The sequence below is a fragment of the Varroa destructor genome, unplaced genomic scaffold (genome assembly GCF_002443255.2).
Source record: "Varroa destructor unplaced genomic scaffold, Vdes_3.0 BEIS01000001.1, whole genome shotgun sequence".
Taxonomy (NCBI): Eukaryota; Metazoa; Arthropoda; class Arachnida; order Mesostigmata; family Varroidae; genus Varroa; species Varroa destructor.
The window spans coordinates 53,176,671-53,248,759 of record NW_019211454.1 but is presented as its reverse complement, the minus strand read 5'-3'; the positions used below and the strand labels follow the sequence as shown (position 1 = coordinate 53,248,759).

General features: G+C 40.8%; 1 protein-coding gene and 1 long non-coding RNA gene across 3 annotated transcripts in view; both read right to left on the bottom strand.

Moving 5' to 3' along the window:
* Window positions 1-11,898, bottom strand: part of LOC111249103 (uncharacterized) — a 269,871-nt gene extending 257,973 nt beyond the window's left edge. The window contains exon 1 of the mRNA XM_022802606.2: window positions 11,815-11,898. The gene's annotated coding sequence lies outside the window, so the exon portion shown is untranslated. The remainder of the gene's footprint in view (window positions 1-11,814) is intronic.
* A 5,320-nt stretch (window positions 11,899-17,218) lies between these two features.
* LOC147758812 (uncharacterized) lies at window positions 17,219-22,447 on the bottom strand. 2 transcript variants are annotated; one of them, XR_015319251.1, is made up of 3 exons: window positions 22,307-22,447; window positions 20,566-20,659; window positions 17,219-19,447 (listed from the first exon to the last, which is right to left on the bottom strand). It is a non-coding gene; the product is annotated as an uncharacterized LOC147758812 (long non-coding RNA). The 2 variants fall into 2 exon arrangements; XR_015319250.1 differs by having other exon boundaries at window positions 17,219-17,376.
* Window positions 22,448-72,089: the final 49,642 nt, after the last annotated feature.

The following is a 72,089-nucleotide window of genomic DNA, read 5'->3' as shown; positions in this document are numbered from 1 at the left end:
GTTGTTTGCCACTGGTAAAATTTTAGTTATCGTTCTCTTGACGTAACTGCCGCTGTCGAAAGATACAATTGACAGGGTATGTGCTTTTCGTGGATAAAACATACGGGCATAGCGTATGAGCCATTTGAAAAGTTATTCACCTCAACATAATGCCTTCATTTGGACGTATTTATCAAAAAAAAAATGAAATAAATGCAATCGCTTTAATATAATTTTTGCAGGAATAGGCGAACGTAGGTTGTGCAGTATGCAACGTCACCACAAACGTCTGTACACAACGGCTCCTTCTACGATCAGACCATAGACAAAGAGAAAGCTCTCTAACCGGCTTCTTATCAAACCATTTTCTGCAAAACACGCTGAGATTTATGGCTTTAATAACGTCACTTAAATTTCTCTAACAGAGTTCAACCTTTGAGGCTGACTGTATTATTATACAATAGAAGTTTTTTCCCTTGTATAATAAACAATTTTTCTCCAAAACTGTTTTTCCTTGTATTAAAGAATTAACGTTTTTTACAGCAGGAAAAGTCTGATCTCTAGAATCACATGGTAATCATGTACCCAGAGCAGCTAAATGCTATTTATCTAAGATATTTAGAACCAATTTATATTTTTATTTATCTTGGATGAATGAAATTTAAAGCTACTAATCAATCCATGGAAGACCTCAGAGTCGATACCTTAATTTCATTCCTATAGGGCATATGTTAGCGTATGTTTGGTTCGCATTGGGGTTGGCCCGTTATCACATATATATATATGTGATAACGAATCCATAATCGACGCGCTCTCTGCTTGAGGGTTACATATACACAACACGCGTACTTTACGTATTATCTTTAAAAATAATATTCATAAAACGTATAATTTTAACGCCAAATCTCAAAGGATGTTCATATCAATTAAAGAACGGTATCCTAACAATAGCGGCGAAATAGATTGTTATTGTCAAGTTCCTGCGCTGATCGTTTAAACACTTACAAATATTCAGAAAAGCTGGAAATCTCCAATGTTGTTCGGGGTGCGATGCGGCAACGGGTTCCGCTTGATGCACAAACGCCCAGTTCCTGCTGCCGGGTTATGTCAAAATCAATAAGTAGACTGACTAATAGACTGTTTAGAGCAGAAGTGAGTATAATAATAATACTTGTAAGAGCAATTTCTTATTGACGCTAGATATCAGCGCTTCGACGAATCGCAATGTTAGCGTCGGCATTGAGCCCGACCGTCTTAGTACACCATATGGATAAGCAATGATTACAACTCCCTAAATTTTTATGCCTTTACAAATCTCCTACCAGAACAATGTACGGGTAGTACAATAGCAACAGTCACAGTAAAGCTGGAATGGTAGAACTGCTCTATTATTTAATACCTCGGGGGCAAAACTGCGACCTTTTAGTTGCCCGTAATTGGTACGATGATGATATTGCGCGCTGCTGAACTAGCCTGAGAATGCGAGTTGAGTCCACACCTAAACTTGTTTAATGTTTGAAGTCGGTAGTATGGATCAGGTAGTATGGATTATGCAAAAACTAGCCCTAAGGCTTCTTCTCCTTCACTATCGCCATGACCACCAAAAAGACAAGAGTAGTTGAAGTGTATTGAATCAGTTTCAACTTCGGCCTAGCTGTTTACGGTCCTTCGCGGCTAACCATCCCTTGAAATAATAGGAAAAGCCTTTTTTTTTCTCGGTGGTCTTTTACCGCTGAAATATCGCAACATGCATAGATACACAAATCTTACAGACACAGCGTGACATCACACCATATCTTCTTTAAATCTCTTTCCCCCCATCCTCTGCAAGCGTTCTCAAGAAAGACGCTCTGACAGTTTATACTCTTTTTCTACACCTTTTTCTGCCCTATTTCGGACCTGGTGGCAGGAAATTGCAAGACGAAGTTGTCGTGCTACTCACTTCGGGTAACGGCCGGCCGCTCTGAAAACCACTCAAGCCTAATCACCGCCGTACATCTTCGTCGACGGTTCTGCTAACGAGAAACGATAGTGCCGTTTGGTTTTACCTGTGCTGGACTATTTAGTGACCTCGCCATCCAAGCCCCAGGACTAAGCGGACCGACTCGGTGAGTCCTGTAGCAGGTTTTCAGCGGTTTCCCGCTTCAAAAGCGGGCGCTAGCTAGTTACTTTCCATACTTTGGGGTTGCCGCCCACAACCAGTACGGCCAAGCAAGACAAATGTAGATGAAACAAAAGTAACCACTGAATCTTAGCACTCCCGACTGCTGGTCAACGGTTGCCGAAATCCATGGAGAGCGCGAAGCCTTTGTGCTTTTAGAACAATAGTAAAACTCACATATATATAGTCACAGATATTGTCATTCTCGTAGAAACGCTAAAGGTCTTATTTCCTTTTAGCTTTGCCTTCTTTTGTTTTCCTTTTAGCTGCGTTCCACAACTGTCATAGTCTCGCGCTGTATTCGACGATCAAGATGGCATACAATTGCTCTTGCTACAGTTGCTGGTAGTTTGGTTGCTGCTGCTGTCGCTGTTGTGACGTTGAGCGTAATGGGTGTCTTTCTCGACTAGAGACTTAGTATGTCCAACTGTGTGTCTGTGTGCGTGCATATGCATCTATGTGGCTATTTTACTGCTTTCAACACATGGCCTGCAGTGAGACCCAACCAGCCCAACGACCGCAGACCAGTATTGTCCCGCGTTAGTCTCACGATCAAGCCCTCTGACAAGCTGAATGAACGCAAACATTATAGCCCCGGAGCAGCTACTCCCCAGCCATCGACAAGTTTCAAAAGAAAAGAATGGGAACAAGGACGCATTGGATGCCCAAATAGTGAGAGCTCTAGCTGCTACATCCTCAAGCCGAACGTTATCCGCGACCGCGGATGACCGGCTGGATCGTGGTAGTGCTGTTGCTAAGTGTGGGCGGGTAGCTACTAAGAAAACTATTGCGATCCATCGATATGGATACAAGTATGTAGTAGCTCGGTCCACGAGACGGATTGGAAGCTTAACCAACAGCTCCCTTCTGTAGAGCTCGATCAGTGACACTAGCCGTTCCCCCACACGGAACAGCTACCGCTACAGGTGCGCTATAGAGACAAAAACACCTTTTAGATAGATATTTGCCAGATAACGACCTCCCACTTGGTATCTTGATGTGATTGCTGTTGTTATTTTTCCTTTTCTTTGCTTGCAGATGTGATCAATGGGGGAAGCGACGTATAGCAATAGCAAAGCCGGTAGATAGTATATATAACGATATATACTATTCGCCTTTTTTCTCTCTCTCTCTTGTATATAGATATATATGTGTATATGAATATATACGTATATATGGATAGAGAAGGGGCACAGCTAGGATACAGTTTCCACTCGAAACTATTCCGTATCTAGTAGAGAAAAACTAGCTATATAGGTAAACACAGAGCCATGTAGTAGCTTTAGCGACAACAGTAGTGGAACAAAAGCGTAGCTTAGTTCATATAGTACCGTGTTTATCGGCCGCAGAAAGGGAGGGAGGTGGGGTAGAGAGAGCTGAGAATTGCCAATCCCCCATATAGGCACCCGAGTGCTATTGGCTGCTCGTCTTATCCCAAGCGGTTGAATTGGCCATCGCTACTTCGATTTCTTACCCATGTCCGCCATGTCCGAAGCCCTTCCTCGGTGTTGCGGATCTAGTGAGTAGCAGTTTTCTGTCGCACACTGGCCTCCTCTCGCTACAAGGCACTCACATGTCCATTTCGAAGAAAGAAAGGCGAGAAAATGACCAAAAACTTTATACCTTCGTCCTCCCAGCTATCCATCTATTTCGTTTCGGTTCGAATCTCTAGCCTTCTCTGATCCTTTCTCAGTTCGCCCGTGGCGAACCGATCGGGCAAACGCAGCTCAGCACCAAGCCTGCTTATGCCGTCTTTTCGATGTTACTTCATCCCGTATCCCATTTTACCTAGATTTTGGGTTCTTTCTTGGCCAATTCGATATCCTTATTTCCCTATTCCAGCGTTACCGCATGTTGCTGCTATTTTACCTCTGTAGCCCTTTTTCCGAGCCTGTCGGCTTAAATCCACCTCTTTTCCCTCCTTTCTGTAGTAGAGCTTCTGAGCCCACAGGTGCCACCTTATCTACCGACGTACGTCTGATATTTTTTTGAGCTCCATCCTGCCATCGTCTCCGATTTACAAGGCCTGCTGTCTGATTCAACCGTCTTCCTTTGATTATCTATCGGTCCTGGCTCGGCTTATTCCTTTCTGCCCGTCTATTTCTCCTGAGTCGTCGTCCGCTCGATGGCTGCTAAAGGACCATAACCTAAGGCCTGGTACCACCCCACCCTGCGAAACCAAGGGTGGTAGACCGGTTTATAGCAAAATGACCACTCGTAGTATTGCCCTTCAGCGAGGCATCACCCTTTTGCCTTCCTTATTATCATCTTGCATCACAGCGAAATTATTGAGATATATGACTAAGACATGGATACAAGAGTTGGAGTTCAAGGATGTGTTTCACCACATCAAAGGAAGATAATCACGTCGGTCTACATCTCCCATTTATTGGTCACTGGCTTCGAAAAGGGCCATGGCACGCACGGTTGTTGATTGGATGGGTGGTTAATATTGTGGACGCTTTGCTACTTCAATAGCTTGTTCATTGGGCAGGTCCAAGTATTGAGATGAATACATCGTGTGACCCAGACGCGTGCGAGTACGATACTCTTTATGTCAAGGCGTGCACACGTAGCGAAGCGTGAACACAGTGATATAACAAAGTCCATAATATATGTGCAAGACGCTTGACACTAATATCTCGACGACCACCGGGTGCAAGCTCTGCTAGTTCTTCGCTGAACTATCATCATCATCGCTATTGTTGAAAATTGAAGTGTACGCACTTACGAGAGTACCATATTTATTAAATCTATAATACTCAGACAAAGAAGATACATAAAGTCGTATACTAACATATTATTTTTCAGCGTTTAAGAGCTAAATGGAACACTGAGTTGTCTTCTTATGAGTCTATAAAATCGAAATCTTTTCACAAAGACCAGACACATGACCGTCAGATATACAGAGTTTTACAAGTCAGCTGTAACATACGTGTTTATCATATATATTTACTTGTGCTTCCTGTCTGCACTGTGATGCTGTAGTTAAGCAATATTCCGATTGCAAACACCTCCTTTTTCAGATTTGTGACCTTTGTAACTCAGTTGTTGATCTCGCGCTGAGGTAAGCCGCGTTCATTCTCCACTCACCAACACCAGAATTTCCTACACGTAAGCAGCCTCAGGAGATCCCGATGCGTTGAGTTAGCATAACCGATACTTGTGATCGTGCTACCACGTGCAAGAAGTCTCTCTTTTTCCTTGTTCTCTAATTAGCTAAGACCCAGAAAAAAAAAGGTGCAAGACAAGGTAGTTATCGGGGAAAAATTAATGCAATCATTTTCACGTCGATATAGCTGATTCAATTCTAGTCCAAACCGCAATTCGTTTAATCCAAACACTTTTCACAAACGCAAATAACCACTAATGGAGGCATTGTAAGATGGTCTTTCTGTCACTATTTATAGTAGTTTATCTGTATAAAAATAACCTAACCGACTCCGATGTATAACAGCGGTGACCGCCTTCTGTGACAGCTCGTATGAGAGTATGTCCCACAATGTCAGCCCAGAAACAGCTATATAATACATGCTGTTTTTCATTCGAAAGTGAATAGCAACTTTCCCTATTGAGAAAACAATAGGCTATCATTATTATTATACAAATACCGTTATAATAATGGTAGTCGTAACTTGCGCCCATCATCGTGTTACCACAGCTCATAATAGATACCCTTATATATATATATATATATATATATATATATATATATATATATATATATGTATATTTATATATATAGTCACCTAAGACACATATGAGTGATAAAGATTTTATAGAAGTTGATGTTCGTGTATATATATAACACGCGGCCTATACACGTACAGCGCAATAATCAGCATGAAGTTAAGTGACGCCGTGCAACGAATCACAGACAGATGATGCTATATCTTCACTTAGGAAACGTGGCCACATATTTGCCATCGTGACTTTGCCCCGTTCCTTGCATCTGCTCTAACGCGATTAGTCCGCTTTGCTGTGCCATTCGTTTTTCATCTTGTTGCCCTTCTGCCAAACGGTAATCGAGTACCCTAAATATAGAGGTACGCTGCTTGTCCTCTCCGGAGTAGAGCCCATGGTGAGATAGCGCAATCGACTTCTTTCTATACTATTTTGCTCTATTATAGAAAAGCGCTACACATTCAAAGTTTGCTTGCGACGGACTCTCATGTGGCGTCGGAGACGGAAACGGCACAGCTGGTATTCCCGCTTCCCTTCGCTCTATGTTTTATTTTCGAAAGGAGTTAGTTGTCTGCCAACATTGTTTGTTCAGAAAGCGGAAGCCGACCGGGAAGGTGCGTGACGCACTGGGGCTGCGCTTTGTCTTTAAAAACATTGTTAACCCCCCGTCGATTTCCGCTTTCCCAAATTTTCTCCAGAATGTCCCTTCGTCCCCGTTCCGAATCAACGAGGACATGGATATGCTTTAAGATCGCTACCTGGCCTAAGGCAAAAGAATTTTTTATCCAGTTAGGCACAAGGCTGAGCTTCGCCGAATTTAACACGGCTACTGCTACACCGTAGCCGGCATGCGGTTCGATTAGGCAGCCAGCTAATCGACGCTTTGGCGTTCTCACCGTTCAAAAGCAATGTTGACGCCGCTTAAAGCCGCCTTCTACAGCTGCTGTGTTCATCTGCTGTTCGGTTCAATGGCGAAGGTAGCGGTAGAGGTAGGGGACGTTTTCAGCAGCATTTGCTCTCCGAAAGCCACAAGTCCAAAAGAAAAAGTTTGAACGAGCAGATATTTCGCTCACTGCAGTTGGCACTCGACAAATTTTTCTCTTTGTTTGTTTGTTTGTTCTTTTGCTCTCGTAAGTCAACAGGCTGCGGTGCTTCTATGGTTCGAAAAATCTGTATCCAGCTGAATTGGGTCAAAAGTTTGCTACTGGAGGTTAATACCGATCGTGTAACGGGCTGTAGAAATTCCACCTTACACGTTTGCTATAAGGGGAAGGGAGGCTTCACGCCACGTAAACGATGCTATTCCCTTTATCAGCGGTATTGGACATATTAGGTGGTGTACAGAATGTGTACATCGATAATATCAACGGCTGGATGAGCAGATGCCACTAATTGAACTATGGATGATCATACGCGCTACCAAACGATAAAAAAATTTTACTACCGGACAAATGTTCCTGCCTACTGGATTTATAGAAACGTAATCATTTTCTAGGTGGGCATATGTGGGCACTTGTCTTGTTTGTCTGAATAACAGACCGCACGCGTGTAACGATGTGTGTCGTCAAATGCAGATTTTATATTACGTGCCTAGAAGACGCTGCATAAACAAACCAACAACAGTGAATGACTGTATAGCAAACACACTGAACATGTACGAATACATCTAGTTGGATATTGTTTATCATGGCCTATTTTTGGGTCCAAATTTTTAAAGTGCCTAGTTACACCAAAAAACCTTCATTAGAGCATGGTCGGCCGGTATAGTTCAACTTATCGGATCACCTAAAAAAGGGAATGAAAATTTTCGGAATGCCACACGTGCGCAATTTTAGTCGGTACGAAGTTGCTTTTTGAAATCTTTATTGGTATTAAAGGTGCGAACGGGCAGAGTTTGAAATGTATAATTTACAAAGCTTGAAGATTTTTTGCAACTGTTTAAAATATCGGCCATTTTTGTGCTTTAGGCACGTTTTTGGTTATACGTCGCACAAGACAGTGTATATATGGATATGACTTCCCTTACTCATATTAGCTATGTACGATTTATGCGTAGCGAGCGAAACCCGCAGTAACGACTGCAGTCTCTTTCAATCAGAAACTTTGTCGTCCGAGCCCTCGTGTCGTCATGCATGTATGCTTTATGTATACACATTGTGCAGATATAAATCTGAAGACTGTTAAGTAACTTGACGCAGGATGTATATGCCGCAGTTTTAAACACTGACCTTGTTAAACGCATTTTAAGGATGAAATAGGTAATAGTAGTTTACAATGCATTTTTCCTTCAATACCACAACTATCGACTGATCGAATCATATCTATCCAGATCTATATCGTTACATAAATACACGCGTTTTATGAACCTGGTATTTAACAGCATTTGCATTAATTGCATCAACCAGTTAACATTACGACAACAGAATTGTGACGCAATGGCCCATTTTCTCAAAAGGCGGCCTGAATGATTAGTTGTGCTGTACGCTTTGATGTATATAAATTTATGCGGTTATACTACATAGTCAACTCAAAGCCTAGAAGCTTAACTGTGTTAAAAGTTGTCGCCAACCCTGTTTATGTAGCACGTATTTCTAACGCTTTTACGCCGATACGTGACTTCTCCATCTAAAAAAAGATTTAAATGATTGACTTCAACTAAAAGCAAAAGCAGTCGCTTACTGAGACCCACCTTCCCCCTTTCCTTAATGTATTTTGAAGATCTTCTTTCCTTTGCTTCTTCTAGAAACGCTCTAGACGACAGACTTAATATGTTAAAGACAACTGACGACTAAATGTGATATACTTCTCAAAATTAATTAAAGTCTACTAAACGTTATTTAAACTTTACTCGAAAATAAAGTACCGTATTATTATTATATCGGGTTGTAGCGCGTGTTGTGTTAGCACACGTTATGGCTGCATTACCTTTTGATCAGTGTGCTTTAGGAAACGACAAAATTCCCTCCACCGTGAACCCTTGTCAATAATGTACATTATCGAACCGATATTTCTGCAATGACGCACAAATCTGAACAGTCGGATTTGTTTTTTTATCACGTTCGTATTTTTCCTCTCTTTTACCGTCGTCGTCGTCGTCGTCGAACTTATTCGAGCCCAAATTTCCCGCTCGCATGGTGTAAGTCAAACGAAAGCGGCGAGTTCTACGAAGCCTTCTTTTAATTTTTTTGTCATCTACCATGTGTCGCCTAGCTTCGTGGCCTTCCATGATCGTCATGTTAGTGCTGCTCGCGTATTCTCAACCTTACACGTAACCCACCCATAGAATAGAGCCGGATCAGACCACACCGATAATGCAGCGGAGATCTATTTAGCATCAACCACTGGGTCTTTCCCACTGTTTTCTCTTACGGCTAGTACACTATCACTCAATGCAGCCCCTGCCAACCATCAACAACAAACGTATACACGAACGGTAACCGAATCGGCGCGCTGCATAGAAATATCGCTGGAGCCAATTGGAGCGTACACAGTCTGTACGTGCCCTAGAAAAACTCCAAGCCAACGTTAAGGCTGTGCTCTGGTACACGACGCGATGTTGCGCAGTGTTATGTCAATTTGAGTCGGAATGTACTTGAGAGTCTTGACTATCTGCAGATGAATGTGTGTGTATATGTATTTGCACATATGAGCTATCCCTCTATTTTCTCTAGTTCTCCCTCTGCCCATTTCCTTCTCGTTTTTTGTATTTACCGATTTATTCCCGACTGCTTAGATTGTAGCTAGTGCTCTCAGCGCGCTTTCGGATCCGTCTCGGATAATAAAAAAAAAAAAAGGAAAAATGACAACGACAAGATCTTAACGTTCTTCGTGCTCCACTGGATTCTAGCATTGCCTGTGATATCGTAGTCCTCATAGCCTGACTCGAACAGTCGTTCGAGTTGCCGTTCTCCTTAGACCACATAACTCCAATACACCTTTTGGAGTTAACGTCAACGTTAACAACAGCAGAAGTGTAAACACGCTTTAGTTAATCCTGTGGCATTCAGCCTGCGCTCGACTAGGACTAGCTGCCTGATGGGCTGGGTTAGTGACTAGCGTCCGATGTTACTTGTTCTATCTGTCCAGCTGACTTGTTTTAGCCTTTGGCTAGATGCCAGATCCACCGTCCACGGTCTTACAGCAGTGCTGACTGTCCGTCGTCTGCTGCTCCGATAGCGTTTCCCATTCCTTTTCATCGTCAGCGATAGCAGGGACGGCCGCTACGGTGGTCACAAAGCCCTTTCTCACGTCTTTTTCTTTTCGCATTTTTGTTTTCTTTTTTTCCAGTTTTTCTCATCTACTTCGCTCCGTTGTCTTTCGAGATACCTCCTATGTAGTCCTGTCGGTTTGCCGGTTACGGCAGTCCAACTTGGCAGCAACGAAACCATGGTGATGGCAGGAGTGTTTGCATTCATCTCATGCCTGGACAGAATATGCACATATCATAGGTCTTATATTCTTGGAGGCCGCTTAGCCAGATTTTGTACAGGTACGCTGAATATTGACTATTTATATATATATAGAATTGAACAAATAGAGGTGGGCAGCTTGCTTGAGAGAATATCACCTTGCTATGGACTATTCTTATCTAGTCGGTATTAATCGATATATAACATAGAATAAAGGCGAGCTGCCGAGTGATTTGACAGAATGATTCATTCCTGCGTCTTCGTGTTGTTGCTTTACCTACTGGCCTCGCTCTACCATCGTAAACAAAATCTCTACCTATTGGTGGCCCCGGTAGAAGAGGGCTTTACGTTTAAGGTACTGCTGCTGTCGCCGTCGAACTTTTTTTTGGAACAATAGAAATCCTATGGCCATTGTCAGTGAGAGGCTATCCAATGGAAATAGCGATGCTATCGTTAGCTTCAGAGGAGACTTGCTCTCGTGAAATGAAACGACACGGTCATTGGCACTGACCATTGTCGTTTGTGGTCATCAACTGCTCTTAAAGGAGCAGCGAGGCCAACGACTCTGCTTAAGCCGTTGCAGTTAAACTGTAGTGGAGTACGTCTGCTTGTAGCTATGCTGCTAAAATAAACTCATTACCGTTCATAGTATCAATACAGCGGCACGTTTGTTGACCGTTCCGTAGAGTTAGAAGATCTATGGATGTGCCAACAACGTTTTGTGTTGGCTACTCGCGGTTTTGCGGGTACGGTTCAATGTGCTCGCGTCTGCATTCAACTTCGTGCGAATATATGGCAGCGTGAGCCATCGAAAAATCCACTGAATATATGATTACTCATCAAATTCGGGCAAAGGAAGTTCCACAAAGTGAACAGTAACGCCGCATTTCCAGAGGAACAGTAACAGTGGTATCAAAACGAGAAACATCGCCGTCGATCGATTAATTTGCCTAATTCGTAGATCGGCAAAAATTGACGGCGGATCAATCGTACTGATAAACGGCATTCTCGATATTTGTCAATGTTGATATGGCGCTGCCAAAATATTTCTACTATAGAGTAAGCTTTGTGTGTGGACGACTGTGGTCTCAAACAAAGAAACTTCTACGGTGTGTCCAAACAGATTGTAGAGAAAATATAATGTACGCACCACGATCAATTGATCTTGTTTCGCTTCCAGAAAGGTGTACCCTCCGATACTGGATCAGTATCTGTATAAGAAATCACTACTCGAAACAGCCAACGAGGTTGCTCCGCGTAAAAAGAAGAAAGTAACCGAGGGTGTCCGGACGGTAAATTTAAATGAAACAAACGACTTTATTGAGTTAAAAGTTATTGTCAAGACATATCGTTGTATTTGCTGTTGGGTTATTGTAGACTCCCAGCTTAGATACCAACAGTGTTGGAATGGCATAGGCCTATTTTAGAGTTATACTAAATAATAATTAGTTAATATGCCTCGATACGAAGTCGAGCACGATGAATAGGTCTGAAATATATATCAAATGATCGCTGCACCTCTAGCGATATTAATTGTTTTCTATTCTCGTCCAGTGTCTCGTCTGGGACCTGATATCGTACCGTTTGCTGTCGTTGCAGGCACTCAACGTGCAGGTGGAACCGTGAAGTTAATCCAAAGACGGGAGACGCACGGAGCCGAACTTCATGTCACGTCATATCACACATGACAGGACCTGCTTAAATCAAGTTTTTTTTGTGATCCGTTTTATACACGTGCGAACTAGCACAGACACAATCCAATCAAAGCACCTGCACCCGTGTATAAATTGCACTATATAGCTGCACTGAAAGCTTTCCTGGGTTTCTGGTTTCTCTTTTTCAGTCACGCACGACTTACGTGCGTGCGTGCGTGCGTTTCATTGCTGTATTGATATTCGTTTTCTTCATCTGAATGCACTCACTGAATAAAGGCCTATGAAATCTTTACCAGGACCCTCATCAACGAATCACCAAAAACGCTGTCGGCCATAGATGAAAGGATGTCGACGGTGCTTGTTGTTGTTGCTGTCACACAATCCATATGGGCACGGAAAAATTCACTCTCGGGAAGTCCTTTTGCCTGCACTTGTCACACTTTTGCAACGGCTTTGAGACGACACAACAAAAAATGAAACCACTGTGACTGCCTAAAGCGCAAATACACTATTACAAAATCCTTCGATTCTGCTGCCAATTCTGACGTTTTTCATTGGGTCGTTAATGGCTGTTTGTGCGTCCACCAAGTAGAGCCACTCATAACCTGAGAAGAAGGCAATTGCCAGTAGATACAACGGTTAACAATAGTCAATATGTAAGGCAAGCAAAAAAAGGGACAGGTGGTTCAGTGATGCATCTAAGCAAATTTTGTGATTAAGATCAAAGTGACAGGAATTGATATTGACAGTAGCACAGCTGTTACTCAATCATTCACTTACGAATTAATTTTGGTCAAACAACAATAGTAGGGCTCCGTGTATTAAGGCGGAAGCAAGCATGTCACTAACGCGTAAGCATCATCATTGCCACCGGTCTCCACAAACACGTTGGCTCTATGGGAACGCACATACATGTGAAACCGAAGCTATTTCTTCGTCGTGTGTATTGCTTAGTATCATCCACTGGCTTGTGCAGATTTCGCTGAAATGTGGTTTTTCCTATTATTATTTTTTGACTGATTCACACTTTTTCTTCCTTATACCCGCTCGCTCATCCTTCTCCGACTGTGCTTTTGCTGGGTTTCGGGTGCGATTATTGAGAGAAGCCTAGCTGCGGAGTTACCTTGTGGCTGTGGAATTTCAAAGGCCAGCAGCCGTCGTAGCGGCATCGAATGAAAAACTGTCACTGCTGTTCCTGATAAAGAGGCATATCCAGTACAACGAGGATGAGAAATGTTACGCAAGGTGTTGATGACACCGATACAGAAAACACAAGCAGGGGTTAAGGTGTGGGCACGACACGTCAACAACGTGAGCCGCTTGTTGTAGTAGCATGCAGCATGTGGCAGCCCCGCATGTGGCAAACAACACACGCCCGTAGCCCGCCGAGTCCAGGGATAAACTGGAGAGCGCGCATCGAAGGAAAGGGAACGTTCCGGGGGAGGAAGCACCAAAATCGGCCGAGTGTGTCGTGGCGGGCGTCGATGGGTGAGGGTAAAGGGAGTATGCTGTCCAGAGGGGCAGTTAGTCGAGAGAGGCAGAGCAGAACACCGTTGGCGAGCGGAACACAGCTACGGAGTACGGACGACCGATAAGAAGAAGGCAAGGATGGCGCTCCTTTTCTAGTCCTGAAGTGCAGATAGCACCACGGATACGGGCTATGGGTCGGTCCAATACAGCAGCAGCGATACGATGGCGACGCGCGAAAAACAGCATTGACGATCACCACCGCGAACAGCGGCACCAACCACAGTCAGCAGCAGAAGCCGCGCGACTTTGCCGTTGTGCTTTGTGAGTCTTCCCTTTCCTTCTTTTGAGACCTAGCGCACGAGCGCGCGTGCAAGAGAGAGTGTCAAGTACGACGTGAAATGGAAAGAAATAGAGAGAGAATTTGGTCTCTTTACCACCCTTAATCTATCTCTTCCTCTCCCTTTTCCTCGTCTTCCCCTTACTCTCGGCCTGATCTTATATATCTCCCTCCGGTCTTCTCAACTGTGTGTTGTACTGCGCCCAGCGAGTCGCCCTCAGGCTGACTCCTCTCCTCAAACCCCATGCTTGTTACCTCTATCCCAAACCTATCTCGATGCCAGCTAGCTTGAACCAGCCCCAACTAAGATCCTTGCCACCTTTTTCTCGTCTCGTTCTCCCTTTGCCGGGCGAGTGGAGAGCTCTTCTGCGGCCTTGTTGTCGTCTTAGCGGGTCCATCTTGTTTGTTGGCAACGCGATTGGCACCCACCAAACGGACGGCCTTCTCCGTTCCTTCACATTTCCACACACATGCATATGTACCGACAGATATATTGCTCTCACTAAGTCCTAATCGGGGCTGGCTACGCTGACCAATCAATGTAGCTCTCCCTTTACGCTGTGCCATGATCCTTTTTTTCGCATTGTTCTCCTACCCCGTCAAGCATCATCCTCGTCAGGTTTCATGGTCGTTACAGTCACGACCGTGGAACCTGGTCACTAACTGGTGGTCGTTTGCTGTTGCGGCTGCTACTGCCGCTGTTCTTATCTACGCCGTCTATGGAGCCCCGTTCCGCTTGCTTACTTGTTACCGGTAAGGCTGGCGTACTGCTGGGTACCGTTTGGCCTTTCCTTCATTCGTTTGTGTGGTCCCTGTCTTCGTTTTGTATGACCATCCATTCTCTTCATTTGTTTTACTTTTCTATCTTTCTCTTGTTAATTCCACTGTCTACTTTCGGACTCACTTCCCTTGCTATCCCTGATAAACAGGCATATCCAATACTGTTGCTCTTAGACGACGCAAAGAACGAAAGGGGGCGGGGGGGAGGGTAGCAGCAAAGCAGCGCATCCTATTTCCTCGTCTTAATCAGTCTTTTTACATGGTTGTTTGTCTAGCTGCCTGTTCACCCGTCTCTCCCTTAGCAACACTCGCTTTGATGATTATCCACACACTGGTGCACGACCCACGCACCAGTTATCGACCGACCAGCCAGTGCAGATAAAAAACAAACCGCTATGTTCATTGCTGTCTGCGTTTTCGGAAATCCGTAAGATGACGCACGGGAAATTTGGAGAAATGCAAAGTACTTTCCTTGTAGGATCCTTGTCATACGCCCTGTTTGTCTGTATGGAGATGAAAGATGCCACTTGCTTTGTATGTATAATACAGCAGCGTCGTGCCCATACGGGACGGCGTTATCACCCGTTTCATGTAGACTGCGAATATCGCCGCGGATCGTCTTCTCGTGTTGCTTTTTCCCAGAAAAATATGTATGAAACGGAGTAAAAGCGCGAGAGGATAAGCAATCTCAACCACGAACAGCTAGAAGGAGCGCTGTGAACAAATGAGACTAAGAAAAAGTAACTATTCCAACAACAGACAGAATAGAGCTTCCGTGTGGCCTTATTCCGCGTCATGGCTGGGCCTGGTCTCTGTTCGTTCTAGCATTGCGGCAGATGGCGGACAGCGCGTGAAGCTACTCGCGAATTCGTTCCGTTTGCTTCTTCTACTCGTGTCCGCCCCGCGTAATATAAATGGTCGCCGAGATGATGGGATGAAAATGTACGCGAGGCCATATATAAGAATGGGAAGGATGGAGTACACGGAAAACGGAACAATGAAGCATTGAGATTGCAGATACGTACAGATGGTAGAGGTGATGGTGGTGGGGGCAGCGGCTGCGACAATGGCGCTGCCGGCGCCTGAGGGAAAGTGACAAAAAGATCGGAAAAGATTTCCCTGCTTTTTTCGGTTGGCCGGCTTGTCGTCTTGTCTCTTCTCCTTTTCTTCATCTACTAATTCTTCTGCAAATGAAAAGAAACGGAAGACCACGCTGCAGTCGCCGAAGGGTAAAAGCGAGACTGGGCTCCATTTCTCTTCATCGAATATTGAAGAGGTCGGTTTAAAGTAGTGTTGGACACAGGCATAGCGAAGACACCAAACACGTTGCAAGGCAGGTACAACAACCTTCTTTGCTGGCTCTCTTATGCCCGGTCTTTCTTCGCAATGCGTCGTGATTAATTGAGAAAACGAAAAAAGCAGAGGCAAGTACTGAAAATACACGCTCACCGACAACAGCAAAGTACGTCTCAACCTAGATACATCGATAACGCATCAATTCACAGACGAGATTGTTCCGTCACTTGAGAGTTTAACGCTATCGTTAACAGCATTGCCATGAAAAATGAGCAAGAGGATCGTACCGCTTATTTGCTGTCTCGAGGTGCCTGGTCTCTTTACAACTATTTATTGCAAAAAAGAAGGAAACGAAACTTAGAGAGCTTTGTAGAGAACTGTAAACAATTTTAAGTGTCAAAATAACTCACTGTGAGCTAATACTAAACATGCTACGCCAGAAAGATTCACTCACGGGCATCAGTTAAAACTCAAAAAGACGATGCCATTAAAGAAGCAATTTGTCACTGAACTCAACCTACATTTATTCCGAACGAAGTATCAAAGGCTGCATGTGATATGTTGTGTGTAAAGGGGCAAGGCTAGTAAGGCAAAGTAAGTAGAATCCATCGAGGCCTTTCCCACGAGTTTTCCGCGATTCACCGCTATGTAGGCATCAAGCATATCGAATGGATCTGTTTGTAACGGCGAATATGCACTCAAGGCGGAGAAGCCGACCAATCGTAGCCATAGAAAATCCAGTGCAAGTACGGGTAAGCCTCAACTTACCAACCACGTTGGATGAACATTAGCCCCTTAGCCCCATTTTACCTACTCCCGGATAATTCTCAACGTAGTCACAAGTCCGCCGGTTCGCTGCCTTCTGGGCTGAGCGAATAGCAGACAAACGTGTTTTGGTAATATATCTTCCTCAGAAAGGCTCATCCGTCTTGAGTGGTGGCGCCCTCTAGTGCGGCTTATATCAGACTTGTACCCTACAAATGGCCAACAACGAGGTATAAAAACAACGTACACGTGTATAGAGGTAGAAGCATCTCTGTATCTCTTGTATGTACACTCTGGTTCATGTCTTTCGAGTATTGTAACAACGCTTCTCTCACGTCACAAAACTTTGAACGCTTACATTAAATTGGAAAAAGATGAGATTTGAGGATGTCGTTTTTTGCTGGTCTGTTCGTGGTACCTGATTGGAGCTGGTCTGGAAGCAATTACGTGTTGAAAACAGATGGGTTTCTATCGCCAATTGATACGTAGTTGTATGACTAACCCTTTACATTTCACGTGCGTTCTAATGACCTCTTACGGTAGTTAAACATTGGCATCTTTCTTTTTGTTATTAATTCCAATATTTTAAATATTGTCTTTAACTAGGAAGATCGAAAATTCTAAAGGGAAACGAAATAAAACGAGAGCATAATTTGTGTACAAAGAAAGCAGTATACAACAGTTTTAGGTTATTTAAATTTGTATAAATACTTTATTATTGTTGTTGAAGTAAGAAGCATGTAAATAAAAAAATTCTGAAATTGGGTGGTTATGAGGTCGAGTGTATGCACCTTACGGCTTCTCTGCAGCAGTTCCCGAACGACTCCAGAATCGAAATGCCTAGGTCATTCAAGGCCGGGGGTGAGCCATGAACAGATTCGGTTTAATATACTCACGCAAGTCCAAATCGTATGAACATAACAGACAATAATAAATACAGATCGGCTATTTTGTGGTCCGAAAAATTTGGATTTTTGCAAACAGGATTAATTATATATAAAGTAATGATCACTCTTTGACAGTATCAAAGAATGAGCATTACTTTATGTACAGTCAATATTTGGAATTTTAAGTGCATATTGGTTGTTTATATAGATATAATTTTTCTCTTCATTTGCAAGTAATTTCCTATTATATCATGTCTATCATTAACCGAGGGGGGGGGTTGATGCAGCATTATTATAATTAGTAGAAAACAGGTTTATAAATTTCCATAAACGTCTGTCGTACATCTTGTCGAATAATGTCTGTATGTTTTTGGATTTTGTGAATGTGCCCGAGGGCATATCGAGATTCTTCTCTTCCATTCAATTCAACCTAATTAAAATTGTACTTGGGTGCATCTATTTACAAAGTATTTGTCGAAGCTGCTCCACATTGGAACGATTAAGAACACACGTAGCGATTACTGAACCCCTTGGTGTGCATTTTTACGGTCAGCCTAGTAATTGGGATATGTTTACCTTATTTCTGACTCTAAAAACTAAAAGGACAGTTTATATATCAGAACAATTTTAAGAAATAGTAATACTTATACCGTCAATTTAACACAGGCTAGCATTTATTGATGAGTGCGAATAGAAGTGGATTTATATTGCATTAAAAAAGTATGTTGTGAAGATATTGGTGCACAAATTAGGGTACTGACTACCAAATGATTTGATTAAGGTTTAATAATCTTCAATTTGAAAATCATTGCCTGCCCCACTTATAGGGTGTGCAATACATTATCAAACGAAATATATCGGGGCTAAATTTGAATGTTACCCAATAAAACTTCGTTTCGCATAGAACCTCCAGAAATGCGATTCCAGTCTTCCGTTCATTAGCACTTAAAGAAAAACTTTGCCGAGCTACATCGGGTAGAAATTTCACATAAGCAATGTTTTCAATCATAACTTCAGTGGTAATTGACTTATTTATTGGTCAATCAACCCTATTTCATTTAAACATTATATTAGAATTCGTTATCGCGCCATCCCAGACCGACGTAACAGAAGATGCCAGTAATTAACTGGCGAACTTATAGTTATTAGGGATATGCGTACCGCAATAGGATTAAACATATTTCAAACGTTTTTTAGGATATGTTTGGCGTCAAGCTGGAAACGATTAGCTAATCCTCCCACTCGATTTCTAAAACAAAAACAGTACAGGTCTATATAGGACGTTACCTGTTACAAGGTACCCTGTTTACCACCAGATTTATTTTTCTCTAAATATACATCGTAGTTTAAACGAACGTGCGGCAAGGTATCAATTGATTACTTCAATGGCGGGCATCTAGGTTATATGGTATGCTCTATTTTTTAGTACAAAAGCATTGGTTTTGAAAGTGAGTACTATTAAACTTTGAGATCTATACGAGTTAGATATCTGGCGTGATTAAAATAATTGAGCTTTTAAATTATCTGAGTGTTATTTTGTGTATTTTATTGAACGTTTGTTTGCGAAACAGGCGATTCAACTTTTTGCCGCAGTTTTCCTTGCTCCGGGGCATTTATATATAAAGTACGACTACCACGGCACTATATTAGCTGCCTTCTTTTGTCCATATACAAAACAAAATTTCCTTGATCGTTTATTTAGCTTACAAATCGCAAAAACTAGTTTGCTTTAGGATATAACTCAGTCTAGTAGACCTATATATCTGTGAATATGTGTCACACAAACCAATGCACCACGTTTCGCGTAATCACAATCGTATCTAGCCACAAATAATTCTTTATACTAGAATTATCGATAACCACAACAGTCGCACGCTCCTCAGTGCGATACTGTTACAGTTTCTGGCAAGAAAATACAAATCCTCGATATGTAAGGATTTTATCCACTCTTCATGTTATCCAGCGAAGTTATGTGAGGGCATATTGTAGTAAACAGTCATGATCTTTCTGTGTCAAGATGGCATCTATTTTTAAAAGAAAATTATTTCTCTTTAGCTTTGTTGAATGAGTGATTTCTTTGCACAGTGTCTTTAGTGGGTCATGTTGTCCCATTGCTACTTCATACAGTTCCGTTTTACAGACTGGATGGGCCACTGACGTAGCTGTTAACTGGTATTTTTGAAAGCTAGACGAATCGTTGTTAAACCATAAGATGGGCAAGTTTTTTGGCAAATACACTGGAGTATTGCTAACGATTGTTCTCAGCGCTTGTATTAGGCACCTTTCGCTCCCCATATAACTCCACCATCCCCTATATGGTGGGTTTTTATCATTTTTGAAATACCTAATGCTGTTAAGGAATACGTGCTTGATCTACACAACAGATCACCAGCACTAGATCTATTTTTTAGTGTAGAGAAAGTATGTTTTTAGGGGCCCAGCAGTATTTCCAGCTAAACAAGGGAAGGTCGGAAAAAAATAATGTCTTTCGCTAACTTCGTAAACAATTTGAAGTGGAGGAATCAAGTTTGTTTTTACTGCTAACTTAATCGTAAGTTTTTTTTTCCAGTCAGAGAGTTTCATATACAACAATATTATATATTTTGCATGTCACTCAGTGCTTGAAAGGCACTGTCGGAAGGTTTCAAGGTGATTCTTGGCTTCTCGAGGATGAAAGACTGTAAAAGCTAGCGAATTATTTAAAGACATCTAGGCATTATCGTGGAGCCCGCGGAAGCGTCTAACGTGTTCGATATAATTAAAGAAAATACTTATTTAACCGGGTAATATTAAAGCTCGCAAATCGATTTGGTTCCTTTTCACTATGTTTTTGGAATGTCTTGTAGCGGGCGTTTTCCTTTATTCACGCAATTTGCCTATAAGATCCGTAGAGTAGAACTCGATCCTGGTACTTGTTCTATCTGTCTCTAGATCTGTAGTCTGTATCTAGATTGTCCTTACATATGGAACTATTGCGATCCCACCACTGGCATCAGTAAGGTTGTGCTCATTACTAATGTACCCATAGAACGGTATATTGAAGATAGAAAATGTATTATGACCACGAATGTGCCGATACTTTGAGTGACTGCAAAGCAAAATTAGCTTCAGTTATATACAGCTTATGCTTATATAAGCTTACCTTCTATTGCGATGCTAAATTAAACAATGCTATGGTAGTAATGCTATAAGAATTTTCGTGCGCCATTTTTGCGAAGGCCGTGATGCGACTTTAACTGAAAAAAAAAAAAAAAAAGAAATTTTCGTCACAGCTAGAATGATTCGTTTTATCACCAATAACTGGTCTTAGAAAAGCAGTATTTACAACCCATTTTAACATATCTTTGTTCCGTGCCTTAGAAAATGTATGCATTATGAACCTTCTATATAGTATATTGCCTTGCCGTGAAAGGAAATTCCACGTATCATATTTACACATTGAAAAAGTCTAGGACAGGACAATACTCTCTAAAGGAAACACACTTTACGAAAGGAAACACATTTTACAGTAGCAAAAGCCTCGAAGGCCTCTGGTGGAGAGGCACAGGTATCTCTTATTCTTTCATTGTTTGCTCATCTGGGCTAATTTGAGTTATTTACCTTTGCTACTGTAGTGTTTGCTATCCCTATCCGAGGTCAAATCACCGACTGGCATCGTCGATTCGCCCCTGGCTAAAACTTAAACACTCCATAGAATATGAATTACGTAGGATTGACATACTTGAAAACTGAAATCTTTAGAAAAATATGCAAGTTCATCTTAGAAGCGGCAAATGGATGTCCGTTTGAATTTAGCCCGAAGTAATGTAACAACAACATTGGACCTAAAACCAGAAACATTTATGTTTTTTTAAGGGGTCTTATAATCACGTGATACAGTGTAACACGTATGTTTAAATGTTGTGTTTTGCTGGAGCGTACCAAATTGCATAAGTAGTTCTGATTATAAGCCGACCAATATTGGACGATAACTAACGGATATAAAACTCGATATATTCTTAAGTTCAATTCATAAATAGTAGCTGATACGTTTCCGCGGCGATTTTTAAGGAGAAGTACCTTCAAATGAATGAGTTCTCTCAAACATGTAATGGATAACCTAAAATTGGTAACTAGTTAATTGGATACTTCGATATATCACGCATAGATTCACACTCTAATTGAGCTGATTAAATAGTTTAGTGATATGTGTTCTTTAAGATTCACTGCCAGATTGAAGTTTCAAAGGGTCTACCTTCGCGCTCAAGATAAATTCACAAAAAAAGGTTAAAGTTTCCCCATTTCTATTGGAGTCCATATGAGTGAACTGATAATAGTTTGAGCGCTCACAATTAACCAAGAACATGCGCTTTTTCTATATAAACTATATATTAGACTTCAAACCAATGATATTGAGTTTGAAAAGGTTGAGAACAAAACCTTAAAAAGACTAAGGCTATAGATTTTTTACGTTTATCGTAAAAAACTACCGATTGAATATCTTGTATCTTTCTACTTGATTCTACTGATCCTTATGCCTATTCCGAAACGTTCCGTCGAAACGATAGACTGACTGAACACTTGCGTTCTTTCTCAGATAGACATATCGCTTCTAAGACCCAGTTGCTCAGCCTAGAAATGCACTGCTACATTTTATGATTGCTAATTTCAGATTAAATTTGGGCATGTCTATGGAGTGGCGACTGCCAGCTTAATCCAACATAAAGCTGGTTTCTGCTGCACTAATACGTGGTTGACGTCATAGCACGTGCATCTACTATATTACGTGATACTAATCTAGGCACACCATTCACTAGCAAAGTGCTATACAATAAACAGTCGACATAATCATTGTCGTCAAGTAGCATGAGTAGACACTAGGTTATGTCCTTTGTTTTACTTACACATATTCTCGTTGTTCCCGTTGCATACTTATAGCGGCAACAAGGGTCGGTTGGATAGACGGAACCATGACTGCTCGATGAGTAGTTTCTGCCTGCTCTTACTCGTTACTCTACTAGGTGCCCTATGCAGTAACAGCTTGCGTGCAGTTTGTGTCTGGTGCTAGAAGCTCGCTCGTCGCTGTTGCCAGCTCAACAGCGACGAGCGGCTGTCGGTTCTACGGATTTATCGTCCGCGCCGCCGTCGGGGAATAAATGGTTCTCGGCAGTGCCATCGGGGACGATGGAAGACTGCAAAAGCTGGAGAAGGAGGAAAACGAGCAAGAAAGGGCTAAGAAGGACCGGGCTACTATGGAGAACTGAATTTCCTTAAGGTGTGCGCGGTAAAGGATTGTAGTTCGCCATAAGAGACGGGGGTAACAAGCGCATACTGCGGCACTACGAAAGCTTATGAGCACTAGATAGGGCCTCATGCGGGAAATGAACGAAGCGGCGGAAAAAGGGGGCGTGCAGGGCGGGATGCACACACGCAACCGTACACGGAAAAGCTCTGCGGAGGTGGCGAAGTAGATTCCGGCGGCTGCACAACAGAATGGAGGAAAGCGGCAGTAATGGCGGCGATGCATCAAATCAATGGCAGCCAGTCCTTTGGGTTGATAATGAGCGGGGCACAACGTCTTTACGAAACCAGCTTCTACCTAACAAGGGAAGCTGCCAAAAGCGACGGTCGTGAGTGTAAAAAGGAAAATGGCTGATATGGTATAGGGGTTTCATTGGTGCGGACAATACAGATTGTAACCCCTGTGGTGTCGGGTGCCTCGATAAGAGCAGCTTACCGAGGGCATCCGGGGCTCTACGCAGTGGGCGGAAGGGCAGAAACTACTGCGGAGCAAAAACTGCCCAAACGGAGGCTGCTGCCCCTTGAACGGAAAATCCAGTCAACCCTTAGGCTGGAATGCCTGACACGTAACGTTCGCCGTCTATGATGTCCGCCGTTGCCGTTCCTGCCACCTCCTACCCTACTAAGGCCATGACCACCAGTACCAATAGGAGGAATGGTAACAGAACTAGGATAACTACCCACTTACTTTCGTAATTCGTTCTCGTCCTCCTCGTCCCTTTCTCCTGTTTATTCCTGTCTTTGACTGCCTCCTCTATAACAACCTGTCCAATCTATAGAAATACGTGCGCGCCTGGAACGAATACGGCTGATCAGTTTATTTAGCTCCATTCAGCCTCTTCCTTCCTCTCTCTATATCTTATTTGCTATAATGTCTGGTGCTCTATTCCAGTTCCAGTCTTTGTTTGTGCTCATCCTAATTTTCCAGTTTACTTTTACTATGTCTTTAACCTCGTTAACTCTTGCTGTGTGTGCTAGATATTAAACGAAACGAATCGAAGATCTGGGCGCAACGAAAAACCATGTGTCATTAATAAAAGTCGAAACGCGCCTGTTTTCATCAATATTTTGTATACTATGGAAAGTATACATTTACATAGAACAATGTGAGAAACAGCTGAACAGAGTATTAAACCTAGTTTACCACTGATTTAGAACAGACTCTACTATGACCGGCGTAATGCCGGAGCTGTACGGCCTACACAGATCTGTCTTGAATTGCTCAATTAGCTCCTGCGCCGTGTTGGTGAAGTCTTCACACAAAACTATTCCGTATACCTAGTTTTGCCTCCTAACGTACGACCGTGTTCGGAAAGATCGGGCAACATATAATGAGGCACAGAGTTTATACTAAATTAACACAATTCGCTATCTCCCTATTTTGAACTTCGTGTATTTTATTTGTCCACGTTTGTAACGTCAATAGATATAAGTGTATCATAACAAAAAACCAAAAAAACGAAAATAGTTGCTGTGCGGCCATAAGCAAGCCGAAGTAGCAATCCAATTTAAAACTTCAATCACGCCTTGTACGTAGATCACATGTACCTTGCGTGTATACGCCAACACAGTGCGTACGCATACACATCGATATATATATTATATACTTTGTGTATATTTGCGGACTATACAACTCGGACGATTTGTCCCTTCTCCCCAAAACCCAGGCCGACCCTGCGGTGCGGCAGCTATTCGCCCAATTCTATAGTGAACGTAAAAGGGAATGGATGTCTCCTTTCGTCATCATGTTGTCTTTACAAAGCTCTTCCACTATATCGATTTCTGTCTCGATCTTTTTCCCTCTAACTCTTTCCTTTGTTGGAAGACACAAGGATGGCCCTTAGAATTTTGTGTTTGCAGAAATCTTTAAGGCCCCTAACCCCTGCATTCTTACAGCCCTGCGCAGTTTCGCTTCTAAATTCAGTTTTCCTCACGTACCAGGCTGTATTCATAAATGCGCTCCGTCCGATTCAGCCCAGAATGGGCGCGCTAAAAAGAGTTTTTTTACGAAAGACTGGGATACTCCTTTAAAGTCTTTCCGCATAGAGAAGCCGTCCGACTGTTCGGCTTATTCTCGTCTCCAGCTGCTAATTTGAGCACTGTCAACTACAATGGTAACTGCCCATCACCGAGAAATAAACGGACCTGGCGTTTGGTGGTAACTCTCACTCGTCCTGGCTCGCAATGGTAAACGTGTCAGGCATGCCTGTGCACACTTTTTGCTAGTGTGTTTCGGACCGGCAATCGGTTACTTCAAAATAGGTTAAACCGGAAACCCCAGGCAAAAAGCTCTGTATGTATGCGTATTAGACACGATAGAGTGATGTGACAAATGCACATTTGTAGATACAACGCTACATTATTAATATATATATATATATATATATATATATATATATATATATATATATAGGAAAGAGCAGCGTTATATAGGCCAAAATTTGCTCAACGCTATAGTTGAAAGCAACTGGTGACGCAAAAAAGATGATGCCAGTATACCGTCAAAGTCTTTTCTATTATGTGGTCTAAATGGACTCTCTACAATTCAGAGCTTCGATCAATTGAACACATTTATTTGGTCGGCCCATATACCTCTACTAGATGGGATTATATGACTCAAGAATAGATCTATGTGGTGCGAGTACGTTCGTGCAAATATCATCAAGCGTCATGTCTATGTGGCTGTTGCTAAAGGACACTATGCCACATAAATATTTGCTGATAAAAATCAATGGGTTAAAGGTGATGGTTCGTCTACCATATGTCCACATGAAGGTTTGCGGTGCAGTGCGACCCCAGGTTTTGAATGGCACTGGATCACCCATTGAGAGTAATGAACAGGAGCAGCTACAACGTGCGCGCCAAAGCCCACTTCGTCTTCCCAAATTTGATCTCACTGAAGCCTGTATAATAAACGTGTTTATACAAGATTCCATCGTTGGTTCTAGCGATGGTAATGATCTAGTCCACGATCGTGATTATCCATAACGGGCTGCATGTATGGGTTACATTGTGTCTATAACGTGCCAATTGACCAGTCAAAATATTTTTAAGATCAACCACGCATACACGTCCTCAACAACAACAACGACAAATGTACGGTTTCAATACAACGTTTTATATAACTGTCAAAGTGATTATTTAATAAAACATAACATGAGAACTTTTATAAGTAAGCTTTACAAAAGCGTGATGAAATGTAAAAGATGCTCAGCTATCCTTATGTAGCTCTGTGTTCTAAAGTTTGCCGAACAAAGTCCAGTTTCGTGAATCGCACTAAATTTTTCACCCGTATGCAACTGAAAAAAGAAATGTTTGTGCAGTGTCAAATCAAGCTCGCCGTGTAAATAAAAGTGATCAATATAAACTCCCTTATTTAGGACCAAATAGGCCTCGTTATATCGTTGGAAAAGTTACGTTACTCAACAGTAATTGATCTAATATTATAGGTCTCGTCGCTTCTTTGGTTTGTTGCTTATTACGAGAGATAGATATTGTACAGTGAGAGGAAACAACGATTTTTGTACTTTTCGTTTGTAAACATTTATAGGTTGGTGTTCGATTCGGCCAAAGTCGAAAGGCGTCAACCAGGCCTCATGAAGCTTGATAGCAAAGAAATAAACATTTTCAGTTGTTTTTAAATGGCTAAATTTTAATACACAATTGAAGTCTAATTCGAATTCAATTCCAGTTTATCTATGTTAACACTCTGTTTACCTGTGTATGTATAATTCTAGCTGCTCTGAAGGGTGCCGAGTAGAATCTTCGAAGACGGCTGTGAGCAAAAATGGAGGTGAGCGGGACATCATCTGATCTGGAAGACACAAACTTGTGCAACAGCTAAAAATTGGCACCGTATTATTTGCGGGTGCGTCTGAAAATTTCTCTTTCACCATGCTAGAGAGCGTGCTCATAAACTTCAACAGCGTCATTTTTATGGTGGAATATCGAAATATAACTCTTATTGTCATACTACTAACGTCTGGTTGAAATCAGACTGAGAGTTAGGCATCGATGACTATCGTTATTTACGCAAGCAGCAATTTGCTTTGCTTGTGGAATGAAGATCATTACAGAAAGATAATCTCAGATATATTCTAAGTTAGCGCACTTAAAATAAAGAATATAGTGAAATAAAAAGGATTGTTTATTTTCTAACTTCTCATTTAGCACATACTTAGAGCTTATATAAAGTAGTACTCAGTCAGGTATGTACAAAATAAAAAATGGCTACCCAACTTTCGTCATCTTGCTCTCTTCATCTGCATTTTTTGCCCGTTCGAAGCTGTTTCTATCATACAGCATGCTTCTGTTATTATTAAGATCGTACATATATGTAATGCGTTGCACCAATACAGAGTACGAAGCATGGTTACGTTTTAAGCGCAATGTCACAATAGTTAATTACGGTTGAGTTAATTACGAGGCATCGTAAAACTATCAGCTATCCTATTTGAGAAATCACATTTTTAGGTGCAAAGCTACCGGCCTGGCTTACTTACTAAAGTTAGGAACACACAGTGTTCTAGCTTCGAAGCCGGGCGTGAACACGTTTCGTTCTGTGGTGAAAATCGGCCGTCTGAAGCAATGTTGAACGGTTTAAGTGCCAGGCGCGAATTTCGAAACATTTTGGAGCTACTGGCCTAAATATCCGTTGAGCTGATTACCCTTCACTACTCGACCATCCGTCACATAAGAACAAGAGTTTATTCGGTCACAGCACTCAAACAGTGCATTCCATCCACCCGGGTGCGTCCGCACGAAACAGCCTAGAATCATTTTTTATTTTATCTATTTTCTGAATCGTCTTGATATTTTCGACGATTTGACATTATGAAGAAGGCTCCGACATGAGTACCCCAGAACATAGCGAACACAGGTAAACTTTAGAATATTCCGTGTGTGAAGAAGATTGACTCAGTTCTGACCTATGCTGCTACCGCAGAAGCAGGAAAGGTAAATTTGTTAAACTCAGCCTAAAATGTAAACCAAATTTACTCGTAAATCTGGCATAAGAAAAACAACCAAGACCATATCATGTATTATTTATCAAAAATTTAGTGTAGAAACACTACGATTAACATGCAGTATTCCAATCATATGGAGCTGCTTTTGTCGACTATGGCTGTTTCGAATGTTAAAAGCGGTTCTTAGATGGATACACAGCCACTGTCCTGCGTAGCATGTAATTAATCATGTTTTTCCTACTACTTTCTTTGTTTGCGCTTTAAATATCAAGATATATCTATCTAGATTCCGATTAAGGAAGCGAAAGAACACTGCCACAACATACAGCGACGATGGAAAGAACAAATCTTAGCAAAAAGACATCCCATAGAAGTAGTTGTAAGACTCATTCGTACTTGACTTCCTCAACCTGAAATACACATGTATGCGTATACACCGTAGGATCAGCCGATGATGAAAACCTAGGGGGTTTTGCAACTATGCGAAAATTTCGGCAACGACGACATTACGATTTGACTACTCACTAACCACAGTTTGTTCAAATAGGGTTCTGTTTTTTATATTGCTCAGCGTTAGTTTGGCTCGAAGTGATCAGTGGCCAAGAGACCTATGGTTGAAATCGAGAGTATAGAGGTATCTTTTTAGCTAAGGCTTATGTCCGATTTCGGGCGCATCATTTGTTGAAGATCCATTTTAAGAGTCTGTAGACAAGCGATGAATTAACTAATTCCACAATGCAGAAGGCGCAATTCCCTCTAACAAATTGTTAATATAAGTAACCATACACTTTCCGCAACTACAATAATGTATCGCTTAAAAAAGATCAACATTTAAAATAAGCGTCTATGCCTATAAATGTATCTCGGGGTCCAATACATTTAAATATTCGTAAAAAAAATAAAAATCCTCGACCTTTTAGGCTTTTTTAGATTTAATTTGCACGAAAGTTAACAAATAGACTGGAGATTAATAACCACATAACTACTGAGCGCTCTATGTTCGGCGGAAGTTGGCGTGCTTTAGCTATACTGTAAAGACTCTCGGACAAAAAAACTTTTTTTGGAAAAATTTCCCGACCGATTTTCACACCGTGAACCTAAGGGTTATAGTTTTGACATATGTTTTGAGTTATGCGCGTGTAAAAGCCTTAAGAAGATAGTGCAAATCTTCAAAGTTCTGGAACCCTTTCATCTACCTGAACGACGTTAGCATAAAGGAAAGCGGGGTTACGGCATGATAAAGTACTGTGATTACCTTATACGCAGTTTGAGCTGTGTAAAATTAAAAAGCAACAACTCTTAAAATAATAAGAATTGTTAAAAGCTCTTAAATTTAATATCATCGTGGAAAAAAAACCATAAAGGTGCAACTGTACAAATTTAAGGGTGACCGGCAAAAAATGTGTATGGCACAATTTAAACGATTCCGTGATAAACCGAATAGTTTGTGGTACGAATAGCAAAATGCGACAGGTCATAGAACAAGAGTGCTATTAAAACACCATGTGGAACGTTGCGTTTCCGATGAAAAAATATTTAGGTGAGTTATCCATTTCAATGGCTGAAGTAGTTACGTCTGTCACGTGATCACATTCGTGTGTACCGCCAACTTTAGCTCAAAATTCTCGAATATCGTATCGGCTGGTCCCGGCCCTGCATACATGTTATTGCTGTTGTTATAATCATTACGAGTATTAAGCCATGAGATATCACAAAAAAAAAAAAAAAAACTATGAAACTGGGATTGGTTTTGACTTTATAGGTTCGTATTTAGTTATTCTTCATCCGCAATTTATATATATATCTTCGTGGTAGCGCTTTAACGGCCAACTTGAACCGATTCCTTTATTACCCTCTTAGTTTGGCCCAGGGTTTTTTTTCCCTGCTGCTCTATTATTGCTCAAAGGCTATTATCTTTCTTCACTAATTCAACTTTATTGAAATTTTTAATCCGAGCAATCTTCTATAGAACCCAAGTGCCCGTATACACACACATCATCAGCAAGGATTTAGATAGACTCTGCAGACAATCCTAATGCGACGACGTGCAAATTAAATCGATACTTAAATGATACACTTAGTCACAGAGAAGGAACATTTGTATGTCATAGTTAGATGCGAAGGTGGCCAGAACGCCGAGAAGGATTTCTACTTTAATTTACTGTCTTTCAAAAGTTGGCGCCAGCTGGTATAGCTAGGGCACATGCGCAAACATCAATTCTGTTAGCAATTCTGTTTTTTTTAGCTATTTTAACTTTTTTTATAAATTTTAACCTATCAATATTTCGCTCTTATGTCATAGAGAATTCATTACAGCTCAACTTTCCTCGAGTGGGAAGTCCTCCAGCAAATCCTTGGAAGCAAATAGAAACCGGTGATCGTTAGTGCGAACGAGGATACCGCGCCAATTAAGAGGTGCTTACGAGTATGTATTTAGTTAGCAGGTAAGGTTGACTAACCAAAAGTATTTTTTTCCAATTAATAACCCTCTTCATACACGGAAATGCCAGAATAATATCCAGAGGTCAATAGAGCGTTTCCGCCAGCCGCCGTCATCATGTACCGGACACAACAGCAATCTATGCGGTTAGCAGGGTTCTGCTAACATTGACTGAACTGACGGTGTGTTATATTGCACAGGTTGGAACTGTTTCAGCATTAAACTTAATCAAAACAAAATTGTTTTCTAGGGGATTTTGTTGCGCATTTGAAAGGAACTTGTTTTTCAACTGATTTCCACACAACTGTGAAGTAGCATTCTGTAATGAGCGTAGGGTTTATGCGGTTCGCATTTACTGATTCCCTTCTGCTATGTACGATTCACCATTTTACCGAAAGTTATTTCCTTCATCTGTAGATACGCTGATATCACCTTAACAGAAGTTCATCTGAACTTGGACTTTCAAGCGAATGCTATATTTCTCAGAACGTAAAGATTTTTGCAAACGTCAGAATACAAGCTAACGAGTATCTGCTACTAGTCATTTTTTTCCTTATTAAATTTTGTAATTTTTCTCAAATTTGTCTTCAATCGGTTTTCAGTACTGCGATGCAGGAAGGCAACTAGTGCCAGAAACGGGTAGAGCTATACCATCGTAACTACATATGTACCTAATGCACGATGCTTGACGTATCAAAACGCTCAACAGATACGACGTAATGGGTAAGGATTCAAAGATTACTCTGTAACATATGTAGCTCTTCATATAATAGCAAATACTAAATTAAGAACCTTGCGCGCCAAAGTTGGGCATAGGTTTTATATGAACAGAAGTTGATCATCCGTATGTTAGTCCTAAACGTGCAGATGAGCTATATGTTAGGCGAATAGACGCGAATTAGCTTGAAATAGCGTATCCACTTCAAATCTAAGTTCGAGATTAAGTTTCGAAGTCCGTACAAAATTCGCAGATCAAAGAACTGATTTGTATGTAACAGTCGATCATTAGCGAACGATCATGAGAAAACACAAACCGTTTGAAGTTAGATTATATATATATATATTAAGTTGGACATGAGATAACTTTCTCGTATATATGCTACGATTAAATCACTCCCAATGTATAATTCACTAGGATGATGATAATAGAAGCTGTGAAAAATTTTTTGCTTTAAACAGAAAATGTTACCCAAGGCATTTTTACAATATTAAATCCACATTTATAGAAACTACTTGCTACGTAAATAAAACCATTTACTTTTCGTCAAGTTATTTTCGCGATTATTATTATATTAGCGATTTTTCCGACAGGTTTAAACTGAGATCATATACGTTACTTTTGGTGGTCTCCTATTTTTACCGCCATTTGAAATTTCAAAAAACTGCAGACTTCACTGAAGATTTTTCCTTCTAATTTCGAATTCGCTGTACGCATATCGCGGCGCTTACTCTAAACGAGTTAATCCGAAAGAGTGAGCATTGCGTCGAAAATTCAAAAGCTTCAAAGACATCACAGGGTTGTCGGACCGCTGATGAGCACTGTCAAAAAATATCTATGTTCCTATACTTAGTCTAACAGTAATATCAAATACCTAATCCCGCGGGAAATACATGTTTGTTTTTTTCCAAAACAACGGTCAGCATTCCAACGGTATAGGTGGTTGGCCAAATAATATTTTCAGAGTGATCGTGAATATTATTCTAGCTTGTAATGCTAATATTTTAAGTGTAACTCGTTGCGAGCACTCACTTCATTAACCGGCGGATGTTGTCTGTGCAAAAAAGGCATAACCTTACATTCATCGTTAAAAGGGAAATAAACTTACTGAACTGAAATAAGTCAATCCTTACTTCAGCTGTGTAACTGCTTTTTTTAAAGTTATTCTTTAAGTCATAATTTAAATCATAAGTATCTCAATGTAGAACGCGTCAGTTGCCGGCTACTTTAAACAGTGCAACGTAAAAGTGAGCCTCAGAAGGAAACTTTTCGTTTGGGAAAACCCTCGACGCGTTTGAACGATTGGTCCTGATTTTTACGTTAATAGTCACTGCGAATGCAACCAAAGACGGCAGAGGATGAATACGACTGAATTTAAATAGCGTAGTTTATTTATCGATAATGAATAAAATGTGTGGTCCCGGAACAGGTTTTACTTAACTTAAGGACAAACGGATGCAATTACTTAATTCAGTCACCTAACAGGAGCATTCGCATTGCCCACAATCTCTAAATCCTTTAGAACCGCCATAAGTGCGTGTTTCTCAATTTCGATTTTAATCTTTCACTTGCGTTCTATGCACGCTAGTGCTACGAAGCTGCACGACGGGTTTCAGTCCAGGTCCACTGCACAGCTAATCTGTGGAACGATTCTGTTTGCCGAAGAGAAAAAGCTTCTGTTGCATTTAGTTGTCAGAGGATTCTGCACACATAGGCTGGAAAGATCAGTGATAGCCTTTTTTCGGTGGCTGCTTCAATACTCGAATGATAAATCTCAGTGACTTTATTGCCGTATCGTGTCACGATAGTTTAGTCTGCCTGAATTCCCACGGATGGTTAGCAACATCCTATGAACGTTGTCGATAAATCAAGTCCTCGGTTCGTTCTTGATGGCTCACACAATGTGCTGTACGCTCGTGCGTAATGATTAGCATACTCCAAAAAAATTTAGTTTCAACGTTCTTTGTCTTCGTGCCCTTCTTATGAGTGGAAGGTTAGCAGTTCTATCCAATATCCAATTCTAGAACGACGCGTAAACTAATTAAAGCGCTGACACAATCGACTGCTCCTTTATCTTGCGCACCCCCCTATAGTTATAAAAGCGTTCATTTATCCCTTCCTTAAACTCGTTCCCTGAATATTGCATAATCCTTAAGGAATAAAATTAAGATAGCTTGTAACGAACTTTTTACTTTAACGATAAGGTATTATTCGAAATGATCGAAGAGTACTACTGTGTTACAAAAGCTCTTCATATTGCGTAAACGCACTTCGATATTATCAGGCTTGTTGATGCGGACACGTTTGCTTTGCCTCTTCCGATCATATGCTAATGCTGTTTTTCTAGACGCAACGTGCAAAAGTGAGTATACGCTGTTCACAAAAGAGCAGCTCGGACTACGCACCCCGGAAGACCGGGATTTCGAAGAGATGGGCGACATCTTCGTCATTCAGCGGACTCAATTTTGGCCAAACGTTCCGTGCACCTAAATAACCTATTTAATGAAGACTAGGCGTCACTACTCCTGTTCTAAATAGGTTAATCCGCCATAGCAGCTAGCACATGGCTATGGAAAGCGACAGGCACTTTACGTGAGAAAGGAAATTATCTTGTGGGCAAACCTTTTTCTTGGCGCATCTGGCATTGTTTGCTACCAAGTTCGGGCAAGTGGCACAAACGTTGCGTTACGCGAGGCGGTTATATCGCATAAGCACAACATAAAGCAGTTTAAACGTGAAACGAAATGTAAAAAGTTTCATAGAGAAAACGAATTGCCTAGAGGGGCAATTCCAGTGTTCATTTGCTGTCTATCGCAATGGCCTAAAAACAAGATTAGTGTAGGCCAAGCCAACTAAGACCGTCAAATGCATAATTTATACATATAATATATATATAATAAATGCATAATGTAAATAATAACGTCATCAGCACCGTAATAAGCATAATGTCGAATCGCATCTATACTTTTGCATTCTTCACTAATCAAGAGGGCCTAGTGAACTTCGTCTACGTCATCATTTTTTTTCTTAGACTTATTGCTTGTAATACCCATAGTTGAATATTGATACGGTCGGCTGGTTTGGAAAAGCTACGGAAAAAATGGTGAATCTAAGCGATTTGCTGCCAGTAGGAATCCGGAAGAGTTATTAGCGCAACATGGTTCATAAGATACGGAAAATGTCTGTCAATAAACAATAGCACAGGAAACAGCTCGATAGAAAGCTCAATATATATTGAATTGCTGAGAACATTCGGGAAAAGGCTGCTTGTGACCCTATGGTAACTAAACAGCAAACGAACGAAAAATAATCCAGAATTTATTAGCTGTTTAAAAATAGCATTTTCGAAATAGTGCATATTAAAATCGTTCGATCGAAAGCGACACATTTGTCACCGGCCGTAATGGGCTTGTGAAAGCTGGGAGCAACCCCTATTGTTTTTCAAAATCGTATTTTTAAAAAAACTTCACACAATTTAAAAAGAGAAGTAATGAAGGTGACAATTACTCAAAATTAGTTAAGCATCAGAGGTAACTAAGGATAATATTAGGGCAAGCTGAATGGGGAGTAGAAGGTATAAATTGATTTCGATAAAAAGCTCAACGTGAAACTTGGAAGAGTTCTGTTAAGTGATGGTCATTAAAAGGTTTCTCATGGACAACTAGAATTCGTGTGCCGAAAAGGGGTGTGAGCCGCTTGAGAGTTGTTGTTAAGAGCATCCTGGATACGTATAAACCGTAAATCAAGATTCAGCATAGTTATTTCGTTGTCAATTGCCAGTGGCCTAAAGATAGTCTGATTGTACGTGAATGCTTGATGGTGTCGAGTCGTAAATAAAACTAAAAATCGTTATGTCACCTTGGTGAGTAAAGCCTGGTTTATGTATGGCAAGAGAACTGCATATGAGGCCAAGAGACTCCATATGCAGAAGGTGCAAGTCCTTAGCGAAGCCTCTGCCAAATGAAGGTATTGTCAGGTAGAGACAATAGCATGGAAACAAGTTTCCCAGTATTAATAAAAATGCAATTTTGCCTTTCGATCAGCTGAATTAACTACGTACATCTACTTCAACCATATTTTTTAGCAAATAATTTTTCTTCATATGTTCAATAATCGTCGATATACTCGAAAACTATCTAGAGGACTGCCACTGATGTTTTTACGTAGATAGGGAGCGGTGTAGGTTTCCCAGATAAGATTCCTATCGTTATCCTATTGTGATTACTCGTTTAATTTTACATCCATTTACGGCCCATTTAGCTTTAGGAGACAGGTGGTAATTAGCTAGAGATTTATCTGACTGGGGCTTGACCATGTTAATCGATTTCTATGCTCAATTCACAGTAAGGCCTTTTGAAGAATCTCTATTCGGAGAAGACCCAAATATTGTTCCTCTACGACATCCCCAAGTTTCGACGATACAATAGTGCCAGCTACGTGAATGCTAGCGTTCAGCTGCGACTCTTTACGTGCTTAAACTGACGAACTTCCTACACAAATATAAACCTTTTTTTTATCGTAACATTCGTAAAGCAGCCGCTGTCGAGACACTATGTCTACGCGGACTGATATTCCGTACTTGACTGTATTTTATTGAATTTGAAGCATTCAATCGATACTACAATGTAGACGAATCTATAGATCTTAGGCAGGCTTTCTTTTATCTTGCACCCATTTCATTTCGCTCTCGTTTACAAAGACTTGTTTAGATTTCATAGCAACAAGCGACCGGCTTCACCTACATGAGACAATTTCCCCAGGCTATATCAAGATGCATGAGCAATTCTCCTTACAACTCCATTCTTCTATCCAATATAGATGCAGTAACAACAACAGCAGCAGCGGCGGCACGCCAACTGGCAGTTATAGCTATCGGCCGACCTGCTTCTTTTCTCATTTGCAAGGCAGCGACGCTGTTGGCGTCGTCTCGAGAAACCCACAAATAACAGTTACTGACTATTAACATAGCAAAGATACGGGCTATGCCGCTCACTGTAGTCAACTGACAACGATTGAGAGATTGGAAAGCGTCCCCCGAACACCCGAGCCAACGTTTAGCACTAGCAATTTCACATGTTACCGCTGTACGGGCCAGTCCGATTGGCTTTAGCAGGTTCATTGTAGACTTCTATGTCCCACCTTCTGTCAGTTCTCCTCTAGGTTTAGTCTCTGAAAGAGGCTTCATTAGATTTTACAGTTCCTGGCGACGTGGGAGCCGACCCTTACGAAATGCGGACGCGGGTTCCGAATAACCCGGTTCTTGTGCGTTCCCTTCACTGAGCGAGTAAAACTTCAACATTGTAAGGCAACACATATAAAGTGAATGTTAACTTACGGAACGAAAAGTGAAGCAGAACCAGAAGTTACCTTGAAGGCAATTATTTAATGGTAACGCTGCTCGCAGACGCGTCGAGCCGACCAGTGACGCTAAGCAGGTCGAATCAGATTCGGCCGTAAAATAAAGCTGCTCGTAAGGGTCATTTCTAAGCAACAACACCATTATATAGTTAAAACACGTAGCTTACCATAGTTAGCAATAAATACGATCTTTTTATTTATGTTAGCTATGCATGAATTATTTTGCAATTATAATTTATCTTTACAAAGCGTTTTTTCATTGCTCGCTAGTTGTTTGGTAATACTCTGTATCTCTTAGAAATATTGAGTAGCAAAATGAACATCACGGACGGGGATGATATGAGGCTATATTTTGCAATGTCTTAACGCTTGCTACACCGGCGAATAGGGTAGAACTTTATAAAGGATAAGCCTCAAGCTTCTGCATGATCAAGGAAACCAGCTGTTGTGGCTTAAAAACTTCGTAAAATCCTTTTGTGAAGGACAGATAAATACTCTAATATACTAACTTCGATCGGTTTAACTAGATTCGCTTCCTTCTTTGTAACATTTAGGTTGAATTATTATTATTATATCGTAGGATTTGTAAGATATGATTGTCTATGGACGTAGTTTAAACGCCTTATACTTTTTGCACAGAACACACAGATTTCAAAACCTCGGAATCACTGTAGGTCATGACAGAGCATCAGAATGAACCCGATGTCTTCTGGTGGCCAACGGAACATACCGAGCTTCGGTTTTCTGTCACGCCTCAAGGTGGCCTGCCTTCTTTCTATCTGCAAAGAAGTGCGTTTGCATATATAGGTGAAGGCTGCTATAAGCTGAAAGAGTTCTAGAAATAAATACACAGTCCGCTCTCAATAGATGCTTGATAATAGACAACTTCTCCGATAAAAACCGACCTCATTTTAAGCACTTAAAGGTATGTGACACAGTACAGCCAATGGGTCGAACGCTGACATTTGTGTAGGCTCAGGTCAGAAAAAACTGCAAAGAAGATTTGAAACTCTGCCATAAGCGAGCTCAATCTTTGCCCTGATGTCGTTACTGACTCTATATAAAGAGTTAGTTAGGGCCTATTGTAAAGGCCTACGGCTAGATGCACTTGTTTGTCATGCAAGAACACCAGAAGATCAAGCCAATAGCGTGATCAGATCACATAACAGTATCCGTGTATAGGACAATAACGGACCAAATTACTGAGAAATACTGTCGCGATTAATTCAGCGTCCTGCCCAGATATTGCGTAGCATACAATAAAGTTCACAGTAAAATAAGTCCATATCATCAGTCAGCCGAAATGTAAATAAAAAATTATACTGTTATGGCCAGTCGAAGCTCACGAATCATTAAGCACCACAAATGAAGTAATCTGTAAAAAAAAAAAAAAAAAAATTTAATTAGTTCTACAATTGCGTCGTATTGTGCGTGAAGCGGATACGTTCAGACTTGGAAGTCAGTTTTGGAAGGTACTTTTAAATATACAGTATTCTAAACAAAGGAATACAAGTCATTGCTTGGAAGATACTATTGAACACTCAAGTACCAATAACATTGGAAAAGCAGTCAATTTGATAACCAAATGTACTGTTGAAATCAATTCCACACAAATTATTGAGAGACATATTAAGAAAATATTGTATAAGTTTCAAGAGATAGATCAGTTTCAAAACGGTTACTCCCGACTAAAATCCTTAGTCACCCTGTTAGGAACCTAAATTTTTTGCTGCTATTTCTCTTGTACAGCAATCATGTGTTTGTTTTTTATATATATGTATATATATATATATATATATATATATATATAATTATTATTATTATTGTACATATCCAACATTATATATATTCAAAAGATCTGAATAATTCGCTGTTCCATGCAATCGCTTTATCATCAGTTGAAGGTATCTGAAGACTCCGATTCATTATTACATTTAACTGGTACAATTCACATCATTCAGGCTCATATACAAAACATAGTATAGATATATAATAATCTCTCGTGCACCTTCTGTACCATGGATACATTAAAAGGATTCTAACGATTCCCCGCATACAATACGAACTCGACTTTGCGCTTCGGGGCCTCTATAGAGACTCATATGTTGGTTCGAGCAGGTCGTCTGATTCCGAAACGTATTGTGTTCAGGAGGTTGGGCTCCTGAACAGAATACGTTTTGGCTCCTTTTTTCTAGTTTCCACGTTCTTCCTGTGCCTCTCAGCACTCAACCGGCAGCCCATATGGACCTGATGCGAAACATATTTCATGGCTATATCGCTATTCCTCTATGACTGCTGTCGTGGGTTATATGTGTGCCTGTGCCGGACCGCGCGTTTATGAGAAGCCATGGTCTCGGTCACGACCCTATGGGGACCCTGTGTCTTATGTAGCCATGGAGTGCGGGCTATTTCTCAGTTAGTCCTCTCAAGTTAGCTTTGGCACTAGTGCTAACTATGGCCTATTAAGTCATACGATCCTAACTACATATTTGTTGACTACCCCAGCTAAGTGGCCCCGCACCCATCGCAAGCTCATACAATTGAGCCTTACAAGTTTTCCCTGCGGAAGAAGCTCTGAATGCATTCTTCATGGCGAGGAGCCCTTCTATGAATTAGTTGTTCTATGCCTATGTGGATGTTTATGTGTACGCATATATGTACATGTGGACTTTGCTTTTCAGTTGTATTCAGAGATCAGAAAGAGCGGTCTGATCAAACTAAGATCATTTGTTTCTTAATTTTGATTCTCTTATTTTTTCCGGGTAGCAAAAGAAGATGGCCGGAATAACACGCCCTTTATTTGCTGAGAGCACAATTGAGTAATCGACGGGCACACGACTTAACTTTACCCCTTACCTTTAAGGCTTAAGTCCTTTTGAACGTAAATAACATCTTTCTGTAGATATTTTGGATGTTGTGAATTTCCTCGATCTATTTTGTAAGATTGTCAAGGGCATATCGAATTCGAAATACCCATGTCTCCGGATTGGAAACAACCAACATAGATTGTTTCACATTGTCCTACCCCAGTTTTTCGTAGTTTTTTCTACTATTGTTTGGGTTATTTTATTAAAAGCATATTCAAATTGAACTTTTTCTGTCGACACAATAGGTCTATTATTTTTGTTAGTGAAGCATTATGACCAAATACATTGTGGGCTAAATAAGACAATAGAGGCTACATTTTATGGGACACAGATATTGCAATAGCGCCACCTTAGGTACATGCTGTCGAATTAAAATGGACTTATTTTAATTGTTTCAAAATGCTTTACTTTCATGTGTTTTATTAATGTAACCGCGTATGCGATTGAATTATGAAAACCGGACAACAATGTAAAACTATTACCGTTATCTCTCTACTATAGCCAAAATGATTAATTTCTTCGCTATTGTTGTTAGTGGTTTTTTACTGCATACGACTCATCTATGGTGTGTACTATCCGTACAAAAAAAAAAAAACACTATACGTCGTTGCGAAAGACAGTCTCAGTGCTAACTAGATACGAACATGTCGTGGCTACACTGCGCTGTGTATTATATGTTGCCATTTTTTTAGAGAATTACAGTGCATGCTACCACTACTTTGTTACTACGGTCGTATCGACAGTGGAAACAGTAACCTGCACACCGGAAGCCTGCTTGATCCTCGAGTGATTTGAGGACAGTCTTTTTCTCTCTATATCTTGCTTACTGGCGCTGACTCAGCCTGAGCTATTCGTAATGTTCGCGCGGACAAGTAAAGAAAAAGGTGCGACATTTTTCCTCTATCGTTTCTCCCGGGAAAGCCAAATTTCAGATAGATACCCGTTCAGCGCAGCCCAGTGAAGGCAGCTCTGCTTGCTGCTACTGCTGCAATGATACGAGCAAATGATTTGCGTGGTGACTCTGTTTTTGCGTAAATCCCAACTACGCACACTGATGTTTGTACTTCTACCGACGACGGCGTGAAGACACGATGAAAGAACGCCTAGCACAGAATAACAGGGGATGGGTGAAGAACACGGTCTGAGGTCGCCAGTGTTCATCATTCCTGCTCCTGCGCCTGCTACGAAAGCCGAAACTCAGTGTCTAAGAAGTCGGAACGTCACCCGATGGCCCACCGACTGGCCCATTGATGGTTGACAGGGTGTGGCAGTAACCATCTTTGATTCGTGGCAATATTTCTGGGTTAGTACGGTGGCAAAAACTAGCATCACTGTTTTCCTTTCCTGCACTGTTCTTCCCAGGGGGTTGTAAACGCTGTTCCTTAAATTGAAGACGAGTAGCAAAGAAGCGTAGCTACCCTGGAAAGCAGCTGCCTGACTGAACTGAGCGGCTCCTCGTGGTTAGGAGCCATAGCCGTTTCGCAGACACTGCCGTCGTCAATCCTTATTTCTCTTTTTTCTCTCACTCTTCGAAATATATCAGATTTGAGTCTTCCTCAATGGGATTGAAGCTTCAGCTCCCCAACACTCACTTCGCAAATAATAAGCTGTTTACGCAATGTACAGGCCGCTGCCATCAGCCCGGCCCCCGGCATCTAGCCCCGTTTCGGTGTCCCCACCATTTCTCGTGTCTTTTCGAATCCTCAAGAGACACCGCGCGCTTTTTGCATTGCTTTGTCTGTCGTGATCGGCAGTGGCAAGAGCAGCGATAGTCACAGAAGCCACAATGGCGGCGTCTTCACCACAGCAACGACAGTCATCGCTGACGTAGACTCGGGTACAGGGACCGTCCTCATAGCGCATATTCGGACGATAGGTTCTGCGACGTTACCGGGCTTTGGATGAAATCTCGCAAAAGTCAATAAGACTTCTTGGGGACGACATCGATGCTACTGTTACTCACATTAACACCTATTGAATCATCACATTAAGGTCAATTCAATTTAAGTTGAATCGGTTTTTTTTGCTTGTACGATTTTTACTGGTTCACCCCCAGAGCGCCTGCGGTATCCATACTAATCTCTTTTTGGCCTTAACTCTCCCATTTAAAGCAAGCAGCGCTTCTTTTTCAGATTTCCACATGCGCACACACAAAGTTACTCGGGCCCCGAATTTTACTCTAGTTTACACCAATGTCCAGTTGCAGATCGTCAGTGAAAAACATTTGTGGCTGCGAAATGAAGTGCAAGAGAAGGAGAAAGAAAATCGGACAGAAAGCGAAAACCTTTCTCATGAACCCATTGCATGGTCACCCAATTTCTTTTTCGTGTGTCTTAAATGTTCGGCTAAGGCGGCGGAGATGGGATGAGAACTAACGAAGGGTTCTCCCAGAACATTATAAAGACGGTTGGTAGCCATGCCGCTGGTGGAGATGGTGTCGACGTGCCGAATCTCTTGCCTCAGCCCTGCTACTGTTCTTAGGCCGCAATGGCTGGTTTTCCGTGCTCGTATACGGGCCTGCAGACCGTCGACTGCTTCCGAGTTAGCTGTCACGCAGGCGAACTCGACCAGTCGGTTCTGGGTACAATGGTTTGCCTGCTGTTGCTGCTCCTGTTGGCTGCCGCCGTCCGCTTTCACGTGCTCCTGGTGAAAGCAGAAGATCCCCTTAGCGGCTCAGACCCGAGGCGTAATAATAAATTCACCTTCATTCGCACCCTCTCACATCGCTTCATCTTTTGCACAGAAGCCTTAAAGGTAATACGCAAACTGCTCCTTCGACCCTTCTTCCCTCTTCCAATTTCTTCGTACCCCTCACCCTTCTTGACACCCCCTCGACGATTCCGAGCTTACTAACCTGGCTCTGTTTTTTTCTCTCTCCATCTTGCCCACTGCCGACGTCTGTTCTTATGGACCAGTCTATGTTTCGACTGATGTTTCCGAATCCACGAGTGTGCTTTTCGCGCTGCTACGGTCGCTAACGCTAGAATCGCTAGCACTAGCACGATGCCCCACCAAGCCGTCTGCCTTCCGTGCGAACGCCAATGCACGCTGTTTTCCATCCCCCTAGCCGACGCATTTGCACTCGCCATCCGCTAGTACCACCGTTGTTCAAGGCCTTGCATGGCTGGCTAGCAAAGAGCTGTCTCCCGCCAGCTTCGCTTATCTCGAATCCTAGCCCTCTGACGAAAACCCCTTTAGGTCGCTCACGGGCCGTCGCCCTTATCTAAATGGCCCGCCTGTAGCAGATTCTCACTGCCACCGCCGTAGCCCTTCTTTAAGCTTGCCTTTACACTTGCCTATGTTAGGAGAACACTGCCTTGCAGTCCACGTTGGTTCGTTGTCATTGCTTCTGCTGTCGCTACTGCGAATGCTGCTATTGCTGATACTGCTTCTGCTGCCGACGCTCTTGCTGCCGACCGACGAAATTTCAGCTCTTCAGTTTCGTTACGCCGCTTCGCGCAGGACGGTACTGTAGACCACCGCCGCCAAAGCCTAAAACACGATCTGCAAACGGGACGGAACACGAGAGTTGCAAAACATCGGCGTTCGATGGGCAAAAGCCCTTTGAAGATACGGAGAAGTGATGTGGCCTAGACATCTTTTTTGCTTACAATTTTAATCAGCATAAAATCATACAAAGATAAACTTGAAGGCTTAGATAGACCGGAGTCAGTAGGTTAATCTCGAAAGCATGTTAAATAGAATCTGGATAGTATCTTAGAAACAAAGTTTATGGTTTGATACAATCGGAGATAAACTAACAGGCGCAATGCTGGCTGTTTACATATAAGTACATACCACAGCATTGTCTAACACTAACTACATATATTCTAGTATACTTCTTTTTCTGAATAAAATACATGTATCTAGGCACATGCATGTAATATACTGTAAGTATGTTACAGGCGGCATATGAGACAAAACCGCCGATCATTTTCGCATGATCTTTTATTTTTTTCTTCATATTGCATTTTTATATATGCTGTTTTGACACATTTAAGTGATAGTATTTTGGCTATAATTGGGCATAGATGAAAGCACGTAAAGCTGAAGCCGATGTTCTGTTAATATAAATAATGATGATAATAATAATTGATGTTGTAAGGTAATCACGCTTTAGCATCGTTTTACCTTTAGTATTGAATAAAATCATGCTAAGGAGAATGCGACGCGGTCCAGAGAATCACAAATTTACTACGTTATAAAGTGAGTGTATCGGATTCGACGGGTTTCTGCACGTTCCAAATCCGAAGCCTACCTTTCTGCCCAATGTACGAAACTCGTCATGCTGTTTAGCTGAGTTGCAGAGAACGTCTGTATAGTCGTTACTGTGGGTGCCGTTTCCTAGGCACACGCTCGCTACGAGGCCAGCAGCATGCCGTGACAGTGAACTCCGAAGCCTACGTACTTCTTTCTAGTCAACTGGTATGGTATAATATAATATGTTCCGAAATGTGGCTCATTTCAGACTACATGAGGTGCCTCTTCGAGTAAAGCACTGAGATATCAGAGTTTGGCCGTTATCAGGCTTATCTCAGAGTCTTTGGCCGCGCCGAAATGTCCGCTCCGAATCAAAACTGTCCGGGCGAACTAAAGGGGGCGGAAGATAACACCGTTTATTGCAAGCGGTACACGTTTAAATACGCTGCCGTCGACAGCGGAATTTCGTCGTGGATGCAGAGCACCCACTGCTGGCATCATCTTTGGCTGACGCTACCTTGGTGCAGCGTCTCGCGTAAATACATTTGGCTACCCGAGATCGTAAATCAGTTTGATGATACTGTCTACCCTCAGGCTACGGTGCAGAACATAATACAATATAGAATAGATTCGCTGGAACACTGGTGCTTGTTCCAGCTACCGATACGAATTTTCCAAACAACAGTGTTATCATTGCGGTCGTGAAGTGGGCTTACTTCTGACGGTTTGAAATGTTCCACTGTTGATCTCACAGCCATCGAAAGATGATACAAACACTTTTACGAAACAAGCTGCAACGAGGGAAAATATATGCTGTGATGTTATTCATTAATTTTAACGAAAACTTACATAAATACTATACTTGCTTTACTGTTAACAGTAGTATAATTCCAGTCGGTGTCTTTATTTGGTGTCCCCTTCCAGGTTTCCTAAATCATTTCCGTCCATTAGTGAGATAACCACCGCATGCTTTAAGCAGAGACGGGAGAAAGGCTGCAGCTGTCAGGTGTTACGTGGGGTGCGGAATCCTAATGGATTGCTTAATTCATTCCGATTTCATAGACATCTTGATCGGTCTTGTAGAGCATAAATATCCACACACACACAAACGGTCGAAGAAAAGCAACTAAAAAGGCCACTGCGGGTTTTGCCTGCTCAGTGCACTCCACCCGCCGTATTTCTTCACCGCCAATTGGCTATGTTGAATGCGTAAATCCAAGAAATCTTCAAGATGGAATTAGTTCTGCAAATGGTTTCCCATTCATTGTTACATCGATTAAAGACTTTCACTTGATTCTAACTTTGTGACGGAATCCTTGATTCGCGTAGAGGTAGTGAGACCCACGTTAACGTTCATTCTTATCTGTGCTGTCTACTGACATTTACGAACAAAAAAATCATTGGTCAATTAAGTCAATATGACCGGAATCGGGGACATTTAATCAAAGTATTTTTTTTTTTTTTTAATATTTTGTATTACGAAGTGTTGACCGCAATGAACATGCAGAGTGCCATAGGTAGCTCGACACGTAATCAGCTCTGAAGGTCTACATTTAGCATTTTTATCAATAACAGTGTGTACTTGCCCATAGCAAAAGTTCATACAGTTTTGTGACCTTTTGTTATTTGCTTGGAAATATTGTTCTGATAGTATCGTATAATTTAGCATGCGGCTATTTTTCAGATATTACCTGTGGTGCTATTATCGACCAAGCTACTTAACATGGATACTAGCCCAAGCATAAGTACTCGACTGAGCCAAATAAATATCGACCCGTAATCGGGCTAGCGGTGCCACACTCGCTCTTTTGCTTACTATCCGCAGCCCAAATGTCAATATAAGCGCCCTAAAAATAGAAAAAATAAAAGTGAAGTGAATCATGTACTATGTTAAAAACGAATCAAGTACTTCTAAGGGAGGCTTATGCTGAAGAACGCTTAGACTATGAGTAATATCGAATATTTAAGCAATGTCAATGGTTTTGCGACGGGCGATGGAAGCTCGAAGACAGAAGCCACTTTTGCGGACCTGCTATAGCGAGTACGAACAAAAGGGAACAACTCGTTAGCGGATCGTCGAACTACTTTTAGGATGTCGCTGAAGAATTGGGCGTATCATGCGCATGACGTAGAATAGTTCTGGAAGATTATTTAGATACGAGAAATTTCGCAGAAAGAAAGCACGCAGTATTTAAACATCTGCACAGCCTTCGATATCTTTTTAGGAAGATCTTGAGGCATTCAAAAAGCGCCTAAGTTTGCACCAAAGCTTCGTGACACGTGCGGGACGTGGATTTGCAGGTGCTTCATAGAGAACAAAGCCGAAGTGTTTGGGTGTTAGTTCGAAACCATCCCAGGCAAACTAAACCTTCTTGATCGTGATTAAATCTGCCTGGTATTGGGAAGTTGCACGTTATCTCGCCAGGCTAACAATACTACGAATCATTATCTTAGGAGTATCATTAAGATGCTTTAGGGGGGACTGACTGCTTAGTGCCGTCCACCAAAATAGACCTCAATTCAGAGAGATCAAGTCGTACGTTCGTTAAGGCAAAAACGCGATATCTGTACTGCCTCAATCTTTGTATTCAGCATATTTACCGCCTGTGACATTTCCTCTTCCCAAAACCCAAAGAACATTTGGAAGAGGAAAGCGCCGAGACGATCGGGAACCACTCTAAGGAGTGGAACGATATTTGGGAAGTTATGAAATGCGCAATTCGTATTTTTCTCCAGAGGAGAATGTTAAAAAGTAAAGGGCCTAAAGTTAGACAGAAAAAATGTATAGATATAGCAGATTCAGTGCCCATGATGATGAGACCTCATCACGAATGTTGAATTAGCTTATTCGGGCACGCATGGTATCGCAAAATCACATGGTATTGGTAAAGTACGCTAACATCATCGGGTGTGCTTTATTGAATCAAGAAAACATTACTCCTAATATGGTAATGAGTAAACGTTTTCCTAACGATATATTATTGAATGAGAAATCGGCTAACCTATGATAACAAAACAGAAAGATTACCGAAGTTGGGATGTTTGCATTGTATTATATGTTTTCTGAAGTTTACTTGCAGCTCACAGCCAAAACGATGTGGAGTAACATCTGCGTTATCTTGCAGCTGTAACGCGTGAGTCAGCATTACCATAAGACCCCATCTGCGTTACAGCTTACAAGCTCTGGTTTGAAATATCCACGCCTAGGTTGTTATGACTATAAACGCGGTGACTTTTTTGATATAGGAAAGTACAGACGGTACGCTCTTACACACGAGAAAATTGCTGCTTCCTTACTGCTTATTTAGGCTGTTAGGGGCTTACCCTTAGCGTAGATTTAGTCGCTAGTCTATCTGTACTACTTATATAATTTGCTTTTTCCTTATTTCTCAGTATGCCACTTGCCTAGTAAAATATAACATAGTATAACTGCGAAGCGGACCTTCTTCATGACTACTAAGTGACGTTTATCTCCCGTATTCAGTTTTATGTCGATTTTAATCTCTGAAATCGAAACAGATTTATATAGACATTACTTTATCCAGAGACAAGTATATGTACATGTTACTCCTAGTTGGGGGACAAAGAAAGTGCACACAGGCAGATACGCCCATGTTTCGTATCAAAACCTAAAAATATATATAGAATATTGATTATGCTTCTTGGTTCAAGCAAGCTTAAGTATTGCTCAAGGTTACGCGTCAACTTAACTCCAGGATGTCAGGCTGAGGCCGAGAATGTGTTGTCAGAAAAATGGCACACGGGCACATACTGATAAAAACGATGGTTGGATACAGTCTTGAAATCCAAGCGTTAGTTTCTGATATAGATTTTGACACAAAGCAGAATAATGTAAAATTTCGTAACCTCGATTTGAGAAAAGATAGACCGTATAGTCCGTCTTTATGGCAGGAAAAAGTTACGAACGTAAAGACAATTCTGCATGAAAGGTAATGTCTGAACCAAGAGGTAGCCTTAGTTCTTATAAGTTATATTGTATCGTTCGATGAGATTCTTTGTCGTTTTCGACCTCCAAACATGGGAAGAATAGCTGTGATCGCTTTACCTGCACTGTGCTCATCTAGGCCAAAAAGGTCCGCATCGCAATGGCAACTCACACTTAGATAAATTCAAGAATAACGTATTTGCCCTTTATCAGTGCTAATTACTGCGCTGAGAGCCAGCCAGCTGATGGAATACCTAACAGCGGTATAGACGTCAAATCGGTAACACTGGGGCATAATTCAGAAATTTACTTTAAGATTATATGTCAGTAAAAAATGTACAATACTTTGTAGCGAATTTTAGCTTACTTCAGAAAGTTCTACGTGTATATGTCAGTCGCATACGAGGGGTGTCTTGCGCCAGTGCGAAGTTTCGTCAGTTTAGGGACAACGAAGTGGGCAACTAAGACATAATTAAGCTTAGGCGCACGAATAACTCTTAGCTTTGAAATTTGCATTTTCAATTATTACGTTAATATTAATTATTATTATAAAGCTTTCTTGCTATTCTAAGACAAAACTCGAGAGACTTCTAAAGGTTCCTTCCATTGTACTGACCCTAAGAGCCGGCTCCGATGGGTGAAGGGACCCTCTCTTGATTCATATTAGGAGCTCTGTGACATAAAGCTTCCTTCCTGACAGGTGAACGACAATTCAAGAGATAACTGCTTCATCAAAAAGCAGCGCAAAATTCGTTCCATAGAGTAAGCAGAGTAGGTTGCCCACGCAGTCCGCCGTCTGCGGATCTAAAACTCGGAACACGAATTTATGCTCTTAGTAGTTAGCTTTTTGCACTGCGCCTGTATGGCCGATAGGGTCATCAAATGTTTAATAAGTGAAATGGAACAAGACGATATTTCAAGCGTAGACGGCTGTTTGGCCGGGTCAGACGAATACATTCCTTTACATAGATCTGTGTTTATCTTTTCCTATTCAATTCTAAAGAAAATTGTCTTTATCAGTGTAACTTATTCCAAACTGGAATTAACTACTAAAAGAAAAACTGCATGCAAGCCCAAAGTGCGGGTGAGAATGTCGCACCTTATAGCAAACTAGGCATTGCATAAGAGTAAATTGTGTTTGTTAGTAAATGCAACGCTCTGTCTGGCGTTAAAAAAACTTCCTTTCTCTCTTTTGCTTACTTAACTTAATAACCCTTAACGAAGCACTTAGATTCGCATCGCTATACCCAAAATTAAACCCTTTAGGTCCTATGGTGCAAACTCAGATCCTCTTAATAATTATTATAGCGCAGCCTGACTAATCGAGGCTTTTGTTCTATTAAGATTTTATCTAATAATTTGTTTCTGTTTTATTTTTATCTGTGTGAACCTGTCTGTAACCTTTAGTCTCTAGAAAAAGCTAAACTTTCAAATCGATAATTATAGATAAGCTAGATAGATCCGAGCTTGGTTCAAAACAGATACATTTTTAAGATTCGAACTGCTCGGTCATTTTACATGGCAGGCTAAACCTAGAGATCCTTTCGCGCTAAAAAAAATTCAAACTAATCGCTTTAGGCGACGTACACATATTTGACTCGTATACGATAGCAATATATATTATCCGTACCTCGTGACCATACGCAGATATTTAGTGCTGGATAACCTTTCCAGCCTTCTGAACAACACGACTGAGAGGAAAAAAGACAAAAAAAAAAATGCAAAGGGGTAACCGTTTGGCAATACGCTGATATGAGCATCGTGAATTATATGACGCGGAACTTCATGGAAGGCTGAAAACCTCGAAACATTCTTGCATATGGGAAAGAAGGCGTTTATGCATTGTATTTGATCCAAGTACTTAATGGAAATCATTGATCAAACCAATACTTCTATAATCGACTGCGTCCACGAACATTATTTCGCTTAGTCTCCATTTATTTATGTATTATTAAAAATTGTGTTATATATATATATAGTTTCAATAGATCTCCTCTCAAGAATTGCCATTTATGCGGCTCACATTTGTTTTTTGCTGCACTGTAATAGTTTGCCATATTGTCTCTATACAAAACAAATTGCATACGCTTCTCTGTCGTAGTTTGCTGGCCATGTAGGCATACATTTCAGTCGTGCGCTGCGTGCTAATCAGGAGTATGACAAGATAAGGAAAACAACTAGCCGCGCTGCGTCAATTTAAGCAGGATTAAGCGCTCTAGTAAATATTGACCTCATTAGGGATCCGGGCGAAACTAATATTTTAAATCAAAATTTATGAAGCATCCGATATTTGGGCCATATGTATATACGATATGGTTAAGGCTACAGATTTCTCTATATTAGCCAATCGCAGCGACTGTACATTGCGTTATTAAGTTTTTATTGTAGTCTTTTATTCGACATGGCCTATCATCATTCAGGGAGTAATAAATGGCCGAGTGCGAAGTATGTATAGAAGACACGTTGATTCCACTTCGTAAAAACTCCGATATTGTGCTATTACTTTGTAAGAGTTTGCTGTAAGCATATTTGCACTGTAAGCAAATCTGGTCCTGAAGAAGTTACATGATCTCCAACTTAATTTGATTTATTTCCTAATTCACAACCGCTTTTGTGGTGTCGTGGGGGCCCTAGCGTTCAATAGGTAGATCCGACCAGTAAACAATATTCGATATTAGCAGTTACACTCATGCATAGCAAATCACTTATTCAAGTTGAAAGCTAGAAATATTGCGCAATTTTTAAAATATGGAAGATCTCTCTTTATGGCCAAATCCCTTTATGGCTTCCTTTGTGTCAATTGGAAGTTTTTGTCAAGCTGAGCTGGAAATCAACGTTTGTATTTTCTTTTTGGATTCTTCCAAATAACTTTGTTTGAGTTTGAACCTTGTGCAGCTAGACATTGAATTATTTCTAAGTAATGGTCATAACTGCAAACGGCATTTAACGTCATATTCTACTTTCCTTCATCATTAGCAGATTAGGTATAGCGCCAGCTAGCATTTTTGTGGCTTAGACCCGATTGTTGAGATCCTTTTGTTAGTTCTTCATCGATCCAATTTACGGACCGATGGGACATTTCTCTACTTCGGTTGTCAAATAGTATTAAAAGTTTCAGAGAGCGTTTTCAAATTGAGCTACAATATTCTTTTGTATTCGAGTCACATCTGGTCTGTGCAAAAGATTAGTGATACGGATTTACGCGTGACGTAAACAGGATCGGGAAAGATTAATATGTGCCTTGATCGATTTTAGCACATTGCTGCCATGACGGTATACGCAAGATAGTTAAAAAATGAAGCGTTGCTAAACTTTAATGGTTACTCTTGATAGGCTCTTTTAATCAACAAGGTTTAGGCGGTCATCGTTCCTTACCTAGAAGCTCAAAATTCTCGGCCCAAATTCTAGGCTCAATTCTGGACGCAAAATTTCTGTACTCAACCTAATTTTTCGTTTGACTAGCGCTCCATTTGCAAATTACTTTAACTTAAAAGCGTATTATTTCTGTAAGACTCCACAAATGGTTTTCGTAACCGAAACTTACTGAAGTAACTTTAAATATCGATAGGCTGTTCGTTGTTGCACGTAACGTACCTGCTAGAATAGCCAGCTTAAACCTTGTATTATTAGTAAGATAGGTCGCGCGCAAATAGTAACACATAATTAATATCTTCATTCAATATTGATTCCTGTCAAGATCCACATAGACCACATACACTGCGCATACTGAAAGTAGGGGTTTATTACAAAGCAGATCTTCTTTAACAACTTTCTGTCGTTGCAAAGGAAGAGCCAACAACCTGTCGACGAGAATGAAGGCATCGCTGCTTACTTGAGACTGTTTGCACCTTTTTTTCGGCACGAAGCTCACCATTAAGTACACTAATTCACCGGGACGTTCCTGTATATAGACGAGATAAAACTGCTCCATCGAGTTGTCCTGAATACATGATCTATAGACTACACGAAAACTGATGGATCTTAGCGAGCATTAATGGGTGTGCTTTTGCCGTTAGGTTCATTAACACAAATCGGATGATTTGAGACAAAAAACTTTTCTATAAATACCCTCTGTCCGTTACGTTAACAGCTTTTGCTGCTCCTTCTGCTGTCCGTAGGGCTTGTTATATTTATATCAATTTTTATCTAGCGCAGCTGATATCGTAAAATGACAGTACGTTCCGTTTCGTATTTTTAGATTCTAGAGATCTGTGATACTACGAACTCACGGGTCAAGACGCATGAGTTTCTAAAAAGCTTTCTTCGGACTCTCTGCTTTTCCGGACACCAAACTGATCTCCTGTAAAAGTAGAAGCTTATTTAATTCATATCTGCTGAAAATCTATAGACAATGTATATATATATATAGCAGAACACGCTGCATCTGAGTGACGTCTATCTAAATTAGCATAAAGTATGAGAATTTTTTCCCGATGGCGAACAACTATCCGGACAGTCACAAGGTATCTGATAGTCATTTTGGGTACATACAGCTTATGGAATGACTTTGACGTAATGTTTGCTAATTCCCGAAGACTCGCATGGCTCGTTACGGAAGATCTTTGCGAAAAAAATTAAAAACTCGATTAGGGACGACGAATAGCCGTTTAAATCCGTTTCTTAAACATTAAACACAGTTACTTTTTATGCACTCTTTCTTAAAAACCTCTCAGACAGAATATTCTCCGCTTACCCGGCATTCACGTATTCAATTTCTAGAGAAAATTTGTTTCCATATTGAATATATATGCTATGACTACGGCTTGGGGATCTAAAAGAATTACACCAATTCCGGAGTGAAGAGCAGGAGATAAAACACAACATTTATTCTTGATTTTATATAAAAGGAGCCATGTTCACTTACTATGAGAGTCTGCGCTAATCAGTAACTATGAATTTTATATAAAACATATCGTGGATTGTATATGAATAAAAATTCATTTATATCAATTGATCACTGCGTTATTCTAACAGACAGAGACCAAACGTATATATTGAATAAAAAATTTACATCACGTCCATCACAGAGAGTTAGACTGAGAGGATTAATTGGTTCCCCTCTACGTAAAACAGGTGTCATTAGTAAATTGACAAATAGCACCGATAATCAGCGATGTTTGTGAGCGGCTCTCGGTAAAATCAGTTACAAATAAACCTATGATGTAGAGATCTGTAAAAACCGCACTAAAATTGCGCTTCATTCAAATGGTAGAGATTCATCCCTGGCCAATTATCAGTTTGGACACATTTGTACTATCTATTTCAGGGATTATTATCCCCTCATGACCATTCTCTGTATAATTTCATCTTATACGTCGAATGAATATGACTAAACACAGAAGTGTGTTTTCGTGCGCTCGTGTCGTCTTCATATCTCATACAGCTCGATGGGTTTTGCCGGCACCTGCACAACGGTAGTAGCAAAAACGGCAGCGAAGACAAACCTCCACGGGGCGACAATCAACTGCGACCAGGGGCAGCTAAACAGGGAGCTCCACAGACTTCACTAACTGTATGAAATCACCAGCGCGCATTGACTGAGCTGAGAGCTAATGAACGACGAGACTCCTGCGCAGAGACCGGGAGGAGCCACGACTAAAGTTCGTCGTCTTCAAAAAGACTCCGAAAGGGAAAACCAACATCATCACCCTTGAGGATGAAAAACGTCTCTAAAGGGAACGAACCACTTGGGGCAGGGATCGAAGCAGAAAAGAAGCCAGGTTCGGGTGAAACGGGATAGTTGAGGATGTGAGCTAAGAACTCGTGCGGGAACATGTGTGTTCGATTATACAACGGCGGTACGGTCGATGTCGGCTGGCGTCGCTTGCTGAGGAACTGCAGCAGCGAACGTGAATATCCTCGTCTGTCGCTGGACTGAATAGGGAGGAATGAGGGTATATCCAGGAATGAATGGCCGTTCTCTTTGAACATACATACCTAAACACAGTTACTTACTGAAAAAAAAAAATTGCGGGCTTCGTCACTGGTTCTCTGACTGACTGTACTATGTTTGGCACTGTAGAGTTCAATCGAGCCGACAAGCCAGTGTCTTCAAATGCGTTTGTGGACAGACCACACAACGCGAACATCGTCGCCTGCTGTCACACGGCAAATAGTACCTCGGTAATGCCTGCGGCCGTGATCCTAGCAGGCTGTTTAAAAAATTCTAACCTAGGCCTTCGTTTAGGTGCGTCAAGGGGGAGGGGAAAGTGTAGTACTAAGATTGGTTGAGGGCTGGAGGTGATGGGGACCGCTGAAAAAGGATCCTTTATTTTCGATCCAAACGGACGGACGACTCGTATGGGATCAAGCAGGTAGTGAAAAACAGTGAGTGCCGAACGAATACCAACCCACCCCAGCGCACGTCCTTTCTCTCCCTAGGCCATTCCTTTGTTTTTTGGCGACGGCTGCTGGTGTCAGTAGAGCCTCCGTTGCTGCCGGTACAGCCGCTCGAGCCATCGATCATGGCGGCGAAGGATGTGCAAGCCGCGACGCGCATGGAAGACGCTATCGTGCACAATATTATTATCCATATATGTATATTAAAGTCAATTGCATCATAACACGCAGGTACACACGGTGGTAAATGTGTGCCGCTTTAGGCTTTTCATATTATGGATATTACTGAACTTTATTAGCCCCGTGATCTGAAGTCATTTTCAAGGTAAATATACACATCTGTATAGTTTATATTCGCAGAAGAAGTTACATCCATTAATTCACACAGAAGCCAGGAGTTCACAGATATTTTTCTAAATATAATCAAATTTACACTTCATAATAATAGCACTGAATGCTTCTATAGTTAAATTTATTACTTTAATTTATGGTCTCGATAACTTGTCTTTGTTAACTTTATTTATAATTATAGTTTACTGTTGATTAGTGTCATAATTAAAACGAGCGACTTCTGCTATTATAGCCTGAAACATATGCTTCATGCGTCGATTTCCCGTTCAGATAACACCTTTAGTGGGAAGGATTTGCAAACAGCACAAGTGGCGTTACGTAAAAACGAATTAATTAATATACTTTTTTTTTGTTATAGCAGTCGCATACTTTTTGTACGCTGTGACGGCGAACAAAAAACCGTACTAAATAGATATTTTCTTATAAATTTGAAATTAAAACAGACGCGATGATGTATAGCGCGACAAAAATCAATGTCATATTTTAAGATAGCGCTATTTTTAGTTGTAGAGAGCCATGGAAAACTAGCGAATTTCAGTCCTTCACAAATATGGGTTTTATCCTGGAATTAGAATGGCGGAGTTAGTTTTTTAGTTAGATTTTAAGTTGGGTAAAAGTCCTCTTACTAAAAATTACATAAACCATTGGTGTAAGAATGTCGGAAAGAAAATTTTAAACTCTGAAACTGAGTATCATGAATGATGTGCTGCAAAGGTTAATTACGAAAAGTTGACAGCAATCATGGAGTCGATTTATCCCAAAATGCACCAGTATTAGTACCCATGTTGGCTACATAGAAAAATGCTATATTTGGTCAGCTCGGTCAAAATAAAGTAAAAAAAAAATGGACAAAGGTCAATAATCGCAAACGGCCATATTAATGGGCCAACCTAACTGAAACGGCAGGACATCACCCGAAAACAAATGCGCGGCTGCAAATGCTTACTGTGTCTTCTCAGCAGCCTAATGAAAGTGTTACCTTTTGAAATTTTATGTCGATTACAGTTACGGTGAACTGTCAACCATTGAAGGAAATGCTGAAAAAAAAAACTGCACTACGCGACCAATATCAGATAACAGAGGTAAGCTATTGTTGTTACAGGAAAACCGTTGACCTTTCACCAAAAGGACTGCGCAGGCAAATAGGCAAAAAAGCAGAAGTTACACTCGCAACGCATTGCTTTCACAGATTACCATTTTTTTTAAGTCTTGACAGTTTCTTGATAGATCGTTCAAATTTTAACATGATGATGATAACTTTTGACATTTCATAGACTCTCGTACCGCAGACGTCCACAGCGGCAAAATATATAAGTTCTCATCCACACGCCAGAAGGTCATGGGTAATAAAAAAAATTAGAGATAAGGAGCTAGGTCTGTGAAAAAAGTTCTTAGAGTTCACTGTGTAACCTTTGACCCAATATATATATATATATATATGGGGACACTAAATTTTGAAGACATCATGGGCAGTTTTGGCCTGACAAACAACAGGAATATCAGAAAAACATTGTAGTTATCTACCAAACCAATACTAGTTCAATGATAGATATATAGAACAAGCTCGCACTATGCCTTTAAGTCTGTTTGGTATTTCAGATGTATCTATGATAGGTTATGAAGTAGAAACGGCGAGGGTCCCTGCTGCCATCCAGCAAATACTATAAAAATTATCATTCTCAACCATAGCTTTATTCAAATTGTTTTGAGCTGACGAATAGCTTTGATCTTTTTCTCAGACAGGCTGATTTGCATTGCAGATATTGACAAGAAATTGGTACACGATCCGCTTTCAGGCCCGATCATCGCAGTTGAAAAACATACAACGCTAACTTGAACCTTGTAAATTTTGTTTGGTTTCTTTAAGGTTGTACCTTCAAATATACCGCAAAAAAATTTCAAAAAATAGGAAAGATATTATCTGCAACAAGCAATGAGCTGGGATCAATAAATTCTTCAGAATGTAACAAGAAGCTGACACAACATATTATATTTTGTATTCTTTTGTCAGGTGTTATTCCTGCCGCAACACAGCTGGCACGGTTCAGTTTGCCATCGAAGAGTGCGACATCATAAAAAGAACGGCGAAAAGCTGTATAGACGGGTACAAGGAATCGCGGTACCTTTTTAGACTCTCTTTAGCGGTTGAATCCATCGTGCGTTATTTTTTTTTTCTAACACGGTGTCGCATAACCAGGTAATACGTTCATGAAAAGTTCCTGTCTACGTCCCTAAAGGCCGACTAGAAAATAGAATTTTTATATTTTAAGGTAAGAACCACCATTTGCTTCACAAGAGGTCACATTGAATAGGCTCAGGTGGTGAAAATGATTATGCAAGAGCTTTGGAAATTGCACGGTTCTTGATCTATGCGTCTATTTTTGTTTTATTTAAATACCCGTATTCATCGTTAATCCAGACTTTAATGATCTTCCGAAGCACCCCTTATTCACACGTCGAATCTGATACTGTAATTTTTGTGTTAACACCGCTTGTTTATAATTAGTCTATTAATACTTTGAGAAGACAATTAGTTTTTAGCTCTGACGACGCCTTATACGATGCAAAGGTTTCCGAGATGTTATTAGCAACAGTCTTTCTATCTATATTTCGTGTTGTTGGTAGCAAAAAATTTTGGGCAAATAATGCCGTTAACCCATTTTATGACTCAATAGCGTAATTAATTCGTGCTTTGTGGCAGAAAATCCACTATCTAATTTATTAACGTTATTTACGAGATATGTTTATGAAATATAAGCAAATTTTCGCTAAAACTCTAAGGTAAATCCCTGAAGCAGTAATGAAACATAAGCGAGTGGGCACTACAGTAACGATCTTCTGCTAAACTTCTACATAAGGGAATCTATTTTTTAATTTAATATGCTTGGGACCATATACATTTTTTAAAAATATCGTATTCTAGAGTATAATCACCCTTCAGTGTGACCAAATACAAGAATTACACTTTACTTTCTGTAATATAGAGTTAATAATCTCATAGTTTCTTCCTCCTGCGATGAGAAGAACATGTGGTCGTTCACCTTCATTTTCCTCCTTGGCGTAGCGTCAAATTTTCAAAGCATATATCGGATCCTCATTAAATCGGCGAGGTGGGCATCTGATATGGTAGCTTCGAAAGACCTGCAGCTTCAAAGGCATAGATTTATGCATCGATATTACACTATTTCTGCAGGAAACCCTCGGACGCCATCGCTGGCACCACCGGAATCCGCACACTCATCCTCCCAACGTCGCCGGGATACACGCGCAGCACGGCCCCATACATTGGATACTGGACCTCGCATATTCAATTCGATTCCTCGTTGAAATGCCCTGGAGCTGGGGGCAGCTGCAGTGATATTCAACGGCAGCGTCACCGCAAAATGCGACGAGCCAAGTGGCGCACTGACACAAATGTCGGATCGATGCAGTCTGAGGTGGATACATATCTCGGTCCAGCAGTTAGTAGTGTACAGACGTTCCGGTTTTTGAATAAGGTGGGAATGAGGAAATAGAAATAAGGTGCGGCGAAGAGCAGCCACCTAGCAAAAACTAGACTGACCTTTAAGATTCTACACAATTTACTAGCATCGTATCAAGCGGTTTTTTGTATAATACCATACATGATATATAAATGCAAAGATGACAAAAGATGACAAAAAAAAAAAAGAAAAATCAATTCATCCGCAGATGAAGTTAGCATATCAAAAGCAGCATGAGAGATGGGAATGACCTCTGGTGAGATTCGTTACATCTACATTAGCCCTACACTCTTCAATGTTACATCGTAGGCTAATACTGATTTTCATTCGGTTTTGGAGGTAGACAAGCATTATGCATAATTTTATCTGCTAAACTTTGCTAGATATATATTTTTGGAAAATTGGACGTTTAAATTAAACTCGAAAATTCGATTGCTTGTCTCATTACAGCTTGCCCTGCGGCCAGGAATATAGGCAAATTAAAGCCAGATCGACTTGCTGTAGACCGTTTTTCTCGTAATAGCTACCTGTTTCCTGCATACAATAACATCAAATCATCATGGGAAACTATCTTTCAGTATTACCACCAACGTATTGTTCCGTATAAGTATCGTCATTCGTCTACGTTTCTAGGAAAAGTCACCCTAGCTCATTGCCTATTAGCTGGTTATTTCGCGTCGCTGAGAGGCAAACGTTCCTGTATTGTTTGTGGTCCACGTTGAGCCTTGTTTCGTCCGGTTGCCTCAAAGGCTTGTCGCCAGTCCATTCTGCAAAAGCTTAAGATTGCTTGCAAGCTCAACTCAACTGCCGAACGTAGAAACTTTGTTCAAGGAATGCTGGAGACGCGGCTTGCTGCGAGACTCGCTCGTTCACGCAATCGTTCTGCGATTGACGTCATATCCGCTAGGTGTTTTCGGGCGGATATCCTACGGAAAAGTCGGTCAGCGTACTCAGTCACCCATCACCTGAGTGCTCTGAACTCAGTAGATTGCTTTGCAAGCTATGGTCTATAAAGCATTGCTAACAGGCCTATGCCATGCCCTTGTTTGAGCGGCGTATTAAGCGTAAAACGATGCTTTCATCTCATTCCCAACTGGAGGACAGATTCATATTAAACGATAGGTAGACGGAATGCCAACCACGTTTCTTTGGTTATAAAATTCAGGAGTTCTATGTTCAGGTGCTTGTGTCACCTGTCACCATCAATCTCAGACTGAATTATTTTCCCGAATGTTCAAACCTTGCTAATTCAAGAATACACAATTCACATTATATAGTAATCCCGGCCACCCTAAAATCTGGAGCGACGTTGAATTTCGCAATTTTCGCCCGACAAAAGTTTAGCTTACGTGAACTTTAACCTCTTGGTTAATGCTAGTTTACAGGCCTATGCCTAAGAAATCCCGCATATAAACATGAAGTATGTGCAATAAGTCTGCGTGGAATTTTAAACAAACTTCAAGTGGTTCGGCAGACTAGCCGATCCGAGACGGATGCAACTGGACACAGATTTTGCTTGTTCACACTTGTCTTTCCGTAGAGGTCATCCGTCAAAGATTGGCGTTTTCGCGAGGGCATACCATCACAGCGAAGCGTATTGTCGGCTGCTTGTTCTAACAAGCAGACGCCGCCCTCAGCAAATATTTGCTGCTTAGTTTTCGCGGCGGCTTAACGAACCCAGTTAAGTCTCCACCTAGGAGCGACTGGGAGTAAAGCGTAATACGGAAAAGGGGACAGTCTGCAGTATCTTCTTACCACTGACGTAGTAGGCTGCGGCCCCATCAGCCTGCACCATAAGAAGCTGCATCGGAAAAGCGGAAGCTTTTGGTCCTGTTCTGAGTCGACGTTGCCCATTTGGCGCGGGTCCAATGGCGATGAACGCTTTGTATGACCCTTTAGAGAAGACTAAACCAGAAACGACTTTTCCTAAACCAGTCCAAGTAATGCTCATCTAGACCTAAACGTAGTGATGCTTGTCGTTCCTCTATCGCTTTGCAGCTCTATCACTGGTGCTTTCTCGTTTCTCTCGCCTGTTTTTAGATGTTTGTAAGGGCAGATCAAACGGGACTTCGACTTGGCCTTCCCGCATGGATAACGGTGCCTAGTAGATGGTTCGCAGAACAACTTCGAATGATGAAAAATATGTCTCATTGTCCCCTTGTAGCTATCAAATCAGTGCAATACCACGCATAAGTAATACCCTTGAAGATATTGCATTGACAGTTTGGCTGCTTGTCACTTCAGCCAAACGGTTCATTCCGAACGGTGGGGTGCCAAGCAAAATCCTGAGAAATGAGTCGCAAACATTCAACGAACTAAATTAATCAAAAATAAACTAATAAATTTTTACGAAGAACCCTTTAATATAACTATTAAAAATATCAGTATGATTGCTTTTGAAAACGAAATATACTTATATTCAAAAAAAAACAGGTTACTTTAATACATTTTTACGATAGCAAAAATGCATAGAAGTTGCAGATAAACAATAGATTTCCACAATGATGCCTCAGATTTCTTACGATTGATATTGAACAAAAGTATATGTAGAAATAATCATATTATAATGCTACCTTGGACCTTTAAAGCAAACTAGTGTCTTATCCTCGACTGAACGTTTGCTCCAACTGTGAATGCTCTGCAATGAACATGCTACAATGCAGTGCAGATCTTCAACTGACTGGGAATACTTAATTATTGCGAACAATTATAGATCATTTTGGTATTTTTTTTTGTGTTATGTAAGTTCTTATTCATTGGAGCATGAATAGTACGAAAGTGTGTTATATACAATGACGTTATTTTTCCAAATGGCCGTCATTCAGGCGCTGCCATTTTAGTCTATTATAGTTTACCCGATCTTTAGCACTCGCGCCTGCTCAGAGTCGAGTTCTTCGAAAAATGGATAGGCCGCTAACCTTAAAGCCCGTTGCCAATGTACAAATCAAGCAGTAATATATGGAGTAGTTCAAAGAGTTGGAAAGTTCCAAACTTCGTGACCCTTACGCTACCAATCCAGTCCTGTAGCCTCTCTCTCTCTAAGTTTTGCTTCTACCAGGGGCTTTGACCTGCTTGGCAAAATAGAAACGAATTATTGTGATGAACTGAGAACAGAATTTTGGTTGGCTGAAGAACACACCATGTGAGTTTATAATAATTCTGTGGACACGGAGGTGCGCTCTGATGGAACGTACCAGCAGAACGAGCGCTACTGTCGAGTCCCTACTCCATTTAGGCCTTAGCCTTCTCTTGGTCGATGAAATCGAGGCATAAGACTACGACGACAAGGATGACGATAACAGCATTGATAATGACGACACGCACGACAATAACGCGAAGAGCCTGCTCGTAAAAGTGAAAAATTGCCATTTTTGTATAAGCATAACACCATTTCGCCCACCGCCATTCCTGCCACCCAGAGAAAGTCGGGTGAACGCCCGTCTTGAGAGACTCACTGTGTCCGGTCCTCCATTGCCTTATATCGAAGCGCATACCCGTCGCCGGTATTTGTCTTCTGGAGCTGCTGTGTGAACCCAGCGCAGCCGAAATCGGGAGCAGTAATCCTGGTGCCTACATAGACAAAGCGCTCTCAGCGAGCTAGAAGAACGGCAAGATCTAATGGAAAGTGTGAAGGAAAAACAAGAAAAGTGTCGCTAAGCGGCCTATAAAAGTTCTCGAACCTAGGAATCTTCATGCAATGTTAATGGCAAAACCTACTTCTAGCCTCTCCTTGATGTGGTCTCTCAGGGGTAGCGCATGACTGCTACGACTCCCCCCCATCACCCACCGCTCCTTTCAGTAAACGAGCAAAAGAAGTGAGACGAGCTGATTGAAACATATGAGTTCTTCTCTTGCATACTCGCCATATATCCATCGGACATCAAGCAGTCTACTACTAACGTAATATTTCGACGTGCGTTGATGCTCTGCCTTCTCCTTCTGCGTCTTCTCCGCAGCTATATATGGATGTACATGTATCTACACATACAACCATACGCTCTTATTATATATATACATACATACTATGGGGGCGGAAGGCGGCTTGGCCAATATCGGTTCTCTCGCAAAGAGCCAGGTAGCTACCTGTCTAGATGCCTCTCTACGCTGTGCTGAAGGAGGACGCGTTGCTGCAAGGGCAAATGTGCACTATGAGTGCATGTGCTGTTACGGGCCTAGATATGGGCACGAATGTATTTTTCGGTCTATGCATCTGTGCGTTCAGACATAAGCATTAGAAGTCTGATGATAACAACAACGATGTGGTCCTTGGTTGTGAATTCTTGTAGCGTCGAGGCATGCCCGAGTGCGAAAAAAAGAGGGAACGGCGATGGCAGCAGCAAGTACTAGCTAGCCTACAGCCAGAAGGCCAAAAAGAGCACAGACGAGGATGATCTCATCCATCACGACAGAAAGCCACATCAACGCGTACTGTACACTAGAGGATTGAGGGATAACATGCAACAAGCTAGTTTTAGGTGAGTGACCGGCCTAGAGTTATGCCTTATTTCTTCTTCGTATTCAACATAGACAGGATAGTACGGAACGGAACAGATGCGACGGTCCCATAAAACAATCGAACACTTTTGTTGCTATACAATGTGTACCGTAATAATTTTTCTACTGATCGATAGTACTACTAACTATTTCTAGTATAATCAATTTTTTCAATTTAGTGAAAGGCTAAAAATTAACTCGAGGACCACGTGGAAAAGTTGTAACATGACCGTTTATACTTTGACAGACCCAACCCAAAACGTTGTCAACTGTGAAATAAAAAAAAAATGCCAGATGTGAAAATCTCTGAAGATAGGTTGCTCGCATTTAGATTACTTCCTAGAATTCGCTCGAATTTGCTTCTATCATTTTGTGTTTTATATATATCTAAATAAAGATGTCCTGAAATTTATGGAACGAAATGTATAAACAACTGATTTATTCCCAAAATCCACACCAAATTTTTCATCATAGAGCTTTCAGTCTTAATATCCCACGAATCTTATCAGTCTCTACGTCGTCGTTGGTAGGGTAAAGTTTGTAGCCTAATGAACTACGTTAATTTGTTTTATTACTGAATGTTCACACGGATATAACTTAAATGTAGTTAGCTCTAGTAGCTCATGGTAAATGTAATCCCAATTTCCATACAGGCTTGTCTGGCTTAACCACAGGCTGTGGTAAAGTGCGGTTGCCGTTTTGTGAAAAATCTGGCTTCTGGCTGAACTACCCATTAGGTAGCTTGCACTTGGCACGAAAAGAAATGCTGACCAAAGAAGGAAAAGCAATATAGTCTTACAGAGTGGGCAAAGTTATCGAGCTACGAAGAGCAGGGGCCGACGCAAAAGCAGTAACTCGCTGCTGGGTCAATGCAAACCCCCTAACAGATGCCGTTATGCCACTATTAGTGAGCATAGCGGAATGAAGTTTTATGTGTGCTTTGCCGCCTTCGAGTTGAGCTGGATCGAGCGGATGGCGCCATTTTAAAAGGGAAAGAATACACAGTCATAATGGCTGCTTCCGTCGAGGCCGCAGCAGTACGAAATTCTCCAATGTCCAGATTCCAGCGTGCACGTAAACGGAGATTAGTGATTATACAGGGACTAATGTGCTGCGTGGAAAGGTGAACGTAACTTTATCAGCAAGCGCCGCTTTCCGCTTGTACCTTAATTTCTCCAATCGCAAGCAGCATTCACAGTCAACATGCGTATGACATAGGTACGTACAGAACGTGGACTCTTTTCTGTTCGGGCGTTGATTGAAAAGGCGACGCGAGTTATTTAAAGGATTCTAGCATGAAAGCATCTCACGGGAAGTGTAGAAGAGGATCGTTGTTGCGGTTTATATGAACGGACGCTCAATGTTCACTATTGAAAGTTTGATCGGTGCGTAAGAGTTCTCGTAACCTTAGTTTATGGAAATAATGGTCAATGGCAGTGACGTGCCAGTAAGGCCATATGGCTTATTAATCCGCGATCAGCTAATTAGTAATTTCGCTAATCAAATATAAATTATCTCCGTCAAAATACTTTGCGATGACGTTGCATTTTTCATAACGTTTGTGCTGCAGTTTAGTCAACTGTGCTCTGAATTTTTTTGGCCTCTCTTGATCGCTCAAAACACAATGTAAAAGTTGCTTGCCCAATGAGCACGTTTTTCCCTCTCAGAACCTTAGCTCGGCAGTCCGAATATGTGTGCTAGACTTACAGGCTCATTTATATGCGTTTTCAGATTCATAAACGGGTCACTCTGTTTTAGTACAGATTCCCCTAGCTAGAACCTTCGCTTACCTCAACCAAAAGGGAGACAAAGCTTTTCCTGCCAATAAACTCGACAGAATACTCTCTACGGCTTTGTATGGTCTATTTTTTCTTCTTTGGCAGTAGTTCTTTAAAGGAAATGTTTTCGTTGTCAAGTTAACGAGGTGAAAAGTTCATCTCGAATATGCGTATAATTAAGGTACCAGCCAACCATACTCATAAACAAGCGTTTGAATAAACTAAGCTTAAAGCGATAAATCGTTACTTAGATAGGAAGATCATACATTTGGATTGAATTCAATTAAAACCACCAGCCTTTACTAAAAGGATTGTACAGAGTGAGAGATACTAAAGTTGTATGTTTCAAAAGTTGTTTGGCACGAGAATCAACATAACTAGAAGAGGCTGAATCACCACAACATGAGCTGTTTTTACTGAATACGTTGTGCCCACTCTCGCTTGATGATCATCACTGCACGCTGAACCTCATTCAATAGCATTGGGATGAATAGGGTGACAACTCATGATCTCAAAAGAAAAGCAAAGAATATTCGAGCTAATGGCAAATGGCCATATTTGATATGGGCTTTAAAAACAGGTTTTAGCCACTAATATCTGAGGTCGTTTCGTCGACAATATGTTCAGTATATATACACACACTATGTTTAATAAAAGTCTGTTTGGTGCGCACTGTCGGTTTATTAAGTTTAACTATTGAATAGTAGCTATGTGAGTGCCCAGCCACTAGCTTCATGTGGATATTTTTTCTCTTTTACCATTATACCGGCTTTCCATGATATGATAAATAATTGGGCATGAACTTCCCATTCTAGAATTTGATCACTCGCTTCAAGAACGAGCCAATAAGTAAATGGTCACGCTTCAGTGCCGATATAGGAACTACGCCTTGCCGTTTTACTTATTCGAAATTATGCTCAGACTATTTTATAATAAAAAAAATACTAGATACTTTTTTGAGCGGCGAACGGAGTTATATACTAAACACCATCTTTCTATTGTCAGCAATATGTCTGCGTTGCTACATTTGGAAACAGCATTAAACTTCACTTGGCTTTCTTGGACCTGTAAGCGCTCGACTCTAAGACTTTTTATTTGACAAATGAACAGTGCCCAGTTGTCAACTTGCTATAAATAAATACCATATATTCGATAGCTTAGCTCAAAGTTATGTTTCATATACCATGAATTATTTCTTAGGAATCGTATTCTCAATTGTCTAAATCTAAATAAGTTGAGAATAAGTTCAAATAAGTAAATCCATAATTGGCAACAATTATGATCACATAAAATTAAATAAAGAAGCTATTAGCTTTGCTGTGACCTTTGAAAAATCGTCCTTTTTAAGACCACGAAGTGGTCGGATTTAGAGAGATAACGGGCCATCTGGAGTAAGAACTAATCAGGGTAAAGAACGTCCTGCTATATACCGGACTGATACCGATATCGATGTATACTTTTCTTAAAGGCACCCTTTCAACAAGCCAGGATTGTAGAAACAGCTTGATAGGACTTTTTGATGTGTTCCTGCTGGCTGCGAATATGAAATTAAGCGATGTCCTGGTCAGCATTGCCTGAGGTGAGATATTTATTGAAAGGCTCCCTATTGCTTCACAAGAATTCGTTCGTGGATATTCTTTAACGTATTTAATGAGCTCATCTTGCCGCAGCGAAGAAAAAAACGATTATTAAATTAAGTAGAACATTAATCTACTTAAACTCTATAGTTCGTTTGCACTGAGTTTTGCAGTCATGGTCTAGCGACATACTTGTCAAACGTTCCAGTGCCGTATAAAATCTACTCTTCTAGGCACTTGGTGAAGGCTTATAATTTTTGAGCGATGTAAGGTGCTTGTCCTCGAAACATCTCGAACCCTGATGAACGACTGAACGAAGACTGAAGCAAGAGGGTTTTTACGCAAAAATTAAGGAGGATCTTATGTGGTAGATAGCTTCCTTGGTGTTGTATCGTCTTTTACAGTTCGACTACAGAAGAAGTCAAAAAGAGTGGCCTTCTCACCTCGCTTAACTTCTTGCGCTCGGACATGAACAACACTATTAAATGCACATATTTCGATATCTTATTTATAAACATATTTATTACAGTGGATGGTCCAACGTTTAGTGGCCTATTCGTACGCTAAATTAGTTTTTTGGCTTGACCACGAAGGCTTAAAAGCTGACATCACAGAAGAAGATTTGGATGTAAAATTTGAGCTTCTTGAGTGCTTTCCGTTTTTGGTTACTGTACAGTGCCCCTAGTATCATACTTTTACATTTACATGCAGCAGGTTCGTAGCTTCGCTTCCTTGATCGTACATTAACCTTATGAATCTAAATCAAACTGACGTTACCATCAGAGAATGTGCGGGATCTGTGCCCAGTCTCAGAGCAGCATGAACTGACATACATAATTAGCATTTTGAAAAACCTGAAGTAGACTAGTCTGATCCACGTTATGTTCGGGTTTATTTTGACATGTTAAGATGAGGAATGAATCATATGGTAGAAATGTTTTGGAAAGGTATAGTTATCCGCGTGAATTGCCAAAGCGATCCTTGAGAGCGATTATTGAGTCGTTGTTCAGTAAATCAGTCCAGGAAGAATACATCCAATTTACCGACTATTATTTTCTTTTTGACGAATGAGCATCGTGAAATTCCTGCTTAGCCCTTCAGTTTCAGAGCCACATTTGGTAATGATGTCCCTGTACCCCACCAACTGTTTTATTTGAATTCGTTTCTCTGTATCTGGTTGTACGTTGGTGAAATTCTTTGAACATCGTTTTGCGCAATCTTATCGGTATGAAGACTCGACTATTCATAAACATATGTTGATTATGTTCCGACCGCAAAATTTCCTTTTCAGATTGGTATGTTAGGTGGTAAAAAACAATATGTTCTATGCGTGTTTGTTGTTTGTTCATTATTTAGGTGAAAAAAAAAAGAAACTAAAACAACGCGGAATAGGTGGATCGTGTACGGCAAGAGGTCTATGGCGAAGTAGCTGTTAGATGAGGTTATGTGTCTTAACTCCAGAATCTCACCGTAGGCAGAACAAAGTTACTGCTTCTTCTGTAGTTTTGATATCGGCAAAAGGTCGGTACTAATGTCATTCTCGTCAAGGACATATATGATAAAAGCGGTCAAATGAATGGCTAACAAACAGGTCGACATCAGGACAACATACTAGCAGAGCTTTTTAATGTTATATAACGCTTGACCACTGGTAAACAAAGCAACGAATATCCAAATGATTCATAGAATATGGAAACAATCGGATATCGAAAGCGCGTACGATTAACGAAGAACTTCTTCATCGCAAAACTTACCTCAGTCTTGTTGGCTGCGTATCTTTTATATATAGAGGCATTTAAGATATTCTTAAAGATGGTGTAATTTAAATTTTTTTATAGACTGCTGAGTGTTCAGTAGGTTTCAGTTGTTCCTCACACTCCGTCTTGAGGAGAAAGCAAATAGATGAAAGAAAATATTTTCGCACGCAGAACATTACGTGCTGCCCATGCAATAACGTAAATATTGAAATTAACCTGTGTATAATAGGGGATTTGTGTATGGTACTAGATAAACAAGGCCGCTTGCACTGGCACCAGTTGCAAAAGATAATATCTTCGATACTTTCACTGCTGTTTTTCCCCCGCATATCCAAATAGTCAGCACAGAACGGTGCACTCTCAGCCAGCCACTTCGATCTGTAGTCATATTCTAAATCGGGGCTGCTTGCAAGTTCAACTTACACGAACTTAGTCGAATAGCGTCGTGTCGCTTTTTATAGTTGGGTCAATTAATCTTGTCGAATAAAAGACATCACTCAATACATTTTGCGTCTTTTATTTTTTGGTTCGATCCGTAGGCAGCTGATTTTGGATTATCCTAGGTTTTACTGTTAGATAGAGGGCATGCATAGTTATTAGATGAAGTTCTTGTCGGTATAAATTGCTGTTTCTAACAAAAGTGACGGCTTTTTAATAAAATTTAATTTTTTCATTCTCTTCTCATTATTTGTATGCTTGTAATAAATAAGCCTCAACTAGAATATAATTCTACGGATGGTCAAACTGTTGTACTGCTCCAATAAGCCTTCTCAGCCCTCTGGGTGGTGCATTCAGAACCGCACTACCACAAACATAAAGTAGAATTTCAGGTAAGTCAGAACCTTATGTATACCGCAAATCAAGTAGCGGTGCCATTGTCTTATTTGATCAAGGCGCATTGACCCGTTTTATTAAAACGATGTCAGCGCCATAATTATGATACACACTCGGAAATGGAATTTTTCCTGTATTGAAGTTACTTGGTGGATACAGTTAATCAATTAAAAGCTAGGAAAATAATTAAATATTAGATTTAAACTAATAACTTGAGAAATTGGCATGTGTTACCATTGCTTTATCGAAGTACCTGTTCTGGGTGTCCTACTACCCAACTTTCCTACGCTAAATACATGATATATGATTTCTATTTTACTAGTTCGAATCGGCCACTTAATGTCGGTTGGCACGTTGCTCAGATTAGGGTTATGATCACTGAGTAAGTTCACATTTACGAAGTAAGATACCTTACCCTAAACGAAAGAAATCTGTTATATTCATCGAAAAGTGTATAACTCATTGCTCAGATATGAGTAGGAAATGTTTTCCATAGTTTTAAGCATCGGTGGTTCTTCCGTACCTCAGCCAGGGTTAGTGTTTTCCTTTCAGTTTTCACTTGGCAAATGTTTTAACTGGTTCGTTTAAGTAAGTTTTTTGTAAGTAAGCTGAGATTAGACACTTCGGTGCGTGACCCTTCACGAAGTCACGCATGCGGCTTCGTCGCGATCTTATTCTCTACTGTCTGTTAGTCTGCTATAAATTGTTCGATTTAGACGTCTTTAAACTGCTGTAGAAAAGAAGATACAGCTGAAACGTTTACAATCGCTTGCCTCAAATAGAGAGAGCGTTCGTATCATACATTTCTATTCTAGATAGAATACCCATTTTAATGTCCCTGTAAGCTGGACGAATCGGTAAGAAAGAATGAAAAAAGCCAGTTGTGCAGTGAACAGGGTGCATTTACTTCTGTTATGGATACGCAGAATGGATTGAAGTGATGCATTGAATTCTGTGAGACTAAGTTCGAAAGTTACTGTTACCAGATGATACCTTCCGCACAGTTGTCGGCATAATGAAATCCACGCCTAAAAATGTTTGAGAGGTATCTAATTATAGGGAAAAACAAGACTTCTTAGGAAGTCCACAATAATATATACGCTATGATAGGTTCCATCTCATATTGTTTCTTGATCAGATAAAATTATGTCAATTTACTCTACAATAAAAAGCAAATGGCAACGACACTAACTGGATTCATTCGGTGAGATGAAGTAAAAATTTTAGGTAGACCAAATGGAAATGCGTTTGCATACTTTGATTAACCGAAACGCTTTTATATCCTTCTATTGCCTTTTGTTCCGCATTTTCGTGCACATGTATAAGAAATTCATATATTTTTCTTTAAGAAATAGGAATAAAGGAGTCTATAATTAATCATTTAAAAACCCGTTTAAGAGCTTGAAACATTTACGTTGCACAAAAACATCCCTTACGTTCAAAACCGTTATTTTTATTATTACTATCTTTATCAGCGTATGAATTTGAAGAAACGTATGGAGTTGATTTGCACACATGTACGTTTTTAAATACATCTCTTTAGTTATGGGATGACAGGAAAATTATGAAACGACGAAATCAAACCGTTAGAAACAAAGCTACTCTTGTAAAATTACAGTAGCGGACTCTCTTGAGAGTTAGAGTCGGGTTTGCTAAAAGAGAAAACGCTTCTTTTAGGGAAGTCACTCTGGCATTTGCCCTTTTCACCAGTCGACTCCTAATCCACACTGTCGCTTCTACTCTGAGACGTCTTTCACTGTCTTCCCTAACTCAACGAAAACTCGCAAATCTTTGATCCCATCCCGAAGGAATTCGCTAAACGCCCCGTGAAACTTCTCCGTTTATTTCACATCTTATCTTTTTTTAGGTCAACTGAGAGCGAAAAATCTTGAAATTACGATGATGATTGATCTTACTTTTCCTTAATTTTGCGTTTAAGGTTTTAGTCTCTTCTTTGAGTTTAGCACCCATTGGGTGAATCTGTTCTGGAATTCTGACGCTTCAGAAGTCTCTGACAAAAAACCTTGCGCTGTCATCTGCCTTTAAAAGCTGACTCGTCGCTCGGCTGAAGTGATCCATCCTAGTCGTTATCTGAAATTGTTTCTGGCAACTTTTTTATGAGTTTAAAAGTTCAGTATATATACTTCTTATTTCACATCTTTAGTACGGCGCTGAATACCGAATAGTGCCTGACTGGAATGGTTAAGGCTTCCTCGTGGGTCCTGCGCAGCGCGAGAATTCTATAGGAATCAAGCGAAATAAAATCGCTCAAGTACATTTTTGTTTATATAATGTATGTATCATCATAATCTTTAAATACGTATATAGGGCTTTATAATTTTTCCGAAGTAACTTTATGCACAGCTAAACAATGAGATCGCAATAGAAATACTTGCTAATGACCTCTCAACCCTTTGTTTACTATAAATATGAACTGAAGGAATTAGGAACAATGAGTTAAATGTATAAAAATCTTGGTCTCTAATCTAACGAGCCAAGCAGGAAGTATTTATTGTCATAGGTGAGATTTCAAAGCTCATTAATACTTGTTTGCACCGGTTGGCAACGATAAGTATATATATTAGGTATATTCCTGCTAATTTTTTATTTTTATATTAACAGGAAGGGCAGGATCACGACGAATAATTGAACAAATTACATCTGGTAATGATACATAGATTTCAAGGTAACAAATATAGGATGCGTAAATTTCAGAATTAAGAAATGTTCTAAATACTTGGAACATCTAAACACCCACCGCTGACGCGAACAGTTCGAACTAGAATACGGAACCTCGGAAGAAAAGCTATGTCGTGAAGAGAGCTCGCACGACTCATCAAGCGATCTGAAACGAGCGAGGAAGTAAGATTAAAGACCCTATTGGGGAGTTAACAAAAATAAAAAGTCTCGAATGGTAAAAAACGCACCGTATACGTTACGCAAACGTAATATTTACTGTACGCGGCGCAATTTCTCATGAAAATATGAAATGTTTGTAACGCATTGACTTGAGTGTTAGCTAAGTGATGATACTTTGCCATTAGAGTTACGATCGTATGTCCGTATGATCGTATGGGAAATTTTCTAACTAACTTATGGCACCTAGCGTAAGCTTACAATAAGGTAACGAAACCGTAATTTTATTGTTTGGTAATCAAGTAGTACTTTATTCTCAAATGTAGCAACGCAGATCCAAGTAGTGACACTTCGATGATGTCTCAATACAAATAAATCGGCGTACCAACGCTAAAAGCAGCATCGGTTCAAGACATATGTTTCACGAAACGTATTTGAAATACCAGTTGCCACCTTAATACCATGTGATGAGAAGGTTATCTATGTTAGTGACCTGATCTTGGCAAATCAACAGCTATCCACTTATTTGGGTAATACGTATGCGTGTGACCAGGGGGCCATATCCCCAAGTACTTTTTCGCGTACACTGTCGATCGCTGGACCAATTCACTTCCGTTCCACAATGAAGTTCTTCATAACAAACTGTTTTAGTAGTTGCTGTACACCCCACCCAGTAGATATTAGCGAGGCTTGCTCTTTAGCGAAACCCACATGATAAGATGGGCAGTTTTAACATATACCTAGTACGCGCGTACACCGTATTCTGAAAACATACCTTCTGTACACAAGTATTATAACATATTCGACGGAATAGTTCAATAAGACAATAGCATTGTTATTCTTGCCCTTGTGAAAAATAAGGCGTGTGCATGGGACGCATCACATGGTCAGGAGAACAAAGGAAACTTCAAAAAAGCTAATTCTTCTGGTTTTAAAAAAAAAATACTCTCAGAAGATAATCATGTACACTCTGTGAATGCGGCTTGCGAGAAATCACAAGTTAGGATTCCAGCGAGGTATCGAGTCTGAGCGAACAAACGTGGCTAAATGAAGTACAACATGCGGCCACTTAAACAAATGGAAATAAATTTAGTTAATTAAACGTTTGCCAATATTTGGATAACTAAGGCAGCGTTCGGGCTTCAGCTTCGGCTAGAGACTAGCTGAATTGAACGCAATGTCCAATGCGTATCCTACAGTGCACAGATCGATCAATTAAATGAATGTTTTTATAACCACAATGGTAATTTTAGCAGACTAAAATTCGTTTTTTCTACTCTAGTCAATTTTTGTCACCTAATGCATACATAACGCCTCTTATCGCTAAACAGGAATTCATTACGTCAACGATATCTGCTTCGACGTGTCGTTAGGGGTCGTTGATCTTTTCATAGTACAGCGGCAACCGGAAATGTACGATAA